Source organism: Prunus persica, chromosome G1, assembly GCF_000346465.2.
Source record: "Prunus persica cultivar Lovell chromosome G1, Prunus_persica_NCBIv2, whole genome shotgun sequence".
NCBI lineage: Eukaryota > Viridiplantae > Streptophyta > Magnoliopsida > Rosales > Rosaceae > Prunus > Prunus persica.
This window is the reverse complement of record NC_034009.1, coordinates 30,392,654-30,443,471: the sequence shown is the minus strand read 5'-3', so window position 1 is coordinate 30,443,471 and position 50,818 is coordinate 30,392,654. Positions and strand designations below refer to the sequence as shown.

The 50,818-nt window shown below is 39.5% G+C and overlaps 10 protein-coding genes across 16 annotated transcripts; 5 read left to right on the top strand and 5 right to left on the bottom strand.

The window, feature by feature from the left end:
- LOC18789972 (rust resistance kinase Lr10) lies at positions 3,960 to 11,390 on the top strand. Its single transcript, XM_007222293.2, has 3 exons — positions 3,960 to 4,763; positions 5,044 to 5,073; positions 10,106 to 11,390. The coding sequence occupies exons 1-3, from the start codon at positions 4,142 to 4,144 to the stop codon at positions 11,230 to 11,232; spliced, it is 1,779 nt and encodes a 592-aa protein (XP_007222355.2). The 5' UTR covers positions 3,960 to 4,141; the 3' UTR covers positions 11,233 to 11,390.
- On the top strand, positions 11,866 to 14,376 carry LOC109946851 (LEAF RUST 10 DISEASE-RESISTANCE LOCUS RECEPTOR-LIKE PROTEIN KINASE-like 2.1). 2 transcript variants are annotated; one of them, XM_020555902.1, is made up of 3 exons: positions 11,867 to 12,685; positions 13,004 to 13,036; positions 13,154 to 14,376. In XM_020555902.1, the coding sequence occupies exons 1-3, from the start codon at positions 11,905 to 11,907 to the stop codon at positions 14,239 to 14,241; spliced, it is 1,902 nt and encodes a 633-aa protein (XP_020411491.1). In that variant the 5' UTR covers positions 11,867 to 11,904; the 3' UTR covers positions 14,242 to 14,376. The 2 variants fall into 2 exon arrangements, with proteins under 2 accessions (XP_020411492.1, XP_020411491.1); XM_020555903.1 differs by lacking the exon at positions 13,004 to 13,036 and having other exon boundaries at positions 11,866 to 12,685.
- On the top strand, positions 15,983 to 18,919 carry LOC18793963 (probable leucine-rich repeat receptor-like protein kinase At1g68400). The gene is made up of 2 exons (XM_007225083.2): positions 15,983 to 17,475; positions 18,083 to 18,919. Exons 1-2 carry the CDS (start codon positions 16,137 to 16,139, stop codon positions 18,757 to 18,759), a joined length of 2,016 nt encoding a protein of 671 aa, XP_007225145.1. The 5' UTR covers positions 15,983 to 16,136; the 3' UTR covers positions 18,760 to 18,919.
- On the bottom strand, positions 19,019 to 20,420 carry LOC18791146. Its single transcript, XM_020556949.1, has 3 exons — positions 20,258 to 20,420; positions 19,874 to 20,190; positions 19,019 to 19,687 (listed from the first exon to the last, which is right to left on the bottom strand). The coding sequence occupies exons 1-3, from the start codon at positions 20,418 to 20,420 to the stop codon at positions 19,037 to 19,039; spliced, it is 1,131 nt and encodes a 376-aa protein (XP_020412538.1). The 3' UTR covers positions 19,019 to 19,036.
- Positions 21,238 to 22,950, bottom strand: LOC18789365. Its single transcript, XM_007224679.2, has 2 exons — positions 22,158 to 22,950; positions 21,238 to 22,027 (listed from the first exon to the last, which is right to left on the bottom strand). Exons 1-2 carry the CDS (start codon positions 22,731 to 22,733, stop codon positions 21,371 to 21,373), a joined length of 1,233 nt encoding a protein of 410 aa, XP_007224741.1. The 5' UTR covers positions 22,734 to 22,950; the 3' UTR covers positions 21,238 to 21,370.
- On the bottom strand, positions 23,524 to 26,260 carry LOC18792550. The gene is made up of 2 exons (XM_007222833.2): positions 25,054 to 26,260; positions 23,524 to 24,448 (listed from the first exon to the last, which is right to left on the bottom strand). Exons 1-2 carry the CDS (start codon positions 25,603 to 25,605, stop codon positions 23,804 to 23,806), a joined length of 1,197 nt encoding a protein of 398 aa, XP_007222895.1. The 5' UTR covers positions 25,606 to 26,260; the 3' UTR covers positions 23,524 to 23,803.
- LOC18788333 lies at positions 28,362 to 29,813 on the bottom strand. The gene is made up of 2 exons (XM_007226140.2): positions 29,217 to 29,813; positions 28,362 to 29,075 (listed from the first exon to the last, which is right to left on the bottom strand). The coding sequence occupies exons 1-2, from the start codon at positions 29,784 to 29,786 to the stop codon at positions 28,431 to 28,433; spliced, it is 1,215 nt and encodes a 404-aa protein (XP_007226202.1). The 5' UTR covers positions 29,787 to 29,813; the 3' UTR covers positions 28,362 to 28,430.
- Positions 30,496 to 35,352, bottom strand: LOC18791832. Of its 4 annotated transcripts, XR_002269754.1 has the most exons (13): positions 34,895 to 35,352; positions 34,663 to 34,810; positions 34,392 to 34,546; positions 34,104 to 34,286; positions 33,851 to 33,926; positions 33,661 to 33,738; positions 33,197 to 33,282; positions 32,763 to 32,836; positions 31,949 to 31,994; positions 31,699 to 31,808; positions 31,396 to 31,570; positions 31,129 to 31,246; positions 30,496 to 30,836 (listed from the first exon to the last, which is right to left on the bottom strand). XR_002269754.1 is itself a non-coding variant. In XM_020555125.1 (12 exons), exons 1-12 carry the CDS (start codon positions 35,156 to 35,158, stop codon positions 30,648 to 30,650), a joined length of 1,584 nt encoding a protein of 527 aa, XP_020410714.1. In that variant the 5' UTR covers positions 35,159 to 35,352; the 3' UTR covers positions 30,496 to 30,647. The 4 variants fall into 4 exon arrangements, 3 of the variants coding, with proteins under 3 accessions (XP_020410714.1, XP_020410715.1, XP_020410716.1); XM_020555125.1 differs by lacking the exon at positions 31,129 to 31,246; XM_020555126.1 differs by lacking the exon at positions 30,496 to 30,836 and having other exon boundaries at positions 31,131 to 31,254; positions 34,895 to 35,345.
- LOC18789182 (zinc finger protein BRUTUS) lies at positions 38,502 to 45,077 on the top strand. Of its 2 annotated transcripts, none has more exons than XM_020554483.1 (14): positions 38,502 to 39,287; positions 39,514 to 39,723; positions 39,900 to 40,094; positions 40,174 to 40,517; positions 40,975 to 41,200; positions 41,311 to 41,479; positions 41,601 to 42,725; positions 42,829 to 43,006; positions 43,105 to 43,326; positions 43,423 to 43,560; positions 43,820 to 44,054; positions 44,204 to 44,263; positions 44,348 to 44,419; positions 44,513 to 45,077. In XM_020554483.1, the coding sequence occupies exons 1-14, from the start codon at positions 38,994 to 38,996 to the stop codon at positions 44,642 to 44,644; spliced, it is 3,600 nt and encodes a 1,199-aa protein (XP_020410072.1). In that variant the 5' UTR covers positions 38,502 to 38,993; the 3' UTR covers positions 44,645 to 45,077. The 2 variants fall into 2 exon arrangements, with proteins under 2 accessions (XP_020410072.1, XP_007225441.1); XM_007225379.2 differs by having other exon boundaries at positions 38,786 to 39,287; positions 40,189 to 40,517.
- On the top strand, positions 45,674 to 50,362 carry LOC18788704 (chaperone protein dnaJ 15). Of its 2 annotated transcripts, XM_007222637.2 has the most exons (12): positions 45,674 to 45,967; positions 46,092 to 46,240; positions 46,885 to 47,008; positions 47,418 to 47,500; positions 47,572 to 47,683; positions 47,759 to 47,863; positions 48,065 to 48,115; positions 48,852 to 48,941; positions 49,058 to 49,166; positions 49,272 to 49,420; positions 49,505 to 49,558; positions 49,829 to 50,362. In XM_007222637.2, the coding sequence occupies exons 2-12, from the start codon at positions 46,110 to 46,112 to the stop codon at positions 50,063 to 50,065; spliced, it is 1,245 nt and encodes a 414-aa protein (XP_007222699.1). In that variant the 5' UTR covers positions 45,674 to 45,967; positions 46,092 to 46,109; the 3' UTR covers positions 50,066 to 50,362. The 2 variants fall into 2 exon arrangements, with proteins under 2 accessions (XP_007222699.1, XP_007222698.1); XM_007222636.2 differs by having other exon boundaries at positions 45,677 to 46,240.

Below are 50,818 nucleotides of genomic sequence, written 5' to 3'. Positions count from 1 at the left end.
TACAACTCCGATTCGAGCCCACTACGTGTCTATGAACTCGTCTCAGTACGACCAATCCAAAAATACAAGTCGCAGTCCCAAACTCTCTCCGGTTAAAAATATGACTAAAATACCCTTAAATAATTAAATAATTAAATAAGGGTTAAATTTGGGGTCGGGGTGTTACAATTCAGGTGCCAAGTAACAGCTACTTTGTTCGACTCCGGCAGCTATCTTTATTTGATCAATTCTTCAGCCAATCCCAAAGCAAGAATATGGTGACTCTAGCATCTATCTTTGTTTGAAACTGGAGACTGCAAAGGAAAAACATACGCATGCAATTCACAGCAAGAATTACAATCAAGCCATGTCTATTCTTTGTTTCGTATTTCACCAATGTCAAATTTCTGGTAGTCTTTGGATTATGAAATTGCAAATTGTGTGTTGCAGCTACCTTGAAACCCCAAAATGACGCTTTTACCCTCTCATTTTGACGGATAAATTGACAGAGTTGGACGGTATGACCCAATTGAAACTGATTGCTGAGTTAAGTGATGTAATTGCCTCTAAAAAAAGTTCACGGACCCAATTGCAACTAGAGGCACAGTTCAGGGACGTCTACAGTAGATAATCCTAAAAGTAAAGTACTGTTAAGTGGTTTGCCACATGTCAAAAAGCTACGAGAGAAACATGAGACACAGGGCATTTGGTAACAGGAAAGATGAATGCTAACAACCTTCTCTCTAACTTTCTCTTTTGGACCTTCTCTCTTCTTCTTATGACATGTGTCACTTTTCTCTCACTTATAACAATATATTTAATTACCAAACAACATTAAATGTATTTCCATATTTGCTTTATTTTTATTGTTTGTTTAAAATAAAAAATAAACAAATTCTTCAATAACTCTCTCTCTCCTCTCTGTCTAACGCACCCAGACCAAACCCACCACCGTCCGTCCTCCCCTCTCTCCATCTTCCATGTTTTAAATAAACAATAAACAAATTCTTCAATCACCCGATCCCCAAGCCAACCCAACTCGCCCTCGCCCCTCTCCTCCTCTTCCTCTTCCTCTTCCTCTCCCCCCCTTCCCCGCCTCGTGAAAACTCAACAGTCACCACCCCGACCATCACACCCACAACCACCAATTATAAATCTCTCAATACTGTCATAAATTGACTTGCCCACAAAGAGGGTTCATAGATTTAACACATCTCTTATGAAAATCATGCCAGACCCAGTTGGGTAAATCGGTCAAAACATGTACTTTCTTTTAACAAAATCATCTTCAACAACTTCTTTGGTTGTTTTTGTTATGGGTGCAGGCTACAGTTACAGCTTGGAATCATGGAACAATAACTAGATCCAAATGGTTATGAAGTGGTAAGGGCGGCTGGCTGGAGTGGTGGGTTGGGTATAATGAAGAAGATGGGTTTAGTTTAGGTGCGTGAGGGAGAGAGGAGAGAGAGAGTTATTGAAGAATTTATTTATTTTATATTTTAATCAAACAATAATGCAAATATGGAAATACACTCAATATTTTATTGGCTATTAAAAACATTGTTTTAATTTTTTAAGTGAGAAGATTAGAGAATGTTAAGAGAGAAAATTGTTAGTATGGAAAATTGGACCGTGTCAAATGCTGATCTTTGTATCAAAGTATGAGTCAGCTGAGTCAGCCTCAATTCAAAGTTTAAGGTCCAGTCACAAGCCCAATACATGTCTAAAATAGCCCAATCAATATATAATGAATGCAAGGCTTTAATTTTATTATTATTATTATTATTATTTATACAAACGATGTCAACCATACAATTTCAAAGAAAATATTTTACAATTGGAAGTTGTTGGAAATTAGGAACGTTATTAAATTATTATTTAGTTTCCTTTTATTAGTTGATTGTAATTGATTTGGAGTAGTCTCCAAGTAACCTAGTTTTCCTAGTTAAGCTTGTAATATCTCTATAAATACTTAGCCTTTTGGCTCTATCAATAACAACTGAGAATTATTCTTCTTAACAAAATCTCTAATTTCACATGGTATCAGAGCACTGATTCTAGGGCGTCTCTTGAAACTTTTTTACAAACCTTATTTTCTTCACAACCCTAGTTGCTAATCTTTGAAATCCTTTGCCAAATTGAGAGTCGTTGGCGCTTTTCATCCCTCACCCATGATGGGTATTCATCTTGTACAGTCGTCTTGTTCACCTTCTCCTCAATGATCAATATTTTATTCCCGCTACCAAAGCCATACCATCCCACAGTTCCTACATCTAACTAAACCAACAGTCGCACCCTTCTTTGGCGCTGCAATTTCCTTATGTTTTTCATACAAGTATTGCTCTCTATACAAATCATATTGAGCCATCTCTAGTCATGCTCTCTGTTGCAATCAGATATTGAGCCTATGTTTTGATGTCTACTACGCTTGCCACAACCACGGCATCTTCGACCTTTATCGAGCCTACCAATCATTTTTTTAAGTCGTCTACGCTTGCGGCAGACACGCCGTCTTCATTGCGATTCCTTCGTGAGCCTCGTCACTGCTCACTAAGCCGTTTATTTCCTCCGTGAGCCTCGTCAACACTCACCGAGCCATCATGTCTTTGCACAACCCACGACATCTCCAACAAACGCAGGAGGCTCTACACTAGCACCACTGTTGTTGACCAGCCATGGTGTTCATTGATTCTTTGCCCCTGCCTAGAAACCATCGATCGCTCATATCCAAGCCATCTATCGTAATCTTCCTGAGAGCACCTTTGCACAACTGCTGGTCCTTTTTCTCTCTGTGTTGCCATCGCTTCTTTGCACCACGACAACCCAACATGAGCGTTCACTTTCTCTCCTTTGTTGATATATCAGTTTCTCTTTGAGGTTTCACATCAGACCCAATTTTTTTGTTTTCTTTCTCTACCTAACTTTTTTCTTGGCCAAGTTTGATATTTTCTTTCTGTCTCCACATCACTCAATTCTTCTTCTTCTTTTTTTGGCTAACTTTTTCGATGGGTCATATCCCTTTTTCGGTGGGTCATTTTTCAAACCAAAAATAAAAATAAAAGTATTTTTTTCACTTTCACGCCATCTTCTTGGCTTTGCTCCTTTTCTTTTTTTAATCTCTCTTTCATCATTATTTTTCATTCTCTCTTCTCTTTTTCCAAATCTCGACCCTCTACAAGCTTCGGATTTGAGGGGTAGATATGGGAGGTAGACACATTGTCACACATCAGCTGCACACAGGCAGCTACACACCATCATCAATAGCTTCCGCACAATTGCACCAGCAACATCATCAATCAGTTGCACCAGCAACACCATCATTCAGCTGCCCCAGCAGCATCATTATTCAGCCTCAAGAAAAGGCATCATCAACAACATTTGTTGCATATTAGCAACAAAATCACCATCGTTGCACATCAGCAACATCAACAACAGCCTCCATACATGCAACATGCGCTGAACATCAGCACAACTTTATTTGGGTGCTGCTTCCTTCAACTCACGACTCTCATACATCGTCGGATTTGAGAGGAGCAACAACCCCCTTTACAACAGCACACCGCTGCTCCATTTGCCTCCAAATTTTCCATCATTACAACAGTGACACAGCTACGACACAGCTGCCCCCTCTACAGTAGTGACACCACTGCCTCTTTATCAGCAACCTTTGGGAGTAACACCTTTCACAATCTATTGTGCAAGTTGGACGTTCTTGATATCCACCCTCCAACTTGAGGGGGAGTGTTGGAAATTAGGAACGTTATTAAATTATTATTTAGTTTCCTTTTATTAGTTGATTGTAATTGATTTGGAGTAGTCTCCAAGTAACCTAGTTTTCCTAGTTAAGCTTGTAATATCTCTATAAATACTTAGCCTTTTGGCTCTATCAATAACAACTGAGAATTATTCTTCTTAACAAAATCTCTAATTTCACATGGTATCCCCACCCTGCATTTGTTTCAACCTAGTTGTCCGAGTCTTCCCCTTCCAATTTCCAAGTCAACTAGCGTGTTAAACACAGAATGAACTTAATATATTGTGAAGCAAGAATGGAAGTAAACAATTCAGCAGTCTTGTTCTGAACTAGAGAAGTAGATCCTTTTCTTTTTTGTTTTCCGTGGTGCTTTAGTTCTGGCTCTTCAGTTCAGCTGGGAATTTCTCGATGGCTCCCGTGGCTTTGTTTATTTTCTCTCTTCTCACTCATCTAGTGGTTCTTCACTCTAACGAAGAGTTGAAAATCAACAAAGGCTGTCCTCCCGAAGAATGTCAGACGCATCTTCCTGAATGCGACGGGTTGTTCACAGTTGATTGTTCTGATCGAGATAATCCGAGGATCCAACTGAAAGAGGAAGGATACTGGCATGAATTTGAGATCATCCCTGAACCAAATATGATTTTGATCAATGACCGCAAGCTTGAGCAGCGTTTGAAAACAAATTCCTGCAATGATCAAGTTTTCAACGACTTGAGTCTTCCCGGCCTTTCTCCAGTCTTTGATGAATTATTCGCACCCAATCTGACCCTCATCAAATGCAGCACCCCACTCCACGATACAGATCTTAACTACGGCTGCAGAAATCATAACTATAATTACTATACTACTTCGCCTGATCATAGTTTACCAAGTCTCCCACCATCATGTTCCGTGTTTCAGATGCCCAAGGATCCATATAAACCTTTCTTCAGTCTTTCTGCATTGACTACTACGTTTCAACTTCTATTTCGAGTAAGAGAAGAATGCCATGTTGACAAGGGAAAATTTAAGTGTTCCGTTAGAGAAAAAGGTATTTACATCGGAATAGATGTACATCAAATTAGATGCTTCCCGCATTTACATGACCCTTCGTTATTTATCCATTTCCTTTCTTCAAAGGATTCAACTCTCAAAAAAAGGAAAGAGTCTGTTGAAAATACTTTGTATTCGGTACAAACACACACACACACACACGCAAGTACATATGAGTTTTTAAATGATCGTTATGCACTATCTTGTTTTTGTTGAATGCCACTTCTATCTTCTTTGCTTCAGCTAACAAAAATTTCATTTTGCAATTTATGTTGCAGGAGATAAATTGGGATTGACGCTAGGACTAGGTAAGATTGACATCTCTGAAGTTAAATATATAATTGATCTCATCTAGGACAACTGTTACAACCCAAGGAAGGAAATCAAATCAGTCTCAAGTGCCCCTTGCTAAAATATAAAAACTATAAGAGAATATTTGTTTGTGGGAATTTTCTGTATATTCTTCTCCTTGTAGGAGGTCATATTTATAATACAACGAAATCTGAATGGGCAAGTAAATAATAAATTCCTAAATCTATTTGCAGTAGGAAATCAGGAATTAAAGTAAATCAATTACAATTATAATAGGAATTCTTAGTGTGTAAGGAAAGTAAGTCAATATCCACAAGTCACGCCAACACTCCCCCTCACGTTGGTGCATAGATGTCGCCAATGTTCAACTGATCTAGTGAATTGTGGAATGCTTTACTGGAAATCGCCTTTGTCAAAATATCCGTCAATTGATCCTCGGATTTCACAAAAGGAAACTGAAACACTTTAGCCTCAAGCTTTTGTTTGATGAAGTGTCGATCCACCTCAACATATTTAGTACGATCATGCTGAACCGGATTCTGTGCAATGGCTATAGCAGCCTTGTTGTCATAAAAGAGATTCATTGTGGATGTAGGTTTATACCCAAGTTCAGTAAGCAACTTTCTTAACCAAAGAAGTTCACAAATCCCTTTAGTCATGCCTCTGAACTCGGCTTCTGCACTGGATAAAGCTACTACATTCTGTTTCTTGCTTCTCCATGTCACCAAATTACCTCCCACAAATGTGAAGTAACCCGATGTAAATTTTCTATCTGTTACATTACCTGCCCAATCTGCATCTGAATAACCATCAATATTTAGATGACCATGCTTTGAGAACATAAGTCCTTTTCCAGGTGTAGACTTCAAATATCTAAGTATCCGAAGAACTGCATTCATATGGTCTTCACTTGGAGAGTGCATAAATTGACTGCAACGCTCACCGCATAAGCAATGTCTGGTCGAGTATGTGACAAATAGATCAATCTTCCCATTAACCTTTGGTATCTTTCTTTGTTAGTTGGAACTTGATCCGGATATTCTCCAAGATGATGATTCTGAACAATAGGAGTGTCCGCAGGTTTACAATCTAGCATTCCTGTGTCTGTCAACAAGTCTAAGACATATTTCCTTTGAGAGAGAAATATGCCTTGCTGCGATCGAGCCACCTCAATTCCCAAGAAATACTTGAGTCCACCTAGATCCTTCATCTCAAACTCCGTAGCCAGATAGTCTTGTAGCTGTGATATTTCCTGTTTATCATTCCCAGTAATAATCATATCATCAACATAGATTATTAATGCTGTTACCTTCCCTTTTCGATGTTTCAAGAACAGAGTATGATCTGAGTTGCACTGTTTGAAACCATTGTTCTTCATTGCCATGGTGAACCATCCAAACCATACACGTGGTGACTGTTTCAATCCATACAATGCTTTTCGTAACCTGCAAACTGTTCCAGTCTCAGTAGTATTATATCCAGGAGGAATGTCCATGTACACCTCCTCCGTGAGTTCGCCATGTAGAAAAGCATTCTTTACATCAAACTGGTGTAGTGGCCAATCCAAATTAGCTGCAGGGGACAATAAGACTCTGACGGTGTTTAACTTTGCAACTGGAGCAAAGGTTTCTTCATAGTCTATACCATAGGTCTGTGTGTACCCTTTTGCCACAAGTCTTGCCTTGTATCGCTCGATAGATCCATCTGCATTGTGTTTTATAGTAAACACCCATCTACATCCGATAGTCTTTTTTCCTCGGGGTATAGTCTCCAATGTCCAAGTCTGATTTTTCTCAAGGGCTTTCATCTCCTCTTTTATAGCTTGGACCCACTTAGGATCTTTCAATGCTTCAGAGACCTTGGTTGGAATATGGATAGCAGACAACTGATGCACAAAAGCCTTGAGTGGTTCAGACAGCTTCTCAGTGGATACATGATTTGCAATTGGATACTTGGATGTCTTGCCAATATCAGGTGAATAACGGTTTGGTGGCTTCCCACGATTTTGCCTGAAAGGTAATTGATATCCAATAGTTTTATCATCTAAATGCTCAAGTCTAGTAGAAGTAGTTACCTCAAGGATATTCTCAGGAGATTGGTCTGTTGGTACTGTTGAGTTAGAGGGGGGTCTTCATCTTGTTGTTCTGTATTGTCTGTAGGTGTGAGACTCGGATCAGAAATATCTTCGCATGGATCAGGTGGGTCAGGCAATTGATCGCTATGAATGGGCGATTGGTCGCTTTTAGACAGAGAGTAATCTCGTGCTCCAGACTCGGAATGATCAATCATTTCTGTACAAAGGAGAATTTCTTTATTTTCCAAGTTGCTCCAATTCTGCTCTTCACTTCGTATCTCCCCCTGAAGTGTAGAATTGGATGATGGGTCATGGAAGAACAGCTCAGATTCCAGAAAGGTCACATCCAAAGTGACATAGGTTCGTTGGGTAGGAGGGTGATAACAGCGGTAGCCTTTCTGATGAGTGGCATAACCCACAAAAACACAACAAAGCGTACATGGATCAAGTTTGCTACGTTGATTTTTGTGGAGATGAACGAAAGCCACACATCCAAAGATTCGGGGTGTAAGTACCAAAACAGAAGGCAGAGGTCTGTGTTGTGCAAGCACCTGTAAGGGAGTTTTAAAGGTCAGTACACCAGAAAGCATGCGGTTGATTAGATGAACTGCGGTGACAATAGCATCATCCCAGTGATGGCGAGGAACATGAGCGCCAATCAGAAGTGCTCGGGCGGTTTCAAGAAGATGTCGATTCTTTCGTTCAGCAACACAATTTTGTTGTGGTGTCTGAGGACAAGTCGTCTCATGGATAATTTCATATTGTTGGAAGTAAGTCTTAAAGTCATGATTGACAAATTCTCCACCATTGTTTGAGCGAAGAATCTGGATTTGAGCATTAAACTGAGTTTTCATCTGTTTGTAGAAGAACTGAAAACAGGAAAACACTTCGTTTTTATTCTTCAGCAAATAAAGTCATGTCATCCGTGTACAATCATCGATGAATGTGACAAACCATCGAACACCAGAAGGAGCAGTGATAGGAGAAGGTCCCCAGACATCAGAGTGAATTAACGTAAATAGAGTAGTACACTTGTTTGTACTCAACGGGTAGGGCACACGGTGACTCTTGGCCAAAATACAAGTATCACATGTGAAGTCAGAGTCCTTGAAACCTAAGAATAAATCTGGTATAAGATGCTTCATATAACTAAAAGACGGATGTCCCAATCGACGGTGCCACAACCAGATTTGCATTTGTTTGCTATCAAAGGGATGTGTCACGCTATTAGCCATGCCGGGACTGAAGTCATTGACATAATATAGCCCCCCGCTCTTAGTACCACGACCAAGAATCTCCTTAGTGTGAATATCCTGAAGCAAACAAAAACTCGGATAAATGAGTACACAACAATTCAATTGTTCAGTAAGCTGACTAACTGACAACAATTTAGTGGATAAAGATGGAACAAGTAAAGTATTAGACAGTGTGAGAGAGGATGAGAGTGCAACAGTGCCAGCCCCTGTCACAGGATAAGTAACACCATTGGCATTTGCAATACAGGTTCGTCGAGGTTGTGTAGTATTCAGAAAATCATCATGATCAAACGTCATATGATCAGTTGCATCGGAATCAATTATCCAGCTCCTGGAATCAATCTTATCGGAAGTATGGAATCCATAACCAGTATCATTACTGGTCATATTGCATTGTCCTCAATCTATAAGAGTAGCCCACCAATTGGGGTAGCCATGCGATTTAAAATAAGTCTCACAAGTGTGTCTCGGATCACCACAATATGCGCAATCTGGTCCATGTGTCGGGGTCGTTAGTCTAGAAGTCATAATCTGTGCAGCGGAAGATGCATAGGATACAGGTTGAGTAGGAATTGGGATCGGAATCTGTGCCTGAGTCGGGGCCGGAGTCGGAGTCGAAATCGGGATCAGGGTCTGAATCATAGACAAATTCGGAGTTGGGGTCATCATCGGAGTGGGGGTCGGGGTCGTCTTCGGAGTCGAGGTCGGGGTCGTCTTCGGAGTCGAGGTCGGGGTCGTCGTCGTCATAGTCGGGGTCGAGGTCGGGGTCGTCAAAAGAGGATCCTGATTCTGGATTGGGTTCGGGGTCAAAGTCTGCATCTGTAGAAGCGGAGCCATCTGGGCACTCAACTCAACGATGGTTGGTGGAGAATGAGAGAAGGAGTCGGTGGTGCTACCTCCATGAGGGTTGAAAAAATCATCAACCCCCATAGCAGCGGCGGGGGTTTGAAACTAGAGTCAGCAATTCCAAGATCGCCGCTCTGATACCATGCTAAAATATGAAAACTATGAGAGAATATTTGTTTGTGGGAACTTTCTGTGTATTCTTCTCCTTGTATGAGGTCATATTTATAATTCAACGAAACCTGAATGGACAAGTAAATAATAAATTCCTAAATCTATTTGCAGTAGGAAATCAGGAATTAAAGTAAATCAATTACAATTATAATAGGAATTCTTGGTGTGTAAGGAAAGTAAGTCAATATCCACAAGTCACGCCAACACCCCGAGGATTACTTTTCTAAGCATTACATGAAATCAACAAGCTTTAAATATACCATTCTGGCAGTGACAGTAAATCCACTTTCATTGATGCCTCCTTTCCCACGTTTTGCACATAAAAGATTGGGGAAGTAAATTGAATGCTCTGTAAAAGATAACCTTGATCAAATTTAGCAACCCCTGGTATAAACTGTTCTGTAACTGTTTCATAATTTGACTCCATACAGTCCCTTGGTTAAAAGTTGATCTCTCTCACTTGCATGTTTTTGGTTAATGTGTACATTTTTATTGATTGCGGAGGTTTTATAGCACATCTCTCAAATTTAAACAGTTAAAAACACGTGAACAACAGTGATTCTTTGATTGTTTTTGCCTGCCAGACTTTCTCAGAAAAACAAAAAACTGGAATGCTAGCTGATATATTCTAAAATGCATTGCATAAATTTGTCGTTTCCTTTCTTTTATCATCTTCAGTAGCAGGTGCAGTTGCTGGTCTCATGGTTCTAGTTGTTATTGTTTGCTGCTTAAAGAGAAAGTTAGCATATGATAGCTTTATTTTCTTCTGGAAGAATCAAGGCCAAGATCGTCAAATTGTTGAGGCCTTTCTAAGGAGCTATGGGCCACTTCAAGTTAGAAGATATAGCTATTTGGAGGTCAAGAAAATGACCAATTCCTTCAAAGAAAAATTAGGACAAGGGGGCTACGGTAGTGTATACAAGGGAAAATCAAATGACGGCAGTCTTGTAGCGGTGAAGGTCTTGAGCAAATTAAAAGGTAATGGAGAAGAATTTATGAATGAAGTGGCAGCCATTAGTCGCACTTCCCATGTCAACATTGTCTCCTTGTTGGGCTTTTGTTTTGAGGGTTCAAAAAGAGCTCTCATCTATGAATTCATGCCTAATGGATCACTTGAGAAGTTCATATTTGATGCAAATACCCCAAAAATAGATCATGGTCATCACTTGGGATGGGAAGCATTGGATCGAATTGCCCTTGGCATTGCTCGAGGATTGGAGTATTTACATCGCGGTTGCAAAACAAGAATTCTGCATTTTGACATCAAGCCTCATAACATTCTCCTTGATCAAAAGTTCTTCCCAAAAATCTCTGATTTCGGCCTTGCTAAAATATGTAACAGGGACGAGAGTATTGTGTCAATAATGTGCACCAGAGGTACTGCCGGTTACATTGCTCCAGAAGTATTCTGTAGAAATTTTGGAGGGGTCTCACACAAGTCAGATGTGTATAGCTACGGGATGATGCTTTCTGAGATGGTTGGAGGAAGAAGGAACATCAATGCAGAAGCTGAAGATACAAGTGAAATATATTTTCCACACTGGATTTACAAGCGTCTGGAACTGGATGAAGAACTTGGTCTGCCGAGTATCATGAATGAGGAAGACAAAGTAAGAGCAAGGAAGATGGTAATAGTGAGCCTGTGGTGCATACAAACAGACCCTTCAAACAGGCCAGCGATGAAAGAAGTGATAGATATGTTGGAAGGCAGTGTTGATTGCTTGCAGATACCACCCAAGCCTTACTTGTCTTCTCCTCCAAAATCCCCCGCAGGTTCTTCTACAGCTACATTGGTCTCAATACAATAGAACGTCCCCTGTATTTTACTTGAACACTTCCATGTTTATGGATAATGAACTGTATGCTTATGAAGTTTGCTAGGTGTGGATCGAACATGTGGACTATTTTATTAGTGTTGCTCATAGGGCCAGTGACTAGAATATAAATCGGTGAAGTGCCATTGAGTTTATCTGTCTTCCTCTGTTTTAGTGGCAGATAAGATAGAGTGCTTTGAATTGAGACGTTCAATCACTATGGCACTTAGGTGGGGATATTGTATCATACCATGCAATAATTGTTTTGCACAAAGACCACCAAACCTGAACAGGTGTTTTCCTTACCAAAATGAAAGAAAACAAATAAACAAAAGTCTTGCATATCGAATTTCCAAGTCAACTGACGTGTTTAATTAAGTCTTGAAGAAATATATTGTGAAGAAAGAATAGTATCTAAAAGCCTGGTTTTCATTTCAAATTCAAAAGTCTAATATGTGAGGCAGCCTTCTGAGACTCAAAAGCTGTCAACTGTCAGAGCCAAAGACTTCGATTGGGGAATTATCAAGTCAAAGCTATCCTCCTTCAAATACAACTGGCAACACTATTACTTCTATTATTATTATTATTATTATTATTATTATTATTATTATTATTATTATTATTATTATTATAATTCTCTCTCTGCCATAATTTACAATATCCCAAATGAATCAAAACCTCTGCATCCTCATTTTGATGTTTCTCCTCCTAACAGAAGCCTCATTTGCTCTGGACTTTTACTACCAAAACTGCAGTGTGCCCGTAAGTTGTGGCCGCCAAAACATTAGCTATCCATTCTACATCCAAGGCAGGCAAGAATCCTTCTGTGGCTACCCTGGCTTCCAGCTCTCTTGCCATGGAGATGGTGAAGATGCCTACCCACTTCTCCAATTGTCTGGTAACAATTACACCATCCACAACATCGATTACCAAAGAAAGTCTCTTCTTGTCTCAAATTCTCTGCTTTCAGGCTACTTAGAAAGCACTGCTTGTAACGATGATATTTCATCACTCCATAACTTAACCCTTCCCAATGATCAGTTCGAGTTGGCTTCAAACCAAGCTGACTTCTTTTTGCTCTACAATTGCAACTCTTCTGTGGTTGAGTCATTTCCAAAGTACAAAGTCGGTTGCTTTGATCAGCCAACTAACAAAACCAGAAGTGATACTTCAGTTCTGGCTCTACCTCGGGATGAATATCCAAATTTTGGAAGTGACAAGTGTAGAGGAGAAGTGGTGGTGGCTCATGCTAGAGGAGGGTATGAGAATGGTGAGGTGGGATTAATACAAGAGGTTTTGAGCAGAGGGTTTGAGCTGAATTGGTTTGCTAGTGACTGCAGCCGCTGCCAAGACAGTGGAGGGAGGTGCGGCTTCAATTACACAACCTACCATTTTAGGTGTCTCTGCCCAAGGAGGACTCATTCTGTGCGCTGCCGGGATGATGAAGGTTAGTTTTTTATTTTTAATCTTCTATGTACATGAAATTATTATGAATAATTAGATACTTTCTGGCATGAGATAATTGTCCACTTGGGCATAGAATAGTCTAATTCCTACCATACATTTGATTCAAGAAAAAAGCAGTTGTTGAAATAGAAAATAGTAAAGTGGGTGCTGCTGATACACGACACTGAATATCAAACGTTATAGATTCAAATCTTGAACCTCTAAACAAAAAAATTGCAAGTAAATAATCCAAGCCCTGATTGTCCATGAGCAGTGTGATTTTTTAACAAAGGGAGTAAAATGGTCATCTTTCTTGCAGGAAATAATTTGAGAAGATTCAAGATAGGACTAGGTAAGATCCATATCTCTTCAATTAAATATCTAATTTATGTGGGAAAAGCTAGTTTATTGAATTTTACACCTTGCACCTATTCATACAAATTTTTTGTTGTTTCCTTTCTTTGAACAGTTGCTGCAGTTGCTGCCATTGTGGCTCTAGGGGCTATTGTTTGCTGTTTATTTTGGAATAATCGAAGAAAAAATCGTCAAATTGTTGAGGCATTTCTAAGGAGCTATGAGGCACTTCAAGTTAGAAGATATCGCTATTTGGATGTTAAGAAAATGACCAACTCCTTCAAAGAAAAATTAGGACAGGGGGGATATGGTAGCGTGTACAAAGGAAAATTAAACAACGGCTGTCTAGTAGCAGTGAAGGTCTTGAACAAATTAAAAGGGAACGGAGAAGAATTTATGAATGAGGTGGCAGCCATTAGCAGAACTTCCCATGTCAACATTGTCTCCTTGTTGGGCTTTTGTTTTGAGGGTTCGAAAAGAGCTCTCATCTATGAATTCATGCCTAATGGATCACTTGAGAAGTTCATATTTGATGCAAATACCCCGAACAAAAATCATCACTTGGGATGGGAAGCATTGGATCGAATTGCACTTGGCATTGCTCGAGGGTTGGAGTATTTACATCGGGGTTGCAATGCAAGAATTCTGCATTTTGACATCAAGCCTCATAACATTCTTCTTGATGAAAATTTCACACCAAAAGTCTCTGATTTTGGCCTTGCTAAGATATGCAACATGAAAGAGAGCATTGTGTCAATGGCGTGTGCAAGAGGCACTGCTGGCTACATTGCTCCAGAAGTATTCTGTAGGAATTTTGGAGGGGTCTCACACAAGTCAGATGTATATAGCTATGGGATGATGCTTTCGGAGATGGTTGGAGGAAGAAGGAACATCAATGCCGAAGCTGAAGATACAAGTGAAATATATTTTCCACACTGGATTTACAAGCGTTTGGAACTTGATGAAGAACTTGGTCTGCCGAGCATAATGAATGAGGAAGACAAAGTAAGAGCAAGGAAGATGATAATAGTGAGCTTGTGGTGCATACAAACAGACCCTTCAAACAGGCCAGCGATGAAACAAGTGATAGATATGTTGGAAGGCAGCGTTGATTGCTTGCAGATACCACCGAAGCCTTACTTGTCTTCTCCACCAAAGTCCGCCGTAGGTTCTTCTACTGCTACATTGGTCTCAACACAATAGAACGTACCCTGCATTTTACTTGAACACATTTATGTTTCTGAATAATGGAACAAGTTTGCAGAGAACTGTATGATTATGAACTTTATCATCAGGTTTGGACTATAATGAATGCAAGGCTTTATCTTTTTATTATTATTATTTGGGTTATATGAGGTTTTTGAACTATATGATAGAGCTGCTAATCTGCTAAGTCAATGGGTGTCCATATAATGGGGCTGTGGCAAATGCTGCTCATTGGATCAAAGTATGAGCCAGCTGAGTCAGCCTCAATTCAGAGTTTAAGGTCCAGTCACAAGCCCAATACATGCCTAAAATAGCCCAATCAAAATATTTTGTATGCAAGGCTTTATTATTATTATTATTTATTCAAACAATATTAAAGGAACACGAATCGGACCTTATATGTAAAGATAAATATTCTTAACTATTCGAGTTATAAGGTCCGAATGCTAGGCTTTATCTTGGATGATGAGAAGATTATAAATTTCCAAAAACCAAAACCGAGAGAGAGATGAAGACTATAGCAGGGAGGGGTAGAATTTGATAAGAAAACTCTTAGAATAACTTGGTATTCATAGATCAAGCAAGCAATCACATCATGTCAAGTGTTTTATGGCGCCCTGATGAAAAGGTTGGCGCCATGTTTAAGTTGGAGTCAAATTCCTGCAATTGTTCCAGTCACATTTGAATCGAAAGATAGATACTATTGACAAAATGCCCTACATAACATTGAAGACTTCGACTATAAAAAAAAAACATTGAAGACAAAAACACTAGCAGTTGTTTAATATCGCGCTCCCTTCAACCCCACCTCCAAATTAAAGACGTTAAATTTAAAGTCGTCTCCTAACTTAACTATGCATGCTCTCACTACTATTCTTTCTAATCATGGTTTAACCATCTATTTCTAGTATCAAATCTAACTTTAGACCAAATCATGTACGATGTGGCCCAAAGTAACAAATTAATAATCAATTAATGCTACTTTTGACAAACACAAGTTTGCATTTCGAGATGTGAAGAATGAAGAAGGAAAAAGTGATAATAAGATGCTCGAAAACGCACCCGCGGCTTATGATGAGTTTATGAAATTTCGGGTTTTCCAGCCATTGTGAAATTCACGTTAAGCAAGAAAATGACTGATTGATTTTATTCTAACGATGACGGGAAAAGCAAAAGATTGGCCTTCGGGAACCAGATGGTGGAGCTTCTGTCGTCCTTCAAGCAAACCTTTTTCATGCTTAATTACCAGATTGCCCTCGTATTTAATCTGGTTTGTAGATGTTTTAGTCAATCCATAAATTAAAAATAAATAAGGCATTGACTCATTTATGAAACATGTGAATGCTTGATCTGATGCGAGGTAGGGCACGCGCATCAGAAGATCGCGTGAGTACGGAAGATCGTCTGATTTGCGGGACAAGTTTCTCACTTTTTGCATGATTTCGGAGCGCCCGGTCCCCACGTGTCCTCTCCTCGTCCATTCCGAAATACTAGCCTGCTGCCAGGCACAAATATCAGTTCATGCACCCTATCTTGCGATGGGTACCGTAACATATCCGACAAAACGATACAGATCCCTAGCGTTACAGAGGTTTCATACTGTCGCATTGCCCACTCTAAACGCAATGAAGGGTCAAGGGTATTACTGTCATTTCAGTTAGAATCACCCCACAGTAAGACGAAAGTACAGGTTACATGCCTTTCAGTTTTATCCACTCGATCAATCCATCTCAAAACTCAATCGCCATCCTTTATTTATTCCATAATACCCTTTTACTTTACCTGTAATTACACCAATGCCACACTAACAACTTACGTACAAGCTCAAGTCACTCCCCACTGACCCTTCACTACTTCTCTCTCACTCTCTCTGCTCCCATTTGCAGAGAACAATGGCAGCCATAGCCACACTTCTAATATTCACGCACTTGTTTTTAACCGTTCTACATGCCTCATCAAACCCAGATTTCGAGCATTTACTAGCATTCAAATCCTCCTCTGACGCATCCAACAAGCTAGCCACCTGGAACTCAAGCTCCGACCTGTGCACCTGGTTCGGCGTCTCCTGCACCCGAAACCGAGTCTCGCGACTGGTCCTCGAAAACCTGGACCTCCACGGCTCGTTCGAGTCCCTAACCGATTTAACTCAGCTCCGAGTTCTCAGCCTCAAGCGGAACCGTCTCTCCGGCCCCATTCCCGACCTCTCAAACCTCACCGCTCTCAAGCTTCTCTTCCTCTCATACAACGACTTCTCCGGCGACTTTCCCGCCTCTGTCACCTCTCTCTTCAGACTCTACCGACTCGATCTATCCTACAACAACTTGTCCGGCCACATTCCCTCCACGGTCAACTATTTGACCCATCTTCTCACTCTCCGGCTTGAGGTCAATCGGTTCGCAGGTTCGATTTCCGGCTTGAACCTCCCGAATCTGCAGGATTTTAATGTGTCTGCAAACCGTTTGACCGGCGAAATACCGAAGTCCTTTTCAGGTTTTCCCGAATCCGCTTTCGCTCAAAACCCGGGTCTATGCGGGTCTCCGGTGCTGAACTGCAAGGGCCTAGTGAACAACCCGACTCGGCCCGGATTTGATGGAGCTATCGCTTCTCCTGTAATGCCGGCTGCTAATCCAACAGTAGTAGCCTCGTCTCCGAGTTCACTGCCGGGAAACTCAACGCCGAACAAATCGACAAATACTCGCCGCAATGGAACATCGAAAATAAGTCCAGAGGCTCTCATCGCGATTATAGTCGGCGACGCTCTGGTTCTTGTTTTTGTTTCACTGCTCCTATACTGCTATTTCTTGCGGAACTTCAGCGCCAAAATGCGGCAGGGCAAGAGCAGCTCGAAGCTTCTAGAAAGCGAGAAGATAGTATACTCTTCAAGCCCGTACTCGGCCCAACCCGGGATCGAGCGGGGTCAGATGGTGTTTTTCGAGGGGGTGAAGCGGTTCGAGCTCGAGGACTTGCTCAGAGCCTCGGCGGAGATGTTGGGTAAAGGCGGGTTCGGAACGGCATACAAGGCGGTTCTGGACGACGGCAATGTGGTGGCGGTGAAGAGGCTCAAGGATGCGCAGATTGGTGGGAAGCGAGAGTTCGAGCAGCACATGGCCGTGTTGGGGCGGCTCAGCCATCCCAATATTGTTAGTTTGAGAGCTTATTATTTTGCCAGGGAGGAGAAGTTGCTGGTCTACGATTACATGTCGAATGGTAACTTATTTTGGCTGCTTCACGGTAAGTTGATTTAGTTTTCTTGTTAAATTTCTGTTTAATTGACATTAAAATGTCAAGGTTTTTGTTAAGTGTTTTAGAATTATATGGGTTAATTTGTTGGGGTTTTTGAATGAGCCATGGATGAGTGTATGGTAAGAGCGTAGAGTAGGTCAAAGGTGTTTGACTCTGTTTGGTGGAGCTGAGGAGCGCAAGGGTTTAAGATATCAAGGAGGGAAGTGGGGCCTCTAATGGCTGCTTTAGCACCTTTGCCATTCATTACAGACAAGTGAACAGTTACCCATGAGGACAGAAAATGAACTTTAATTGCGATTTGGGAATTGGGATTTTGCTAAGCCCTCTGCCCTCTCTCTTGTACAGTCTGTCCACTGCTCCCAGTCCTGGCTGGCTCTCTTTCCAGTCTTGTCTTTATTTCCCTTTACTTTTATCCTTTTTGTTTTCTCTGATTCTTGCACCCTCATTTTCCTTCTTTCCGGCCTAAATATGACCAAAAAGCGACCTACTCTAAATCACTTTTATGCTTTATTTATTTAGACCAAACCAAACTCATAGATCCATAATCTCTGAGTAATTGTAATTATCATCAACTTATGAGGGTTAATTTGAACAGGAAACCGGGGCCCCGGTCGAACCCCACTGGACTGGACCACGAGGCTGAAAATCGCAGCGGGAGCGGCTCGAGGCCTAGCTTGTATTCACAACTCGTGCAGTCCGCTAAAGCTCACCCACGGTAACATCAAATCCACCAACATCCTATTAGACAAGACCGGCAATGCTCGTGTCTCCGACTTCGGACTCTCCGTGTTTGTACCTCCTCCCCCAGCCACGTCGTCCGCTCCACGATCCTGCGGCTACCGCGCTCCCGAGACGTTGGACGGTCGAAAATTAACGCAGAAATCCGATGTGTACGCTTTCGGTGTGCTTCTGCTGGAGCTGCTCACAGGGAAGTGCCCCTCCGTCGTGGACAGTGGTGGGCCTGGGGGTGGTTATGGTGGGCTTGTGGACCTGCCCAGGTGGGTCCAGTCGGTGGTCAGAGAGGAATGGACGGCGGAGGTGTTTGACCTTGAGCTGATGAGGTACAAGGATATAGAGGAGGAGATGGTGGGGCTTCTGCAGATCGCGATGGCTTGCACCGCCGCTTCGCCTGATCAACGGCCCAGGATGAGCCAGGTGGTGAAAATGATCGACGAGATTCAGGGTGTGGTGGGCTCCCCGAGTCATGAGGCCTTTGACTCCAAGTCCGAGTCGCCTTCCTTGTCGGAGGACACTTGCGGCGCGAGCCAGTAACCGTTTACAACCATATTATTAACGGTCTTCTATTGTAAATCACGGGTTTTGTTTTGTGGGTTTCGATTCTCCTGCTTCGCTTATTTTATTTTCATTTTCGCTTCTGCTAATTACTTGGATTGCGAACCATTTTTTTAACACAGAGTTTGATTCTCGGCAACTGGTACTTGGCTTTTAACTTGAGTAGGATCTTGTTTAACTAATCTTAATTATATTCAATGTACCATGAAACTGACAACCGTAATTTTGGAGACTAGAAACAAGAGGAAATATGAAGCTATGCGTTGCTGAAGTGCATGATATTTGGTGCAATTCTCAGAAGGCCATCCAATGTTGTAGGCGGGAACTTCCTGGCGAATAGGAAACAGACATCTGAGCTCCTTCCATTATATTCACATCTCCGACCATAACCATTTCTCAGGCTATTCAAAAGCTCAAATGTGACATTTGTGCTCGGGTACTCGGTAGGGTGCGCGCCACCCTTGGTCCAGTCAGCCCAGGTCAAAGACCTGTAGGCACTGTTTGCTGCAAATTTCATGTGCACAAATGTTGGTAAATAATGTTCTTCTGCAAAGCATTCGCCTTTGCATCTGAGGAAAAGTGGGAAGTATATTCGATCGGAGACAACTTCAATGGCAAGGTCTCTATCAATTTCAAACCACTGTGACCCTTTGCTCCATTGATCCAATGTGATTCCTGGGTAGTCAATGAAATAATATCGGTCACGTCCGTCTACGCTTGGATCATCATAAACCTCCACGAAAGTTTCGTTGGAGTGTATGAGGTAAGAGTAGACAGTGTAGAAGTTGTAGAGGGGGATGCATGATTCTGAGAGCAGAACAACACGTTGGTTTGCGATGTCAAGAAGAGCATTCGCCAACAGGCGGCGCTCAGCCTCAATCTGGCTCACCCTTCCCCATTCTACTTCCTGCAATCAATATTATTACATGATGATGTAGAACATCATAGTTGTAAGTGTTGTCTAAACAGGGCAGGCATCCTCTTAAACCAATTTATTGTTACAGCTTTAGAGCTTTTTCACTTGTCCCTTTTAAAACCTCAGTATTTTGAATTTGAAGTCTAAAAAGTCACAAAATAAGCAAAACAAACTGACCTGACTAGGAATTCTCCGGCCATGAAAAACTGGACTTTCAGGGTGTGATGATGCATTGTAGGATGGTTTTGAGTGCACATAGATTGAGTACAAGCCTCTATGCCCTTTGAAGAACTTCTCCCATAACGGGGCCAAAACAACAGGTCCCCTTGTCATGAACATAAAAGTAACCTTGGGAACCCGATGGAATGGATATTCAGAAATCCTAGGAGTCATGGAAGCTCTCCATAGCAACTCTGTATCGTTCATGTTGTGAAAAACCTTTGGCGGCTTTATGTATTCCTTTAATCCTCGTATGCGAGGTTTGGGCTGTGTGGCTCATATTGGAAGTTGAGGCTTTTACATTTGGTATTAGCAGTTGCGAATTGGGTGGAGATGGCATACCTGAGAAGGGGAATTGGGCTAATTGTTGACTAAATGAAAAGTCTGTGAAATAGGTAAGTATAATTCCAAGGGTTAAAGTTCCGTAGACAAAGAGCAGGAAATAAGAAAGGAGATTGAAAAGTTTTGGAAACAAGTTCGCCGGTTGTTGATCTTGATCCTTCATTTTACACAACAGAGATTAGACTTTGAGGGGGTGGCTGGCTGCTGAAGTTTGTCCTGCATTTACCTTACCCTCAATATGACTGCACTTGGGTTTTCAATTCATCCATGGGGTGGGGTGACTGAAAATCGCTGCAGAAGCGGCAGGGGGGCACGAGGCCTAGCTAGCAATATTCAGAATCACAGCCAATGGCTGGCACGTCCCCTTTCACAAGAAGCCAAGTGGTGATGAGCGGAGGCTGGTGGTGTGGTGTGTCCGTGTTTTATGAGGAGGCCTCCGAGACGGCTTCCCTGTCCAAGTGAGATGGTACCAAACCTTTTTTGATTGTCTTTCAGTCTTGTGTTGTAAATGATGGATTTTGTTTCTGTTGTTGCGTTGGGGGTTTTGATTGTCTTGCTTGATTTAGATATTTGAATTTCCATGTTTAATTGCAATCTCATCCTCTTCGTTCTGTTGTTTCTATTGGATGCTTGTATTTTTATTCAATATGAAATCCACACAAATTCCATTTTTCTTTTATTTTTATGTCTCAACATATATAGAGTTAATGATTTTTATGAGCTGTACATGGTTACGGAATATACTTTTGTATGATTCTATAAATGTTCAATTGATAGAGTTTGGCCGAATACTAACTAGTCTAGAAAGATTTGACAGATTTGTTCATAAAATTATACTTTAAATATTGTTTTATTTGATTCCTCAAATCCATAATTAATATCGAGATCCTTAAATATAGAGGTTTGAGATTTCTCAATCTTCGAATCGCTTTATGTTCTAAACTCATTAACTTTGTTTTTGTCTCGTTGTGGTGTGTTGGATTTCTTTTTTTTTCTTTTTTTTTTTCTGATAAGAAGATGCCTTTTAATTTCCCAAGGTTACAAACAAAGAGACACGTAACACTATATAAATCTGTTTTGCTAATTTCTAATGTTTTTTCTTTTTCTTTTTTCTTAAGGAGCGACATTGTTGAAGTGCATGATCTTTGGTGCAATTCTCAGCAGGCTGTCCAAAGCAGAAGGCGGGAACTTCCTCGCGAATAAGAAACAAACATGTGTGCTCCTTCCATTATATTCACATCTCCGGCCATAACCAGTCCTCAGGCCATTCAAAAGCTCGACTGTGACATTCAAGCTCATGTACTCGGTAGGGTGCGGGCCGCCCTTGGCCCAGTCAACCCAAGTCAACGTCCTGTTTGCATTCTTTGCGCCAAATTTGATGTTCACAAACGTTGGCAAATAATGTTCATCTGCAAAACATTCGCCTCTGCATCTGCGGTAAACTGGGAAGTATTTTCGATCCGAGACAACTTCAATGGCAAGGTCTCTGTCAATTTCAAACCACTGTGACCCCTTCCTCCATTGCTCCACTGAGATTCCTGGGTACTGAACAAAATAATATCGGCCACGTCCAACTGCGCTTGGATCATCATAGACCTCCACGAAAGTTTCTTTGGAGTTTATGAGGTAAGAGTAGACAGTGGAGAAGTTGTAGAGAGGGATGCATGCTTCTGAGAGCAGAACAAAGCGTTGGTTTGAGATGTCGAGAAGAGCATTGGCCAATAGGAGGCGCTCTGCCTCAATCAAGCTCACCGTCCCCCATTTTACTTTCTGCAATGAAGATGATGATCAGAATTAGCATTCTAATGTACTCAATTGCATACATTAAATGCATCTTAATATAAGTGTTTCCTATGAGCATTCTAATTTGCAGATAATGGGAATTGAGCAAAGCACTGACCAGATCACTGGGAATTCTTCGGCCATGGAAAACCGAACTTCCGGCATAAGACGACTGATTGTGGGACGGCTCTGAGTGCACATAGATTGAGTAAAAACCTTGATGCCCTTCAAAGAACTTCTCCCACAATGGGGCCAAAAGAACAGGTCCCCTTGCCAAGAACATGAAAGCAATTTTGGGAACTAGATGGAATGGATATTCAGGGATCCTAGGAGACATCGAAGCTCTCCAGAGCAATTCTGTATCGTTCATGTCGTGAAAAACCTTCGGCGGCTTTAGATATTCCTTCAACCCAATGCGGGGGTCGGGTGTGAGGCTCATACTGGTTGTTGGGGCTGTTGCATTCGGCATAATTAGAATCTGTGAATGATTGGATGGCGGAGGAGATGACAAAGTTGAGAAGGGGGATTGGGCAAATTGCAGACCAAATGAAAAGTCCTTGAGATTGACAAGTACAACTCCAAGAGTTAAACCGCCCACAAAGAGCAGGACATAAGAAAGGAGATTGAGGAGGTGGCGTTGGACATTGAAGACTTTGGGAAAAACGCTTCCTGGGTTTGGATCTTGAGCCTTCATTTTTCCCAAGAAACTTTGGGATATGAATTGAAAGACAAGATCAAATCAGAGAAATATGAAAGACAAGCATATCACATATCATATGTGATGAGAGAAAGAGATAAGACTTGAGAGAGTGGTGGCTTAAAACTATTTGCTGAGATTTGGGGTATGCATGCTGATGCTGGTGGTGATGACTTTGTAACTAACCGTAACCATGGGGGAAGGTCAAAGAGTGCTCTCCATTTAGGCCTGTCTGCACTCTGCAATAGGAATTAGAGTATTTTTCAGTTTATCTTTGTATTTAACGTAAATAATGTACGTAACCCTTTGTTTCAAATCCACAGTACAGATAACAAAATTCCATTTTTGAAGGTAAATACAATGCTTTATTTTAAATTCAAAGAGTTTTCTTTTCTCCACCGAAAAACAAAAACAAAGAGTTGAAATCGTTTTCAGTAATACTTCTTTTTCCTCGACCCAGAATTTCTTTTTGGTGAAATGACTCTTCATTGCAGAGAAGGAACAGAGATTTATTACCTTTTTCAATGACACAAAATCTAGAGAAAACTGGAAAAGAAAAATAACAAATATTTATTACCTTAGTCGCTTGGTTTCATTTCTAAAGAAAATTCATTACCTTAGTCATCCTAATATTTTTTAATGCACAATTATAGCCTAATTTTTTGGTTACAATTGTAAGACTAATTTCGCTTTTTTTATTCTCTTTGGTTGCAATTAAAAAAAAAAGGAACGTCTTTGTATTTTTTAAATAAATGCAATTTCTAGGGGTTTAAACAAAGAATAATACTTGAAAGAATAAATGCGATGTATTTGGGTTTGTTTTCTCCCAAAAGAACAAATCAAACCAAAAAAAAAAAAAGACTAACAATACTGGGCCTGGGACATATATCTGAAGCCCGTTATGGAATTGGGCTTTTGAAAATGAAAATTACCAGAAATATATAATAATAAAGTGACGTTAAAAAGAAAAAAGCTTATAATAAATTTTTATTTTGTACCCTACAGTCTACACTTGATCGATCCAAAAATGAATAAATTAACTCATGGATTTCTTTTTTTTTTCTTTTTTATCTGTTGAAGCGCATGAGCTTTGGAGCAAACCTCAGCAGCCTTTCCAAAGTATCAGGACCAAACTTCCTAGCAAACAAGAAACAAACGTTGGTGCTCTTTCCATTATATACACACGCAGTCCCATTCCTCAATCTACTCAAAAGCTCAACGGTGACATCAGTTCTTGTGAACTTGGCAGGGTGCGGGCCACCCCTGGACCAGTCAACCCAGGTCAAACTCCTATTCGAATTCTTTGCCCCAAAGTTGATGTTCGCAAATGTTGGCAGATAATGCTCGTCTGCATAGCATGAGCCCCTGCAGTACTTTTGGAAAGCTGGGAAGTATTTTTTATCTGAGACAATTTCAATGGCATGGCGTCTGTCCATCTCAAACCACTGTGATCCTTTCCTCCATTGGCTCAATGAGATTTTTGGGTACATATGGGAATTATACCGGCCCCGTCCGACAGAGCTTGGATCATCATAGACCTGTACAAAACTTTCGCGGGAGCGTACGAGGTAAGAGTAGACAGTGGAGAAGTTGTGGAGGGGGATGCAGGATTCTGAGAGCAGAACAAAACGTTGGTTTGAGATGTCAAGAAGAGCATTTGCCAATAGGCGGCGCTCAGCCTCAATCATGTTCACATTTCCCCATTCTACTTCCTGCAATTCAATTAAATGAAGATGGTCAGAGTATTGTTTAACCCATCAAATTCTGCTACATGGTTTCATATAACAATGTCATTTTGTGATTATGATAGCCATCAAATCATTAAAGAAAAGAATCATTGGGTTCCACCTAATGTGGAAATTATTGTGACAATTAGTGCAGGTTATCCATCACATCTAGTGATTATTTAAGAGCATCGTGATGATTTGAAGGCTATCTGATAGTTCATGAACCAGTGATTTGAGGTGCTTTAAGTAGGTAGTTTGTCTAAACAGAGCAGATACCCTGTTAAGCACTTCTTCTTTATGCCAACAAGCATTGTAGTTGAAACTTTTTAGTCATTCAACTTCACAATAGATCTTCTCCCTCTCTCACATTGTCACTGTTTAATGGACACTTTCCCTTGTCCCTTTCGAAACTACTTTTCCCTCCAAATTTATGCTTTTTTGCAAGTGAACACATTCAGGTAGTAACTCTAAAGAATGCAGATCACCTAACCTCAATTCTATAATCTGTGTTATAAAATGAATTTCAAGTTCAAACAAATCACCAATGAAGTAAATTTATGCAGACATTGCAAAGTAAGCAAGAGACTAACCCGGCTAGGAATTCTCCTGTCATGGAAAACAGGACTTTCGGGGTCTGATCCATTGTAAGATGGATTTGAGTGCACATAAATTGAGTACAAGCCCCGATGCCCTTTGAAGAACTTCTCCCACAGTGGGGCCAGCAGAACAGGACCCTTTGTCAAGAACATGAAAGCAACCTTGGGAACTCGACGGAATGGATACTCAGGAATCCGAGGAATCATCGAAGCTCTCCATAGCAATTCTTGGTCGTCCATGTCGTGCAGAACATTAGGCGGCTTTAGATATTCCTTCAATCCGATGTGAGGCTTGGTCGCATTGGCTTCGAAGGCTTTTACATTTGGCATTAGGGTATGTTGATTGGATGGAGATTGTGAGGTTGAGAAGGAGAATTGGGCTAATTGCAAACTAATTGAAATGTCTTTCAGATAAAAGCTAAGTACCATTCCAAGGGTTAAACCACCACCAAATAGCAGGAAATAGAAGAGGAGTTTGAGGATGTGGAGTTGGGCATTGAAGAGTTTTGAAAACAAGTTTAATGGGTTTTGATTCTGACCCTTCATTGAAGATAAGAGAATATTATAATAATAAATATTTACAGGGAACTTGAATGGGTTCTCCTATGCAGAGAAGCTCAATCCTTCTCCGAGTTTATTGAGAAGAAGAGAACCAAATACAAACTCTGGGATATCAAGATTGGCAAAGACCAAGTTCGTTTGAAGGTTTGGGAATTAAGGAAAACGAAATATCTATCTATATACGCCTTCTGCACACATATATAGCAAAATATCCTTTTCTGGTCATATATCCGTATAGAGACTAGAACAAATATGCAGGCCGGTGGGATTGTTAAAAAAACAAAGAACCAAATCTAATGAAATCTGAAACACAAGCAAATCACTTTGAACTAACCCAGAATTGGAAACAGAAAAAGATATTCGTACCAGGACTTGTAGTGCGAAGCAAACAGAGATGAAGACCAATGGAGAAGTCAAGAAATAAATAAAAAAAATGGAGGGGAAAGTGTTATAAGCAAAGGAAAAAGAAAGCGTGGTTGAAGGGGGGTCTTTTTCTGACTTTAAATTGGTGTGGTGAAGGCTGGTTACCTATATGGCCATACGGATGCTCCCGATGACTTTGGAGCTACACAAAAGGGGCAGAGGGTAGAGGGTAGAGGCACAACTCTCCCTTTTCGATCTGTCCAGTACACGGATTAGAGTTTCAGTTTTACTTTGTATTTAAGGTAAATGTAACGCTTATGTTTTCAAAAAATTTCTTCTAGGACCCACAAGTTAGTTTTGGCGAAAATGACTCTTTACTGCAGTGAAGAAACAAAGATTAAAACCCCAAAAAGAAAATTGTTTGTAGAAATTAATTACCTTTGAAACGACGCGGGCCTACGTTATCTATGTGCTTGGACTTTCAACTTTATGTTACCAAATTAAAAGCCGCCAATTAATAGTAATAAATAATAAACAATAATGATATTATAGAGCGTGTGAAAAACGTAGCTTCCATTTTTGCGACACGTTTTCATTCCGCCCATTCAAAAGCTGTGACATCGTCAAAATGCAGCCGCTAGGATTATGCATGGCCCAAATCTACATGTTCTCTCCTTCCATGCAAATGCAATCACAAGAATCTTCTGTGGAAAATCTAGGCGACAGCAGAAGTATTCACATGTTGTGTTCATCTCCCAACCCAAGTAATTGACGCCTAATTTGGAAAATTCAATCAGTCACTTTTATTCTCTTTAATTTATTATTTCATGAAATTCCATGAAGAAGAAAGCAGGAAAGTTGAAGATTAGAAGGAAAGAAGCACCAATAATTATTTCCTAATCTTTAAAGAGATACTGTAAATGGTTCAATTCGTTTATGATTACTTTACTATAAAAAAGGAGTTTGGCTCGTTTCCATATTAAAATAATCGTCAACAAACTAAACATTATGATAATTTTTCTTTTTGTTTCAACTTTCAATACGGTAAGAAAATTCTACACATAACAAAGTTTTCCAGCTCGTAATGACTCTTTACACGTGTTTGTCGCAGTGATTTTCGCTGTCACTAAACTCATGTTATAATGTTAATTGTTTCGGTTTTAACCAAATTATAAGGATTAATTAAAATATCTCAATCCCCTTATTTTAGGTACAAATTATATAAGAGAAATTTAAAAGGAAAAATTGTGCATTAATTCGTGCAATTAACTGAGCATGCCAGCGAGCGGTTGTATTAATTCTCACTCCAAAAAAATGGTGTAATTTTTTTTTTTCTTTTTCTCAACACATAATCATAAGCATAATTTGCGGACTTGACTTATTCAATACCAGAAAAAAGGGAAAAAAAGGGACAGCAAAGGAAAAGAACAATACAAATGATAAAGACAATCATATGGATTACTTTTGGACTGAAAAACAAAAAACCAGAAAACTACTTGTTGAACTTACACGAACGTTGTCACTTCCAATCTGAGATTGAAAGTAAAATGTGGTGTCCGTGGTCCAAAAGGGAACAGATAAAAGACAAAGTCTTGTCCAATATGGTGGCTTATTAATAGTAACAGACTTAAAATAAAGACTCCCCCTTGATGAGAATCGTTGCCAAACAAGAGGCTGAATGCACGGAAAGGGAAGGCTTTCTGCCAGTCAAACTCACCACCTGTCTTTGCTTTGATTGAGGATGAGGTTCTAGTCTTCTCGTCAATAGCTAGCTGCTCCACCTGGTTTAACCCAGTTGCTACTTTTCATTCCCCACAGTGCAGGGTATGGCTGACGTGAGTTGGTTAAGGCAGTAAGTGCGTGTTTTTGGACTTAGGTTTGAATCCCTTCTTCGTAAATTAGATTTGTTGATACCGAGATCAGCGACTAGCAAGAGCTGAACACGTTGACAATGCAAGGCATCGATAAGGAAACCCTTAGCACTCATGCCTCCCGATCGCAGTATAAAAGCACAAATTGCCCACTGGATGCATGGCGCATCCACTGTGAATATCTAATCTCACATCGAAATTATACACAACTTGCACACCTCCCAAGGTTTATAAAAGAAGCGCAATTCCCAAAAAGAAAGGTAATCTGAACTCTCGGCACCCATGCCTACCGATCGCGCTCTACCGAAGCCCAAGAGCACTCCGAAGGCCAGACATCACTAAGTTGGGCGCAAAAGTACCGAATCATTGTTCAGCGTCAACAAGATTGATTTATGCAAAATTCAACAAAAATAGAAAATGCAAAATTCAAACCAAAAAGGTAAAATTCCTTGACGTCCAATAGACCAACCAACGTCATAGTTTATACAAATGGGAACATTAACTGGACTGGGATGAAATTTCATGTTAACTAGACCAACCAAACGTCATACTAATTATAATAAGCAGGCTCGATCTTTAGGTGTTAAATCCAAACAGAGCTGGAGCTATTTTTAGTAAAGGCTCCAGTGTACTTGGATGAAACTTTCTAGCAAATAGGTGGCAAATGGAGCTCATGCCACCATTGTAAGTACAATTAAATCCATTTCTTAACCGAATCAGAAAGTTTTCCGTCACATCTTTCCTCACAAACGTTGTTGGGTGAGGACCACCAGTTGACCAATCTACCCAGGTAATGGTCCTGTTTGAGTTGATCCCAGGACCAACTTTGGTCACAAGAGTTGCCAAGTAGTGCTCGTCTGTGTAGCAGGGAGGCAGGCAAAAGTCCTTAAATACAGGGTAGTATGTGGGATCGGAAACTATCTCTATGGTAAGCTTTCTGTGAGCTTCAAACCACTGAGAGCCCTTACGCCAATCTGATAATGTCACGGTTGGCCACATTTGCTTCTTGTAACGTCCACGACCAACGTTTCTTGGATCATCAAATGAGCTAACAAAACTGTGGTTGGAGTTGACGAGGTGGCTGTAGACTTTGGTAAAGTTGAACAGAGGAATGCATGATTCAGAGAGCAATACAAATCTCTCATTTGAAAAATCGAGTAAGGCATTGGCTAATAGGCGCCTCTCTGCATCAACCATTGTTGGCTTTCCCCATTCAACTGCCTGCAGATCAGTACAATTTGAAGAACTTAATGAATTTTGCATATGCATGCCAAATCCCACTAAACTGTTTTCATTGTTAGTTGGGTTCTTGTAATAAACCGAAATGTGTATTGGTAAGATTGCTATCTATAAAGTTCTAACCTGACTTGGTATCTTACGCTTGTAAAACACTGATGATTCTGGTGGCTCATTCTTGAAGTCTGGTGCTGCATGGAGATAAACAGAGTAGAAGCCATCATGTCCCTTGAAAAAACTTTCCCAAAGTGGTGCGAATGGCAATCGTCCCTTTGTTAGGTACATAAATGCCACCTTTGGTGTTCGATTATAGGGGTATTTGACGATGCGTGGCACCATTGACTCTTGCCAAAAAAGCTCCTCTTCACTCATAGAATGCCATAGCTCCTTGGGAGCTGTGTAATCTTTCAATAGTAGTCCTCTTGGATTTGAAAAACTAAGAGGCAGTAAATAAGAAGACAAAGAAAAGTTGCACTGACAATGTGTAGAGGGAGGCCAAGGAGACACTGAGGGAAATGCCTTCAGCTGAGGGAATAAGTCATCTGAGGTTAAGAATTTCCTGGTTCGATCATTTATGAACATCCCGAGAACAAAAATGAAAAATAACATTGACAAAGAGAAGATGATGAGGGTTTTGACATGAAAATGGCCACCGGAAAGCTCTTTAACAACAACAGTGAGCTTACCCTGCTTCATCTGAGATTGTGTTTGTGTGTTCTGGTTTGTGCGTTTACTAACTTAAAACAAGAAGCCAGATGATTATATAGTCCATGTATGTGAAATGATGGGTGAGGAGATTGTGTGCTCCATGCTACCAAGTGAGAAAAGGTATGTGCTTGAGAAATGGGTAGGCCTAAAAGGCTTAAACGTTTTGATTAGAGAGGCGATAGCACATGAGAATCGCCATCACAACCCTGAAAACGTTAAGATACTAGGAGAACACAGGGCACAGTTCATCAATATCTTGTGTTAACTCAAGGTTTCCTTCAGAAAGACAGGTATTCTGGACGTTATTTCAAGGGGGCATAGACACCACCCATTGAATTGAAGTATTTGTGTTTTAGTTTTATTTTTCCAATTTTTTTTGAAACTAGAAAAGAGAGACCTTCAACCAGGACCATCTGAGCCTTTGTTGGGAATGGAGGAGAGTTTTTCTTTTCTTTTCTTTGAGGGTAAGAAAAGGGTTTAGGGAATGCGCAATTAACGAAACAACTGAAAGGAATGATAACGTTACTTTTCATTTTAACTATTATATAATCTTGTTACTGGAAAAACGCGCAAGGATCTTGTTTTGTTATGCATTGTTCGGCTGCCTGAAGCCTTGAAGAAAAACTTCCACCGGACAAGCCTGTAGTGTCCATCTCTCCCATCACGTGGCCACGGCAAGTCTCGGGTCTTTAGTGCCTTACTTTGAGGAAATGTCACTTACACCAAACAATAAAATAAAATACAAGTTATGCAATTTTGACAGTTCGCGTTTATTTTTTTATAATATATTAACACACAATTCCAGCCTGTTCCTGGGAATTGATCCTCGCAATTACCCCCAAGAAAATCTTACTTGGAACTAAACCTGTTTTTAAAAGAGTACAACAGAGCGAAGCTAGCCACCACCCCAGCAACAAGAAACTGAGATATCCTAGGCTTCGTACAATATAACCGGACACCACAACTAAAGTATGCCCAAATCCATAGAGAGAAGAAACGCAGCCCACAAGTTTTTCGGAACTTCTGAATCAAAAATTCCTGCATTGAGTAATTTAGCAAGCTTAATTAAGCCCCGCTCTAATTCATACTCAAAACATTGCAAGAACTGTTTTGCTCTCCGATGCTAATACAGACACGGGTGAGATGCATTAGACCAAATAAAAACATTATATGACATAAATTATACCATTGAAAATTCTGTCTGGTTCTTTATAATTCAAGGATTCAATTAAGTTGCAAATGGAGCTATATTTGACGAACTTGCAAATGGTGTTATATCAAAATAATCAAATATGATTTCGAGCAACAAATGCAAGGAAAGTGATCCAACCTAAAGGTAGTTTGTGAATGGGTCAAAGAGAGAGCAGCTTCCTCACTTGGGCTCATAATTTACCCACCTTATCAGAGAGTTCATCAATACTGTGATAGAATGTTTCTAAATAGAATCCCTGCACACCTTAAATGGAATTGTTTGAATTTGAATTTAATATGTATATGCTTGCAGCTCAATATGGAGGGGAACTGCCTACATGTATGCTAATTTGCATTGATATAGGACTAAGGAAGAGATTATGTCATGAAACCTGGATATTTTTACCTTTGGTAACTTATCTTGCTGGGCTAAATGATCCACATGAAGTCTCACATTTGATGCTGCAAAAATCCAAACGCTAGGATCAACCTCCGAATATACATTTGCAACTATGTCAAACAATGTTTCTGCTCCATTTTCTATCGCTTTCAAGATGGAACTTTCTCTAGCTCTGCGGTTCCTGGAAGATGAGACTCCTCTGTCTGATTACATCTAATATTGTGCTATGATAATCCTTTTTTGAATTAGTTTTGGGCCAATAACACACAAAACCAGAAGGGGAGAGAGAGAGAGATTTCTGTTTCATACTTGAGATATCCGCAAAGCATGTGTTTTGGCCACAGGTTAACTCTCCCATGCATGGGAACCAAAGCATGTGGAGCAAGCTCCATAAATTTGTAAGTTGATTGAAAGTAATCCTGCATAACCACCGTATCATGGGGTAAACCATTAATCTTTATCTCCGCTTTATCATCCAATCATTAGTCGATTCTCATCTAATAGGCTAGGAAAACAATTGAAGTAATAATATACCATAAAGAGGACTTAATGAACTTACAGTCATATTTCCCCCGGAAGTAACATCCAGTACAGCACTACCTTGACTGAAACAAACCAAAGTTTCTTTTAGAAGAGCCGTCCCAGCAGGTAAACAAGTCAGACCTATAATAAAACCTAATTTTGAGAATAAAAACTGAAAACAGATGAGGAAAGATGCAAAGATGACAATCCCTCAGATTAGCGTGTTATTCTACTTCTTATTTAAGGGAGAAGGTAAGGGAAGGGGGAAGGTAGATGGAGGAGGGAGAGGCAAGAAGTCATTGCAAAGCTCTATACAAACTGTTCACAAGGATGTTTATTTCATTTTAAACCCAGACAAAGCCAGGAACGCAAACAAGAAGGCATAAGAGGGAAAAACAATAAATTCTATAAATTTTTCTTCCCTTTTTTTGAGCCTAAAGCAGGGGCCAATTCATAATCTAACACAAAGTTTACAACACCGGAGGAAAAAAAAACTAGTTAATCATCTAGTCGATATATTATTTATGCTCGTTTTCCTATGAACTTATCCTTTCTGTAACTATTCTACTATTCTATTGTTTTTATTCTCCTCAGAATTTCCACACACACACAATCAACTAAGCCTGTGCAATGAAGCATAGTTTGATGCAAGTTGAAGCATTACTCCCGTAAATTGATACTCTTTTCAAAGAAATCTATAGGCTACCTAAGTTTGTTTTCTTCTTCTTGTTGTTTTTATTTTTATTTTTCACAACATAATAGAATATAGTCTTTACTCAGATTCTGCAAATCAAATCATAGGTGAGGGTGCTCATAGAGTCATAGCAAAGCAGAATTCTCTTCCATCTTACCCCACACAATGATCACCGACAATCAATGAGTGAGTACTGGCATGAAGCAGTCCCATATGACCATCTGTATGTCCCTGAATTAAAAGAATTGTTCATTTTAAAAGCTACATATAGAGAATCAGGTTGCATATCAGACTAATATTTATTAGTCATAAATATGAAACTGAAACCTTCATTATGATTTTTCTGAAGAAAGCAAAAGTCCTTGCTGCTAATGTTATAGCAAGAATATCACAGTTACTGAACAGATAGTTCGAATCATGGAAAAATAATAAGCCTACAAATATCTGAAAACAAGTGAGGTTTTACTAGTTCAAATCAAAGATTGAACTTCGTAGATTGAGGAAAAGGAATGTGGTATGGTTCCCTTTGCTATATTGCAATTAATGTCATAAATATAATTTTTTTTAATAAGAAAGTCAAGTGAGAAATACCGGAGAAAAAAGGGCAATCAGTCGCTGACCTCCAATGCAAATCTCTTCAGTTCCAGAAATTGCAGTAAAACCAAGAGACCAGTCATCTGTCATCATATGACAATAAGATTAGGAAGTAGAAGCTTAGAAGCAGAATATGACCCAATATATTAATTAGCAACTCATATCCCTAGATCCCCAAACAGGATCCCTCTTCCATCTTACTAAAAGATTACCAGTCATTCTATTTTTCTTAAGATTTAAAAACGTCCTTGATGTACAATCCGAAAGTGTACAAGAGGACGGTAACACTAGGATATCAAGGGCTAGGAAGTAACGTCATATCCTCTTCATCTAGATTTAGTTTCCAATTAAACCTCATTTAAAAATCAGATGAAGCAGTGTAGTGCAATCACATAGTTGTGCTAAGATTCTTATCCCCAGGCTTCACAGTCACTAGAAACGCAAAATGTTACAGTAATAACCTTTTCCAATGCGTCGCATGGTATTTTCATGTGCTAATAAAGTAGCATCAGGGTTGCAACGTTGAATAACTGAAAGACCTGGGAAAGTGAAAAAGACCAAATGTCTACACATCAATTTAGTTTGACCAAACACAAAAATACTATAAGAAGACGGCTTATTAGAAGTTTTGCTAGTTTTAGGAAAACTTACCATCCACATGATCGTGATGATGATGAGTAACAAATACAACTAACTTTCTCGGCAAAGAAGTTACAATTTGTGCAAGCTGATCATATATTATAAGGAAAAAACTAGTTATCAGGTTTCCAAGAAAAAAAGAGTCGAGAATGCAATAATAAAAACTGAGCACACTATCTGCGGTAATGAGTAACAGTATAAGTTGAAAAATAATTTATCCTAAAAGATTAAGAGTCCTTTATAAGAGAAACCTAACACATCATACCTCTTCATGAAATTCAGACCGGCACCCAGGATCCACTATCAATGCATCTCCAGAAGCAATAAAACCATTCTTCTCAGAGTCACTAGAAGCATTTTGAGGTGCAAAAACAACCAGGTTTGTCGTATAAAAAGGTTTTCCTGTCTTGCTTCCCATCGGTACAAGCACAACACCAGGAGGGTACTCCTGAAATTGAGAATGAATATTTACTCTGCAAAAACGTGATAATACGGTGTATATAATGGCAATAAAGAATGAGGCTTATTGTGGTACACGCAATTCACAGCAAACCTGGTAAGATAAGGTGGATGGGATTTTCAACTCTCTTGATTGCACAAACTCGTTTAGAAGACCAGCAACTATCAAAGGCCCCACGCGATCATTGCCTGGTTTCACTTCAAGAAGCCAGTTTAAACAGCTTGGGACAGACAGCCATTTACACGACTCTGCACGTGTGTACGTTTATATAAGTCGCATATATCTCACTAATATAACATATTTATTCCATTTTGAATTTCCTGATGAGTTTAATGTACGTGAAGAAAAACAAATAAATGCAAACCTGGTAAATTTGGATGCGACGCTACCAATTTCCCCCTAACAAAAACCGAATTAATAGGCGGCGCAGGTCCAAAATGAGCTTCCTCTACATACTTCAACAAGCTCCAATCTCCAACATCAGCTGCCTTAAACCCTACTTGTTCCAGAACCTATTATAGCAATACATATTATATAAGTAGTAATAAAATCAACCCAATCAAATTCTACAATTCAACAATAAAATTCTCAATTACCCGATTGAGAGCCGAATCCACATCGAATTTTTTCAGCTCGATCTTCCCTGACCATGATTCTGCGCCTTCCACTGCAATTGAGGGCTCCGATTTGACTTCTAGAAGGTTCAGTTGCGTGGAGGGTAAGTCCCAGAGGTCGGAATCCACGTACGAGTCGTACTCTTCGTCGTTGAATTTCGGGGGTCGCGTCTGTTTCACGAGGAGAAATTCGGCGTCGTTTAGAGGGTTCTCGAGAATCAAAGCGAGCTTATGATGCACCGCCATTATTGAGATTCGAACAAAATTAGATGGAAATGTTGAAGAAAGAAAAGAGGGAAGGGCAAGGGTTTTCAATTTGGAGGTAGTTGCACCAAACCCCGGTTTAATGGGTTTTAGAGTGAGGGTTTTCGACTGAAGTTGTTGAAGTAGGTGATACTGGAAGGGAGACTTTGATGTGACCGTTAATGGAGGTTTTGGACGTTTAGGTAGCCGTTGGTGTTTGCAAGAATAAGAAGTCAAAAGGGGCGGCGCTTTTGTTAATTAGATAAGCCCACTTATGTGTTGGGCCAATAATTGGGCTTTATCCACCCCACTTTGTATTAACCTTTTTGTAATAATAGGCCTCCTCATTTCAAATAGCCTCTTCTTCTTTTTTTGTCTAAATTTCAAATAGCCTCCTTGGGTTAGAATGGAAAAAAGGGGAAAAATAAATCATCATGATAGACTATAGAGTAAGAACATTGTTTGGCTCCTTGTAGATAATGCGTCAGTTCTTCATTATATATCAAATAGGTATGTATAATTGACTCATCAAAAGCATTAAAAAAAACTTTTGTATAATGCGATTTATCTGTAAGAAGTCGGTTATTGTTTGAAGAGTAATGCGTTGTTTTATTTTATAAAAGCAATCACATGGCATGGTCGTTGGGGATGAGGAGAATGGTGTATGAGTGTTGTTGCACCCAACCAACAAGATAACAAGAAACATTTGGGGCAATGTCATTATGGACGTTGAATGAAATGTCCAAGGGTGAGCCACTAAACTGAAGAGCACGATGTGATTGTATTGGAGACTGGAAATTATCTTCAATGGTGGGTTGGGTTGGGCTATAAAACTAACATATATGTGGATGCGTGTGTAGTGATCTTCTTATCGGCTTTCCTTAATTGTCAATTTGAAGATTAAGTTGAAGGAGGAACAGGGTTTCAATTCAAAGAGTAAGCGAACAAACCTACAGTTACTTTATATAATGCAGACAATGTCTTTTGCCACTAGAAAAACGACTACTTTTGCACACGAAAGACACACGACAAGAGGCACATATATGAATGATAATGTCCAAAAGCTTCTTCCAAGTTCCACTAACCCTAAATTTGACTCGTGACTGTATATTTACTAAAAGGGCAGACGTGGATGGCATTGGAGGGTTGTATATATAGGTAATAATATTGCATATCCATGATATATATATATATATATATATGCCTGCGCTGCCGGTAGGTAGTGTAGTGGACCCATGCATGCATTATTGAAATTTGAAAGAAAGGTCAATCTCTTAAGTTAAGTCTGCCCTAAGCACTTATGAAAGCAAAGCATTGGGAATATTCTGCAATCTGCATATAAATACGCTCACTTACTTATCAATTTTATGATCACAACTTTAATTAGTCTTCATCAATATTTACTCACAAGAGATTCAAAGCACCAAGACGTAAAATAAGGATATGCTTTTCTGTCTTCTTTTTGTTTTGAGAATTGTATATAAATGAAAGTGAGACCAAGTGCTTTACAATCTAATTGCAGATTTCTCGCAGTATTGGTTTTGGTGGGTTATCCAATATCCGCACTCACACACACACACACTAGTTATATAATTGAAGACTGTGTGGCAAACATAAGCATTACACACGCTCAAACAGAATTATTATATTTCTATATAATCCTCCATTCCACTCACGCAATTAATTGGTGTACATAGAATGAAACCAACTTGTGTTCAGATTATTAATTATAATAATTATGCGTGTTCATCATTAGGTTGAGGTTGGCCACCTTGGGTGATTAATGATTATGATCTTATCTCTGTTTGTTTTTCTTTTCTTCCATAGTTTTATTTCTGAATATTCCTTCATAATAGGTTCCTTGTTTATCGATGCCAAAAAAAAAGCCGCCAAATTAAGGAGAATAGTTAATATATATAAATAATTAAGCAGAATAAAAACTTTGTGAATCTCACTCACTTGGCCCAAGTCCAAGGCAAGGTTGGTGGGTGGGGAAAGGTATATCTATTGCCCTGTCTGGATATAAACGTTCCCAGAGCCCGCCCACCCTAGCAAGCTAGAACAACGTACAGTACGTAAGCGCGGGTTTAAAGAATGGATTTGAAATTCTGAAAACCCTAATAACATATATAAGATTAATATCCCTGTTCCTCAACAACCATGCATAGACAGACTGATCATCGTGTGTTTGTGGGGGAATATTATTGACCTTCCAAAAAATACTAAATAACTGCATGCATGCGTAGGCCTAAAAATATATATTACATATGGTGTATAAGGGCTAGGTAGGGTGGTGATGAATTTGGATACCCATTTCATGTGGCCTGCATTGGCCACTTTCTCTCTGGTGGTGAACTTGTTGCTCCCTCCATCGTCTAGTTTTTTACCAGTTCCAGTTGCATGCCCAACGACACGTCGTACGTGCATTACATTCTTCCTTCAAACTCTGTTCCGTTGCTGTGTTGTGTACAAAGTTTCGTGAGGCATCATGATTCATATCATACTATGTAAACCACTGCACGCCACAGTCCGGCCCTATCTAACAATTGGGTCCAACCAGAATTATAATTAGTCACACACGATGACATTAACATACATGTCATCTTCTATCGGTGGCCATAAAGGCTATAGTAATTTTGGAATCTCCAAAGCTGGGGGAGAAAGAAGAATATCTAATCTTGATATGGAACTTGTGAATATCACGTGCCACCCAAAGATTGGCACATCCTTTACGTCTGTTTCATTTTCATGTACCCCAAACATCGAAAGGAACCAGCTTTTATACGTTACCATATTGACTTTACAGACAGTACAGATGTAAACAAATTAATACGTATGTTTATAAAGGAAAAGATAATGAAAATGCATATTTTGTGTCCATTCATTCTTGGAACCTTATTCCTTGTTATACCTCCCTCGATGTATTTTACCAAATATCTTGTCCCATGTTGTATTTAGTAAGAATGTCACATGTACACTAGCAAATTTCTCACGAGAAGAGCTACAACTAATTAAGAAGTATATTAAAACCCAAAAGTAGTAGGGTTTAAATTGATAACTTTTAACCTTTCTTCTTATCCAACTTTATTTTTGGTAGCACCATGAGGAAGCAATGAAGTGACTGGAGATGGAAGTGGAAATCCTTTCGTAACATTGTTAAGAAAAAGTTCAAATGTAAAAATTTTAAAATTAAAACTTGGGATAATAACTCTATCCTCCTGAGAAAACTTTCATTTCTGCTTGTCACCATCATTCGTCACTTATTCCGCTAAAGGTCCACCTCGGCTACCTGATTCTATCCTTACGCAGTGGATGCTTACGTGCTCAAAACGACAAAACCAAACAGTCCAAAAACGCCGTGGTGGTGGGTTTCTCACGCGTGGAGGGCACGTGTACTATATATTATTGTCCTACCGAAAACTATTTTACCGGTCACCAAAAATATTATTTTTTAATTTTTTAAACAAGTCCAAACAAAGTATAGGGCTCAGACCCAAAAAAAAAAAAAAAACAAAGTATAGGGCCGTTTTGCTTTGTACAGCGTGGCCAGTTTGCGACACGTGGACAACTACAAAATGTCCCCTCCCTTATCTCTTGCAAAAGCATATAAACGTTCTCGTGCTTTTTGCCCGTTCCGTTCTCCTTTGCAGCACAATTAGAATCCAGCAACACACACATCCAACAACAAGCAACCACAGAAGAACGAGCGCGCGTGTATGTCTGCATTCTGGCCAACAACACCAGATTGCTCAAATCTTGCACCATAGGCAACCTTAGGGCTTTTGGAAATCTGAATCTGCAATCACATTCCCAATTCATGACGTTTCGCTTTCTATAAATGGCGGCACCATTTCCTGGCGGTGGAGGAGGAGGCGTGGCGGTAATGGCTGGGCCTCTGACGCCGCTCGATCCCTCGCCTTCCAAGACTTGCTTGAAGAATTCGGCGCTCAAGTCTCCAATTCTCATCTTCTTGCTGTTTCACAAAGCTATTCGCTCCGAGCTCGATGGCCTCCACCAAGCCGCCATGGCCTTCGCCACCAGCCAAGCCTCTTCCGCCGACATCGAGCCCTTGTTAGAGCGCTACCACTTCCTTCGCGCTATTTATAAGCACCACTGCAATGCCGAGGACGAGGTGTGTTTCTGGTTTCACTCTGCTCTGCGGCATTGTGGCTGTAACATTCCAGTTGTCTCAAATTTCAGAGAATTTGATGATTGGTGTTCGTTTATTACGCTATAATAGGATTGTTTTGAATTTTTTTTATCGTTTAACTATTCACTTACATTAAATGAGGGTGATGCTTTGCTTTCTCAATTTTGAGGCTGTAAATTATGCACAATTTATGGATTGGGCTTTGCAGGTCATATTTCCAGCTCTAGATATACGCGTGAAGAATGTAGCTCGAACTTATTCTCTTGAACACGAGGGAGAGAGTGTTCTTTTTGATCAATTGTTTGAGCTTCTAAATTCCAATATGCAAAATGAGGAGAGCTACCGGAGAGAGTTGGCTTCTTGCACTGGAGCCCTTCAAACATCAATTAGCCAGCATATGTCCAAGGAAGAGGAACAGGTATTTGTTTCACCTACTCATACATTGATAATTTTACACGATTATCATCAGTTCTAACGAATGATGAGCTTTTTCAGTGGATATTCGTTTATTTCCCCAATTGCTCTTCATATATCATCGATTCTTCAGTGGGAGTTCAGTGTTCTGGGTTAAGCTTGTTATTTTGAATTTGGCAGGTCTTCCCGTTGCTTATTGAGAAGTTTACATTTGAAGAACAAGCTTCCTTGGTGTGGCAGTTTCTGTGCAGTATTCCTGTTAACATGATGGCAGAATTTCTTCCGTGGCTCTCTTCTTCCATATCATCTGATGAACATCAGGATATGCGCAAGTACTTGAGCAAGGTGATACCAGAAGAGAAGCTTCTGCAGCAGGTGAGGGTTGCTTTTCATGGCATATTGTTTTAGGATGGCTACTAGGAAAAAGAAAAATATACGTTGCACTGACTTCAAGGTTTATGATACGAAGGTTGTATTTGCCTGGATGGAAGGCGCAAAAGTTTCTGAGTCCAAAAATAATTCCAACGGCCAATTTCAAGATTCTGCAAAGAAGGGGCAGTGTGCATGTCAATCTTCCAAGACTTGTAAAAGGAAGCGCGTGGAGATAAAATCTGATAATTCCAGTACTATTGTTTCAAATCCTATAGATGAAATACTTCTTTGGCACAATGCTATAAAAAGAGAGTTAAATGACATAGTTGAGGCATCTAGGAGGATACAACTTTCTGGGGATTTTTCTGACTTGTCTGCATTCAACAAGAGGTTACAATTCATTGCAGAAGTTTGTATTTTCCATAGGTGTGGTTTCTCTTTCCTTTGATTTTCTTCTTCTTTCAGACATACTCCTAATGCATTGAGTTCATTGCTTCAATGGATAATATTGTCATCCTTGTAAACAAGGACAAGTAGCAGTGGACCATCAGTCTGTCTGTATAATGGCCTAATGCATGAACTGTGTTTTGCCTCCTCAGGTGTCTATTTGAATCAAATAGTTTGTATTACTTAAATGTTCAATTCCATGAGTTATGCAAGGCTTTGAGAAGATAACTTCCTTGTAGTGTATGCTTTAGTATCTTATAATTTATTTTCTTGTTCTGTGTCTTTATGGGTTGTATGCGATTGGATATTTTTTGGGTTCATATTTATGAAGGAGAACTAATTATCAGTACTATAGAAAGAGTTGTAGGAATCATATGCTTTCCATACTAGGTATCTTATGGTTACGTACATATTATGTTCTCCTCTTTGCCTGCAGCATTGCTGAGGACAAAGTTATATTCCCTGCTCTAGATGCAGAACTCACTTTTGCTCAGGAGCATGCAGAAGAAGAAATTCAATTTGACAAGCTTAGGCACCTCATGGAAAGCATTCAGAGGGCAGGAGCTAACTCATCTACTTCTGAATTTTATATGAAGTTGTGCTCTCATGCTGATCAGATAATAGATAGCATACTGAAGCATTTCCAGAATGAGGAACTTCAGGTGAGTGCTGTTGCCACTTCCAATATGACAAGGAGCTGTCCTGCCTATGTGAGGGAGAGAGTAACTTACCTATTTTGTATTTTCCACTTTTCTTGGCATCATATTCAAAGGTTCTTCCACTTGCTCGTAAGCATTTTAGCTCCAAAATACAGCGAAAACTTCTGTATCAAAGCTTATGTCTGATGCCCTTGAAGTTGATTGAGTGTGTCCTGCCATGGCTCGTAGGATCACTTAGTGAAGAGCAAGCAAGTTCCTTTCTTCAAAATATTCGTATAGCAGGTTCAGTATCAGTTGTCGACTTATTACTATTGTTATTTCTATTTCAACAAATGGTGTGGTCTGCATTCTATTTGCATACCCTTCTATATTTGTTATAACTTATAGAGTTCAATTAATGCAGCTCCAGCATCAGATTCAGCACTGGTTACTCTTTTTTCTGGATGGGCATGCAAAGGTCGTTCTGCGAACATGTGTTTGTCTTCATGCATTCAAACAGATGGAGCAGATGATAATCAAAGGCCAGTGAAGAGTGTAAGCTTGATATCAGAAGCTGCTGCTTGCCAGGCTATGGAAAGTGTAAATACCCTTCAAAGTTCTTGTGGTAACCAGACATGCTGTGTCCCAGGGTTAGGAGTAAATGACAGTAATTTAGGAGTGGGTTCTCTTACTGCAGCAAAATCTCTGCGCGCCTTATCTTTTAATCCTTCTGCTCCTTCGCTCAACTCCAGTCTTTTTAACTGGGAAACAGATGCCAGCTTTACTGACACCAATAGTGCACCACGACCCATTGATAACATATTTAAGTTCCATAAAGCTATACGTAAAGACTTGGAGTATTTGGATGTTGAATCTGGAAAGCTTAATGATTGTAATGAGACTTTTATTAGGCATTTTACTGGTAGATTTCGGTTGTTGTGGGGTCTATACAGAGCTCATAGTAATGCAGAGGATGATATTGTATTTCCAGCATTAGAATCAAAAGAGACTCTTCATAACGTCAGCCATGCTTACACTCTGGATCACAAGCAGGAAGAGAAACTGTTTGAGGATATTTCTTCTGTTCTTTCTGAGCTTTCACAACTTAGTGAATTCATAAGCACTGGAAATTTTTCTGATGATTCAACTCAAAGCGGCTTTAACTCTTTCGAGCATAATGATACTCTGAGGAAGTACAATGAGCTAGCCACAAAGCTTCAGGGCATGTGCAAATCCATTAGAGTGACACTGGATCAACATGTTTTCCGCGAAGAACTTGAACTGTGGCCATTGTTTGATAAGCATTTTTCCGTGGAAGAACAAGATAAAATTGTGGGTAGAATAATTGGTACTACAGGTGCAGAGGTTCTTCAATCAATGTTGCCGTGGGTAACTGATGTTCTTACTCAGGAAGAGCAAAATAAATTAATGGACACATGGAAGCAGGCAACCAAAAATACGATGTTCAGTGAGTGGCTTAATGAATGGTGGGATGGAACTCCTGCTGCATCTTCACATACAGAAACACTGGAAAATTGCAGTTCTCTAGGTATGTCTGATACTTTTTCTACTGCTCCGTGAAATCCAAAACATTCCTTTGTGTAATAGATTTTACATTTTGTAAACCTTTCTCATGAACTTTAAATCTACAGTTTCAGGTGCCGATGCCTATGAAAGCTTGGGGCACAGTGATGACACATTTAAACCTGGATGGAAAGATATATTTAGGATGAATCAGAATGAGCTTGAATCAGAAATAAGAAAAGTTTCTCGGGATTCAACTCTTGATCCTAGAAGAAAAGCATATCTTATTCAAAATCTAATGACCAGGTATGTCCATGTTTTATCAATTTCATGAACCTTATCGTCAGCCATTTTAGATCAGTTTCGCATTTCACGTGTTCTGATTAAGTAATGGGTTGTGATAGTCGCTGGATAGCTTCTCAGCAGAAGTCACCTCAAGCATCTGCAGTCGAAGGTTCAAATGGTGAAGATTTGCTTGGATGTTCACCGTCATTTTGTGATTCACAGAAACAAGTGTTTGGATGTGAGCATTACAAAAGAAATTGCAAAGTCCGTGCTGCGTGCTGTGGCAAGTTATTTACATGTAGGTTCTGCCATGATAACGTGAGCGACCATTCAATGGATCGGTAACTTAGTGCTATAAACTCTTGATTTCTTTTTCATTCATAGGACATATTGTGATTGGATATTGATTATTCATGTTTATATTAATTAATTTGCAGGAAGGCTACATCTGAGATGATGTGCATGCGCTGCTTGAAAATACAGCCCGTGGGACCAGTCTGCACAACACCTTCATGTGGTGGCTTCTCGATGGCAAATTACTATTGTAGTATTTGCAAGTTTTTTGATGATGAAAGGTATATACTTCGTTAGAACTTTTCCTCCAAATGAAACTAGGTTCTATTAACTTGGATTCACCTTTGATTCAGCATTTTGAGATATAAACTGATGGAATGGAATGCTAACTTTACTGGTGGGGAAGTCTGGGTTTGAGTCAATCATAGATGGATACTATACACCTTTATCATTTAGCGTTCTCGATGCTACATCTTATTTATGTATCTAGACCTTTGATTGCAAATTTAGATTTCTCACACATCTTTTTGGTTATATCAGGACAGTTTATCATTGTCCTTCCTGCAATTTATGTCGTGTTGGGAAGGGACTTGGTATCGACTTCTTTCATTGCATGACGTGCAATTGTTGCCTGGGGATGAAGTTACTGGATCACAAATGTAGGGAGAAGGGTCTAGAAATAAACTGCCCCATCTGCTGTGACTTTTTGTTCACATCAAGTGCAACTGTGAGAGCTCTTCCTTGTGGCCATTACATGCATTCGGCTTGCTTCCAGGTTTGATGTTTAGTTATTTTTTCTTTCTTTCTACTTCTCTTTTGTCTTTGTTCCTGCTCATGTTTTGCTCCAAATTTATATATAATTAAAGGAAAATTGGTTTGAGGAAAAATCAATATGTAATAGCGTTCTCTAATCCATTGTGCCAGGCATACACTTGCAGTCACTACGTCTGCCCAATCTGTAGCAAATCTTTGGGAGATATGGCGGTAATGATATTTCGTTCTGTTATCATATTGAGAATCCGAATTCTAAGTCTAATAATAATTAATTCGACTTTGACTACTTTGTAGGTTTACTTTGGCATGCTTGATGCACTACTGGCTTCAGAGGAACTACCAGAAGAATACAGGGATCGGTGTCAGGTAAACTATCATAAAGCTTGTTCTCCCGAGATGGTTTGTCCCCTTATCTTCAATTTCATTAGCTGAAAAGCGGTTCATTTTGGTACGCTCCAGGACATACTGTGCAACGACTGTAATAAGAAGGGAACGGCACCCTTCCATTGGCTGTACCATAAGTGCGGGTCTTGTGGATCCTATAACACCAAGGTCATCAGAGTTGATTCCAACACCCACTGCTTGACATAAGACAACCGACTGAGGGCCATATGGACTTGCCATGCTTTAGTTTCGTCTCGTGTGTAAATAGACTTCCGTGGAGCTGGAGGCATTACCACAACCTTCACACGGCTTTATAAATTACATGCACTACTATATAGCTAAGCTGCCAAATTCAGTTTTCCCAATGTTCTATCTTCCCACATTTTTATGTGTCTTTTGTTAATTGCCGATCATCATGCATGATAGGGATGGTCGACAAATTGAAGAAAACGATGAGAACATGTAGAAAAAAGTTGTATTATTATAGATGATCCCTTCCCCTCGCTCCCATGAAATTTCTTTAAAGAGAGAACTGAAGAATGAGAAAGGTTGGAATACTTTCATCGGGGTCACGTTGTATCAACAATCTGGAGTGTATATAGCGATGTCGCCAGATATTACAACCATGTGTTACTTTCTTTTTGGTCTGAGATTTCAACCATGTAGTACTTTAAAGTTTAAGTCAAACTGCTAACGGAGTCTAACCCAGTAGAAAAGAGCATTGACTTGCAGATTAGAAGTCTCAAGTTCAAACCCTCATGACATCATAGTTGTGTGTGTGTGTGAGAAATTCTTCTTCCCTCTAATTTAGACTATTGCAACTAATAAGGTCTAATCCAATAAAAAATGCCTTAATTTGAAGACGAGATCTCAGGTTCGAACCCACAACATCTTCCTACATATATATATATATATTGTTTTTGGTCTGAATCTTCCTACTTATTATGCATGTGCTGATGGAATTACTATATCACAATTAATTGTTAAAGTTATGATTAAATTCATTTTAAATAAGAAAAAGGGGGAAATGATCATTTTTCTCTGGGGAAATGATCATTTTACTCTGTTGAGAAAGAGGGTTCAAGCATAAGATAAGAAAAAAGGTCGTCTTCTGAGGCCAAAACAAAATTGATTTTAGTCTTCTTCAGAGATTTATTAAAAAGAAAAATGGATTGCTAGAAATAAAAAATAAAAAAAATTTAAAAGACGACGTAAGGTTAACGGAACGGTTGAAACCAAAACCATTTTAGTGAAGAGCCCGTTATTTTAAAGATAACCAAGAAAAAAAAAATAAAGAGTAGAAGGGAAGAAAAGGGGTTTTGGCTTTGGGTCTTCTCCAGCTCAAGCTCGCGTCTCTCTCCGAAATTTTAAACCCTAAGCTGTCCTCTCTTTCAGTTAGGCGTCGTTTGATTAGATCAAGAGAAAGCTTTTCAAGGCCTTGACTTGTTCATTATAGGAATTCTCATCACTGTTTATTTCCCGAGATTTGAATATAGAGCGATCCAATAAAGCTTTGAATTGCGTGCTTTGGTGAGCAAAATTTAAAATTTTATTCTTCTAGAGTTTGATTTTTCATGATTAGAGCAACTAAGCTGGTTCAGAGGAGAGTACTGTAGTTTTCCGGATTGTAAAGTAGACTTTTCTTTGGAGATAGAGAAGGAAGCAGAGAGAGATGGGGACGGGTTCGAAATTGGAAGGGACATCGGCACCGGCAACAAGGCGAGACCCCTACGAGGTTTTGTGCGTTTCGAGGGATTCAAATGATCAGGAAATTAAAACCGCCTATAGAAAGCTTGCTCTCAAGTAAGTTCAATTTTTTCTCTTCTTCAGAATTCACCATCTTCGCCGTTGATTTGAGATTTCAATATTTGGTGTGCATTAGATGAATTCCTGCTAGGGGTTGATATATTTTTTTTTCAAAAGAATCTAGCTTTATACCTGACGATTGTAAATCACTAGCCACGAGGTTCACTGTTGAGCTTGATTAGGAGCAAGAATATAGCAACACGTATATTACAAAATTGAGTTTTCAGAGATGTGTGGAAAATATGTATTGTTGGCGGCGGTAGTCTTATATTGCATTGGTTTGTTGTGAATATAATTAATTCTTGAATTTCTAATTGGTTTTGAGGTCTTAACATTCTTGTCTTATAAGCCATTGTGCTTTGACTAAATCTTCACCATTCTAGCTGATTGAATATTATGCATTTTTCATAGAGAATTGATCGTGCCATGAAAATTGGGAATTGAGCTGCCTTAATGTGTTTTAAATCCATTTCTGTGGGATAGATCTCTACAGAGATGGCACTATTTTCTTGTTTATTGCAATTTGTATATAATATCATTTGAGTTCACATGACTATTGATTCAGTAGATGATAATAATTACAATGCTATTCTGAGACATATTTTCACATACAATCTTGTTTGGAACCAAATTATGGAAAGGTATCATCCAGACAAGAATGCCAGCAATCCTGAAGCTTCAGAGCATTTCAAGGAGGTTGCATTTTCTTATAGTATCTTGTCTGACCCCGAGAAGAGGAGGCAGTATGACAATGCAGGGTTTGAGGTGCTTTTCTAATTCTGCTCACTATTCCCCTCCCTCTCCTCCCCACACACAAAAAATGCATACCTGCTTATGTAGATGGGAAAAAATTGAACTAGTGCTGCTGAGTGGATTCTTGATTCCATTTGGTTGGATCCGCTGTCTGCATTTTAGGGAATGTGTTAGTCGATAATTTTATTCAGATTTGATCACTCTAAATGTCCATGTCATTTGTCTACACAGATCTGCTCTGTTTGTTTGTATCATATGTGTAACAATTTAATGAGCAAGGAGTTTCTGATTTTAATTCATTCTGTTCCTTTTTTCATTTGAAAAAGAGAAGAAAATATAGATCCCTTCAGTAGTTATTCCACTTTCTAATGTGCTATATTCTGTTATAAATATTTTCTTATCAGTTCAAATTTTGTTTCAGGCAATTGATGCTGATGCCATGGACATGGAAATTGACTTGTCAAATCTGGGAACTGTCAATACAATGTTTGCCGCTTTATTCAGGTAATATATCATTACATATTTGTGGGTTTAGGATCATTTTGTCTTATGATAATCATTTTATTTGTTTATAGCAAGTTGGGTGTGCCTATCAAGACTACAATTTCCGCTAATGTACTTGAAGAAGCTCTTAGTGGTACAGTAACAGTCAGACCTCTCCCAATTGGGACATCAGTTAGTGGAAAGGTGCTTCTTTGTTTGTAGCATAGTGCAAGAATACTAAATTTAGTGCATCTTTACTTATTTTCTGATTTGCTGCAGGTGGAGAAACAGTGTGCCCACTTTTTTGGTGTTACAATCAATGAGCAGCAAGCCGAGTCGGGGATTGTAGTAAGAGTAACTTCAACTGCACAAAGCAAATTTAAGGTGCATATGTTTCCCTAAGTTTTTACTGCAATAGAGCCTCAGCCTCTCTCTCTCTCTCTCTCTCTCTCTCTCTCTCTCTCTCTCTCTCTCTCTCTCTCTCTCTCTCTCTCTCTCTCTCTCGTATCCTGCACTCAATGTATCTGATTTGTGAATATTGCTGGCACAATACTTACATTTCAATCAAATCCTTGTAATTTGCAGTTACTTTATTTTGAACAAGATGCCAATGGCGGTTATGGTTTGGCCTTACAGGTACTATATATTATTATCGCAATCTTCTCCATCTCTGCTTCTTTTGATAACCATATAATTGGTGCACTTGCTTTAAGATTTGGCGCCTGTGTCATGTGTTTGGAATCTGTTGGAGTAATTTGCCTGATGTTATTTAAACATAAATGATTAGGCTTCTCCTTGTGTGCTTTGTAGTTTGTTGAGAATACACATGCCCACAGATGGGAAGGCATCTATTGCTCACCACACCCTCTTTGAACCTCTTAAGAAAAGTGATTTGTAACCAGCTTATGATTTTTTTTCATGAATATTCTCCCATGTTTTATCAAGATGCAGCATATGTCACCAAGGAAGCCATGTTTTAAAAAACCAAAAGTAAAAAGGAATATTTAGAAAATACACCACTGCATTCTGTGTTTTTATAAGTGCTAAAACTGAATTTTGGTTCTTCCGACGTTAGATAGTCTATAAAAGTGTCGCACTGCATTCTTCTTACATGCATTTTATGGGGTTCAGACCTATCCACTGGTTTCAACTTCCAATACTTTATAAGCTATTTTAATTTGTTATATGTTTTCTTATTGCTTTGTTTTAGCAAGTTGTAATCCACTGTAGAGTGTTATTTTATTTCCTTTCATGACAAAATTAGGTATCAATTATTATTTGGTGTTTGTTTCATCAAATTCCAGTTACGTTTTAACATGTAACACTTGTAGATGAGTTCAGAAAATATGATCATTATTGCCTCTCTGTACAGGAAGATAGTGAGAAGACGGGCAAAGCAACATCTGCAGGGATGTATTTTCTGCATTTTCAAGTATATAGAATGGATTCAACTTTGAATGCGGTATGCAGGATATTAATTTTCTTTCTTCATAAAATTTGTTCTCCACAGTGAGGGTAATGGTTTAGTAGATTCCTATTTATGGCTGAAAATGGTTATGTATCCTTGTGCTGGTGCAGTTGGCCATGGCAAAGGACCCTGAAGCTGCTTTTTTCAAGAGGTTGGAAGGTCTTCAACCTTGTGAGGTCTCAGAACTAAAAGCTGGCACTCATATATTCGCTGTTTATGGTCTGAACTTTGATTTGGTCCCTTTATTCTTTTGCTTTCTGGGGCTGGCTCCTTAATATGAAATTGTTGCTTATCGTTAACTAACCTCTACTGAGATTTGTTCAGGAGATAATTTTTTTAAGACTGCTACCTATACAATCGAGGCACTTTGTGTAAAATCATATGAGGATACGACGCAGAAGCTTAAAGAGATTGAGGGTCAGATTTTAAGAAAGAGAAATGAGCTTCGCCAATTTGAAACAGAGTACAGGAAGGTATTGATCCGGATCTTCCTGGCTGTGGTTTGTAATAAGATTTCATCACGTTTGTTTTTACAATTTTCCTGTAATGTTATGTAGGCATTGGCGCGCTTTCAAGAAGTGACCAACAGATACACCCAGGAAAAGCTATCTGTAAGTTTTGGTTACTGATAATTTTTGACACATTGCTGAAAATTGAAGTTGAGGGACTTACTCAGACACTAGGTTCAAAGTTCATCCCTCTATGTTTTAAGCAATGGAAGGCTGTTACATGATTGTAGATTCATTAAAAGTTTTTTTTTATTTTTAAAAAGGCGATTCATTAAAATGTTATCATATCAAAAGTATCCCTTTTCTTTCCTTTCTTTTCTGTATTTATTTGTTTAATTTTTTAATTTGGGCATTTATCATTCTACAAATCAGGTGGATGAGCTGCTGAAACAGCGAGACAGTATCCATTCTTCTTTCACTATCACCAAGACAATCAATAATAGTGTGGGTGGTAGCGGTGTGAGTAATGGTAGCAGCAGCAAAAATCCTGGCGAAGATTCAAATGCTGAGAGCCCAGGGGAAGATGGAGGCTCTGACGGGAAGGACAAGTCAGGCAAAAAGAAATGGTTCAATCTTAACCTCAAAGGATCAGATAAAAAACTTGGCTGAAAAGATGTCTGGATTATTTATTTATTTTTATTATTTGAGAGGTTTCAATATCCATCCACGCCTGTTGCTTGCATAGAGGCTTGTCTTGTTTCGACCAAAAAAAGAGGCTTGTCTTGTGTTTCTTTGAATTTTTTATTTCTCTAATAGGTTGCCCCCATTGTTATTCTTAGTGTTCTGTTGTAATTTGCTTCTGTAAAACGTGGCAGTTAGAAAATGCATTTGTATAAATATCATAACATTCAAATTTCTCATGAATTCCCCTCCATGTTTATGCAGCAATACAAACGTATTTAGTGCTGCTGCTGTAATAACTTGTTAGTTGCTTTGGTTAGTGTTATACACCCTTCAATGTATACCCATGGCTGCCGAAACGATCTCATACGTCGGGGTTAATATTCTAAACTTACATTTACCTTGAACAATTGGTCTAACCCAAATATGATCCAAATTTTTTGGTAAATAATAAGAGCATACCTGCTTGCAATATTCATTTCAGCCAGAATTGGCTGTGATTAGATCTCTAATTATATACCGATCCATCCATGTAAACGGGCCTTGCAAAGACTTCAGACAATGGTCCCAACGTTTGATAACTGAGGTCAACACGGAAAGGGATTTATCAAATGAGGGAGTTCAGCTCTTTCAAAGCTGGCAAAGAAAAACATGTGACGTGTACGGATGAAGGCAAAATCTTTGTCCCAAGTACATTATAAATTATGATCAGCGGCTGGATTTCAGCCACCGAAGCAAGGC

Bases quoted from the DNA above. Each gene is read 5' to 3' on its own strand.
- LOC18789972 (XM_007222293.2), top strand. From the start codon at position 4,142: ATGGCTCCCGTGGCTTTGTTTATTTTCTCTCTTCTCACTCATCTAGTG. The intron at 4,764-5,043 runs GTATTTACATCG...TTTATGTTGCAG, and splicing joins GTGTTCCGTTAGAGAAAAAG to GAGATAAATTGGGATTGACG. The intron at 5,074-10,105 runs GTAAGATTGACA...CATCTTCAGTAG, and splicing joins GGGATTGACGCTAGGACTAG to CAGGTGCAGTTGCTGGTCTC.
- LOC109946851 (XM_020555902.1), top strand. From the start codon at position 11,905: ATGAATCAAAACCTCTGCATCCTCATTTTGATGTTTCTCCTCCTAACA. The intron at 12,686-13,003 runs GTTAGTTTTTTA...TCTTTCTTGCAG, and splicing joins GCGCTGCCGGGATGATGAAG to GAAATAATTTGAGAAGATTC. The intron at 13,037-13,153 runs GTAAGATCCATA...TTCTTTGAACAG, and splicing joins AAGATTCAAGATAGGACTAG to TTGCTGCAGTTGCTGCCATT.
- LOC18793963 (XM_007225083.2), top strand. From the start codon at position 16,137: ATGGCAGCCATAGCCACACTTCTAATATTCACGCACTTGTTTTTAACC. The intron at 17,476-18,082 runs GTAAGTTGATTT...TAATTTGAACAG, and splicing joins CTTATTTTGGCTGCTTCACG to GAAACCGGGGCCCCGGTCGA.
- LOC18791146 (XM_020556949.1), bottom strand. From the start codon at position 20,420: ATGAAGGATCAAGATCAACAACCGGCGAACTTGTTTCCAAAACTTTTC. The intron at 20,191-20,257 runs GTATGCCATCTC...TTCCAATATGAG, and splicing joins AGCCCAATTCCCCTTCTCAG to CCACACAGCCCAAACCTCGC. The intron at 19,688-19,873 runs GTCAGTTTGTTT...TATTGATTGCAG, and splicing joins GCCGGAGAATTCCTAGTCAG to GAAGTAGAATGGGGAAGGGT.
- LOC18789365 (XM_007224679.2), bottom strand. From the start codon at position 22,733: ATGAAGGCTCAAGATCCAAACCCAGGAAGCGTTTTTCCCAAAGTCTTC. The intron at 22,028-22,157 runs GTCAGTGCTTTG...TCTTCATTGCAG, and splicing joins GAAGAATTCCCAGTGATCTG to AAAGTAAAATGGGGGACGGT.
- LOC18792550 (XM_007222833.2), bottom strand. From the start codon at position 25,605: ATGAAGGGTCAGAATCAAAACCCATTAAACTTGTTTTCAAAACTCTTC. The intron at 24,449-25,053 runs GTTAGTCTCTTG...ATTGAATTGCAG, and splicing joins ACAGGAGAATTCCTAGCCGG to GAAGTAGAATGGGGAAATGT.
- LOC18788333 (XM_007226140.2), bottom strand. From the start codon at position 29,786: ATGAAGCAGGGTAAGCTCACTGTTGTTGTTAAAGAGCTTTCCGGTGGC. The intron at 29,076-29,216 runs GTTAGAACTTTA...ACTGATCTGCAG, and splicing joins AGCGTAAGATACCAAGTCAG to GCAGTTGAATGGGGAAAGCC.
- LOC18791832 (XM_020555125.1), bottom strand. From the start codon at position 35,158: ATGGCGGTGCATCATAAGCTCGCTTTGATTCTCGAGAACCCTCTAAAC. The intron at 33,927-34,103 runs GTATGATGTGTT...ATATATGATCAG, and splicing joins GGTCTGAATTTCATGAAGAG to CTTGCACAAATTGTAACTTC. The intron at 31,571-31,698 runs GTATGAAACAGA...CTCATCTTCCAG, and splicing joins ATGCTTTGCGGATATCTCAA to GAACCGCAGAGCTAGAGAAA.
- LOC18789182 (XM_020554483.1), top strand. From the start codon at position 38,994: ATGGCGGCACCATTTCCTGGCGGTGGAGGAGGAGGCGTGGCGGTAATG. The intron at 40,518-40,974 runs GTGTGGTTTCTC...CTTTGCCTGCAG, and splicing joins GAAGTTTGTATTTTCCATAG to CATTGCTGAGGACAAAGTTA. The intron at 44,264-44,347 runs GTAATGATATTT...ACTACTTTGTAG, and splicing joins AATCTTTGGGAGATATGGCG to GTTTACTTTGGCATGCTTGA.
- LOC18788704 (XM_007222637.2), top strand. From the start codon at position 46,110: ATGGGGACGGGTTCGAAATTGGAAGGGACATCGGCACCGGCAACAAGG. The intron at 47,501-47,571 runs GTAATATATCAT...ATTTGTTTATAG, and splicing joins ATGTTTGCCGCTTTATTCAG to CAAGTTGGGTGTGCCTATCA. The intron at 47,864-48,064 runs GTGCATATGTTT...TGTAATTTGCAG, and splicing joins CTGCACAAAGCAAATTTAAG to TTACTTTATTTTGAACAAGA.